Genomic DNA, 72,089 nt, shown 5'->3' on the forward strand with positions numbered 1-72,089 from the left:
TAAATTGATTCCTGTTTTTATTGCTTTTGGTTTTCTGGTTTAATTTCACACACCCGTTGTGAGTGTTTGTGTGTGACATTAAATTTGTTACTTATTACTATTTCAGTGAGTGTCTTCAGTTTTTTCTGCAAACATGCAAACTCATTCATATAAGACGATAACATTATTGCAGTACTTCATTCATAAATATACAAAATTACTATAAATGTACATTTAGTCATATTTGATGACACTTGGTAGAAGTTTGCCTTACAGGCCTCTTGTTCCAATGGTGGAATTGAACCGGCGACCTTCAGATCAAGCGCTTCGTATGCTATTCTACAGTAAAGTGTCATGTTTGGTTAGATTTTGTAAATTAACAGAACACAATAGGTGTGCTTTTACTTGTGAAAGACAGCAGAGACACAAATGACTAGAGGTTGCTTCAATTTTTTCCTCACTTCTCACAAAATTTCCTCTCTTTTCCTTCATTTTTCTCCACATAACCAACTACAAGCACAGCAACAGTGTGTTCTGCTTCTTTGCCTCTGGATATAGCATACACTGTTACAACCCAGCTCGTGAGGGGAAAGGGAAGCAACATAAAACCAGCTGTTCTTGGTAATGTAAAGTATTTATTAGCAGAAGAAAAGAAGTAGAAAAGGAAAACATACAGAACTACAACAGAAGGCGAGCCTACGGGTGCTGCTAAAGCAATAAACAAATAAAACTGAAAAAGCACTCTTTAAAACTAGAGCTGAAACAAAAAGAAAACAAAAGATCATCCAATTAACTAATCCTTTAAAACAAAACACAATGGCCCTCATTTATCAAACGAACGTACGGCAGAAAAACGTGCGTACGACCATTTCCTGGCAATCTTCGGCATTTATCAATTTGGGCGGGAGCTACGATCAAATCTCACGTCTGGTCTGAGATCGTGTACGCAAATTTCAGTCTGTGGATTTGCGGTGCAGCACAGCAAAATCTGGCTGAAAATAATTAACAAACCTCAGCTGCATAAGCAGTCACATATTAAGAACAGATCAAAACGGATTCTTAAAACGAATAAAAAAAATAAAAATTGTGGTTGGAGCAATTGATTGTACTCATGTGCGTCTGAAGGCACCATCCATGAATGATTACGCATTCATCAATCGCAAAAACCACTTGATAAATGTACAGGTGATTTGTGATGCCAAGCTGTCACTTTTAAACGTGGTGGCCATGTGGCCGGCTGATTTTGAAATACACATATGCATGCACATGCAGACACATAAACCACGCCTTTGTAACAAGCATAAATGCTGGAGTAGTTAGAATAGATATCAGAACTTCTTGCCTCTGATCACGGGTACTGTGTTGCACACAGTTACTCTAGATAGAGAATAGAACATTTCTCCAAACGTCTGTATCATCCGATGTCCTGCTAATAAATGCCTGCTGGCGCACTAAACTGCCAACGACTCTGCTGACTCCAGGAAGCCTCCTGTAGAATTTGAATTACGCAATACATACTCTGTGAGGTCCTTCTGATTTGACTAAAGTATTGTGTGTAAAATTCCTACATAACCCAATTAAAAGCACACACTTTTGAACCTATTAACTGCAAGAAAAACTGGGATTATATTTAGGAAACGCTAAGTCAAATACATTCAACTTGCTCAAAAGATCCATTTAATTTATTTTGTAATTATGGCTGCAGTATATTTCCACAGAACATACAAAAAGGTGTTGTTTTGTGTTCGCTATTATCCAAGTTTGTGATTTTAACTCTTTAGAATAGTTTAAAGACTGTAAGTAACCAATGTTCTTACCGTTGTGGGTTACCAGGATATAAACTACTCCTATAGGTGGAAACAACAGCCTTCTGATCCAGAATATCACCTATAATGCGAGGGGGTGCATTTCATAGCAGGGGTGCTGAATACGGCACAACACCTGTCCAACAGTGCACACACGCGCACACAGGTGTCAGTGGAGCGCTGCTTCGGGTTGACTGTCTCCATTATTCTTTTCCATACAGCGTTTTTATGGGCCCCTTTTATTCCACTCTTAAGACTGCCAAAAAGCACATCTTTATTTTGCTCCATCTCGGATGTCAGGATGCCGATCTCTGTGTTGGAAAAGTTTATTTTCTTAAGTCTTGTCTCTCTGTGTTTGACCTCATTGGGCGAGGCCTCCTAACCAGTAATATTTAAGGGTGTAACATGTTAATGACGATCGAATTCAGCCGCCGCATTTATCAAGGCCCGCTCATTCGTACCGCTAAGATTGGTCAGATACGAATGTTTCATAAATCACACGAGGGTCCTGTAGTACGACCAATTCTGCGCTCAGATCTGCGCCCGTTTTCACGCAAGATTGATAAATGAGGCCCATTGTGAGCAGCAACCCTATCCCTAGGCCTATGAATGTTCTCATTTGTCCAGGTCATCGTTATCCTCAAAGCAATTTCAGTCAAAACCAACTGGACTTGGTTATTTGTCTAGGAAGGCGTTTCACCTCTCATCCAAGAGGCTTCATCAGTCACGGAACTGGCTAACATAATCCAACACGTTTTTCTCTGGTGAGGTACTGGGTGAAAGGGATTTATCATGTGAGGATTAAAGTGGACCGCAGGGCGTGTGACCAAAGACGACCTCTGCAGGACTGAATCCTAAGGATTCCTGAACGGCTTCAGGCATGGCAAACAACACAAATGGAATACCCTAATCCAATCCCTTCTCGGTTTCCAAAAAATACTTACGAACCATGGACTTCAGCATCTGGTGCCAACGTTCTAGCGCGTCCTGCGATTTGGGGTGGTACGCACTAGAAACAGCATGACGGACATCCAGAGTTTTCAGAACCTGATTGAAAAGCCTGGACTGGAAATTGGAATTTTGGTCAGTCTGAATCACACGAGGGAGACCAAAGGTGGAAAAGAACTTTGTCAAGGCTTTCACTACAGCGTTAGCTGTGATGGTGCGCAACGGAACAGCTTCGGGGAAACGAGCGCACATAAAGGTGAGTAAATACTGGTTTCCGCTATTGGTCCTGGGCAGAGGACCCACACAGTCAAGTATCACTCTTTCAAACGGCTCTCCTAATGTCCCAATGCCCTTAGGCGGTCGAACATAGGAAGACTGTTTTTTCCGTTTAAGGGTTAAACGGTTGGCGATAACACGTCCGGGTCTATGACAGTAAAAACACTCCCGTTCCTCTGTCTTCGGACTTGGCAATATAGACAAATCAGGTAGTGCTGCCAGTGTAGAATGGGGCTTTTCAACAGAGACTGATGAGAAGGCAGTCTTGTGAGTCAGAACATACTCATCTTCTTGTATAGCAGCAGCAGAGTGTCCACCTTTTGCCCATTGAAATATACAACGATACGGTCAGGCAAACACCTGACCTGACATGTCTTGCTCCACTTAGAAAATAGGGTTCCCTTTTCCCTGGCGAACTCAGCCAAAGTCTGATTTGGGGTTTTCTTATGATGTCGGAATTTTTGTCTATAAGCTTCAGGGACTAACGCAAAATTGCGGCTTTGACAGAATCATACTGTAACTGTCCTCCAGCTGGTGTGCAGCTACAGTGTCTTGGGCTTTCCCATGAATTTTGCACTGAAGTAGGGCCACAGCAAAGCCGAGGCAAGACGTTCAAAAACACCAAAATTACGAATCCACTTCTGTCTATTGAAATACAGGTACTAATGTAATGTGCTTAGTAATATCAAAAGAAATTTGAGGTGAGGTGGTGGAAGGGTGAGACATCTGTGCATCGGTTGATATACTTTGCACATGAGCCTCTTTCTGTGATTCAAGTTCCAGCTGACGCAGCTTCACAGCTTTGCCAGCTTTGCCAGCTTCTAACTCTACCATCGCTTTTTTTCTACCAGTTGGAACTGTGCTAGTCTTTTTCTGAGATTCCATTTTGAAGACATCTCTCCTCATCTCCAGTACTAATGGAAGGGGAGGCAATCCTAATAGAGCAGTGTGAACGGCATTCTTCCCTGCCCAGCTACCTCGCCTTCCACACTTGAGGCTTCTTGCGCTTCAAGGCTTACGCCACCCTTCCCAGCAGTCAGTGTGCAAGCCACAAGCACAGGAAGCTCCGCCTGTGCCGGCAACACAATAATCCCCCAATCAACCAATTTACCAACAATTAGAGCTTTAAGCTCTTTTGTCAGTATCTGCCTTGCGAAGGAGATCTCGAAGTGAACAGATTGTAGTTTGAAAAAGAAAGTGTAGGTATTTGAATTAGTAGATATTGCGTTTGTTCACATATTGTTATTGCATAACTTTTGATAATAGCTTTAGAAAGATTGTGTGCAAAATGTTGTGCTGATGATCCCGCCTCCTGCTCTGGTACGTGCTGACGTGTTACGGTGACGTATTACGTTATTTCCGGTGCTTGTGTGTTGGTCACTCGTTGTTGTTTCACTGTTAGCTGCTCTCGCTAAATTCAACTGTTTTTGCTATAATATTCACCACAGCGGCTAACTACCGCTTAACATTTAAACATCCACTAGTTCTACTCAAGCACTCACAGCTCTCCTTCTTTCAGCCGCTTTCTGACTAATTAATCGTTACACGCTGTTAGCCACTTTAGCTTAGCAGTTAGCTTCACGGCTGGTGATGGCTTCCCCCGCTCTCTCTCCTGCTCTCTCTTGCTCGGAGTGTCGTATGTTTAGCTACTCCTCTGCCTCCTTTAGTGATAATGGTAAATGTAATAAGTGTAGTGTATTTGTAGCGTTGGAGGCGAGGCTCAGTGAGTTAGAGGCACGGCTCCGCACCATGGAAGCTCAGTCTTACGCTACAGTAGCTAGCCAGCCACCTACAACTTTAGCCGGTGCGAAGCCACATAGTGTAGCGTTAGCTCCTGCTTGCCCTCCCCCGGCAATCCCTGAGCAGCCAGGGTCCTCCTGGGTGACTGTGTGAGGAAAGCATAGTTCTAAATCGAAGCCCATGGTTAACCATCCGCACGTTCACGTTTCAAACAAGTTTTCTCCACTCAGTGACGAGCCTGCTGAGAAAACAACACTGGTTATTGGCAGCTCCATTTTGAGAAACGTGAACTTAGTGACACCAGGGACAATAGTAAAATGCATCCCAGGGGCCAGAGCGGGCGACATTGAATCCTATTTGAAACTTCTGGCTAGGGATAAACGTAAATATGGTAGGATTGTTATTCACGTCGGCGGTAATGACACCCGATTACGTCAATCGGAGGTCACTAAAATTAATGTGGAGTCGGTGTGTTCTTATGCAAAAACTATGTCGGACTCCGTAATTTTCTCTGGTCCCCTGCCCAACTTGACTTGCGATGACATGTATAGCCGCATGTCATCATTCCGTCGCTGGCTGTCTGGATGGTGCCCGGTAAATAATGTGGGCTTCATAGATAATTGGCAGTCTTTCTGGGGAAAACCTGGTCTTATTAGGAGAGATGGTATTCATCCTACTTTGGAGGGTGCTGCTCTCATATCTAAGAACCTGGACGCAGTTGTTAGCGGTCTAAAACCATGACAACCCAGTGTTGGGATCAGGAAGCAGAGTCGCAGTTTAATACACCTCTCTGCGCTGCCCTTATCGCAGGTGCCCAGGAAGCAGAGTGGCAGTCTTACACACCTCTCTGCGCTCCCTGTGGAGCATTTTCCAGCTCAGTTTAGTATACAAACACTGTCTGCCCCACGATCATTTAAATTAAACAGATCAAAAATGAACAGAAGAGGAGCTATAAAGAAAAACTTGATACAAATCAACGCAAAATCTGCGACAATGCAACAATATCAGAAAATAAAATGTGGACTTTTAAACATTAGATCTCTCTCATCTAAAGCTGTATTAGTAAACGATCTGATATCAGACAACCATATTGATTTACTCTGTCTGACTGAAACCTGGCTGCGTCCCGAAGAATATGTTAGCCTAAATGAATCCACTCCTCCCAGTCATATTAATACTCATATTTCTCGAGGCAGTGGTCGAGGAGGAGGCGTTGCAGCTATTTATAATTCAGGCCTATTAATAAACCCTAAACCTAAACTAAATTATAATTCATTTGAAAGTCTTGTTCTTAGTCTTTCACATTCAACCTGGAAAACTGTGCAGCCAATTATATTTGTTATAGTGTACCGTGCTCCTGGTCCGTACTCTGAATTTCTGTCCGAATTCTCAGAGTTTCTGTCAAATTTAGTCCTTAAATCCGACAAAGTAATAATTGTAGGTGATTTTAATATTCATGTGGACAGCGATAATAAAAGTCTCAGTATCGCGTTTATCTCTCTATTAGATTCGATTGGTTTTAGTCAGAGTATACATAAACCTACTCACTGTTTTAATCACACCCTCGACCTTGTTTTGGTTTATGGTGTGGAAATTGATGACTTAATAGTCTTTCCACAGAATCCTATTTTATCAGACCATTATTTAATAACTTTTGAATTCATATTACAGGACTACTCACCACTGGGTAAAAGTGTCTACACCAGATGTTTATCTGATAGTGCTATAACTAAATTTAAGGAAGCGATTCCATCTGCATTTACTTTAATGCCTCATCCTGATATTCAAGACTCCTGCACTAACGTTAGTTTCTCTGAAATTGATCACCTTGTTGAAAGTGTTGCAGGCTCTCTAAGAACAACACTTGACTCTGTTGCTCCTTTAAAAAAGAAGATAATAAAACAGAGGAAGTTAGCTCCGTGGTATAACTCACAAACCCGTGAATTAAAACAAATATCGCGAAAGTTGGAAAGTAAATGGCGCTCCACTAAACTGGAGGAATCTCACTTAATTTGGCAAGAAAGTCTTAAAACCTATAGGAAGGACCTCCGTAATGCCAGAGCAAACTATTACTCATCTTTAATAGAGGAGAATAAGAACAATCCTAGATTTCTTTTTAGCACTGTAGCCAGGCTGACAGAGAGCCACAGCTCTATTGAGCCATGTATTCCTATAACCCTCAGTAGTAACGACTTCATGACCTTCTTTAATGACAAAATTATAACTATTAGAGGCAAAATCAACTCGCTTGGCACTATTTTTTCATCAAACCCAGGAACCTTACAAACTGTACGACCTGATATATTCTTGGACTGCTTTTCTTCAATCGACCTTAACAAATTTACCTCTACTATTTCAGCATCAAAACCTTCTACTTGTCTTCTAGACTCTATTCCAACTAGGTTACTTAAAGAAGTGTTACCTTTAATTAGCACTCCTGTATTAGATATGATTAACATGTCTTTATCAGCAGGTTATGTACCAATGTCTTTTAAAGTAGCTGTAATTAAACCTCTTCTTAAAAAGCCCAGTCTTGATCTTGAGGTACTAGCAAACTATAGACCTATATCTAACCTTCCTTTTCTCTCTAAGATCCTCGAGAAATTAGTTGCCAATCAGTTGTGTGACTTTTTACATAATAATGAGTTATTTGAGGATTTCCAGTCAGGATTTAGAGCAAATCATAGCACTGAGACAGCACTGGTGAAAATTACTAACGACCTTACTAAAGGACTTGTCTCTGTACTTGTCTTACTAGATCTTAGTGCTGCCTTCGACACTATTGACCATCACATCCTGCTACACAGACTAGAGCATCTGATCGGCATTAAAGGAACCGCACTGAGCTGGTTTAAGTCATATTTATCAGATAGATCTCAGTTTGTACATGTTAATGACAAATCTTCCATGCACACTAAAGTTAGTCACGGAGTCCCACAGGGTTCTGTCCTTGGACCGATTCTTTTCACCTTATATATGCTTCCCTTAGGAAATATTATAAGGAAGCACTCCATAAATTTTCATTGTTATGCTGATGATACACAATTATATTTGTCGATCAAACCAGAAGAAACCCATCAGTTAGATAAACTTCAAATGTGCATTAAGGAAATAAAAAGCTGGATGACCTGCAATTTCCTGATGTTAAACTCAGACAAAACTGAAATTATTGTACTTGGCCCCAAAGGCCTCCGAAATTCAATAGCTAAAGACATTGTTACTCTGGATGATGTTGTGTTGTCCTCCAGCACCACAGTAAGGAATCTGGGTGTTATTTTTGATCAGGATATGTCCTTCGATTCTCACATAAAACTAACAACAAGGACTGCATATTTTCACCTGCGTAATATTGCAAAAATTAGGAACATTGTGTCTCAGAAAGATGCAGAGAAACTTGTTCATGCATTTGTTACTTCTAGGCTGGACTACTGCAACTCCTTATTATCAGGCTGCTCCAATAAGTCTGTTAAGAGTCTCCAGTTGGTCCAAAATGCTGCAGCTCGTGTACTAACTAAAACAAATAGAAGAGAACATGTTTCCCCTGTATTAGCTTCTCTGCACTGGCTACCTGTAAAATCTAGAATAGAATTTAAAATCCTTCTCCTTACGTACAAAGCTCTTATTGGTCAGGCTCCGTCGTATCTTAAAGAGCTCATAGTACCGTCTCACCCAACTAGATCTCTGCGCTCTGAGAATGCAGGGCTACTCGTCGTTCCTAGAGTCTCCAAAAGTAGAATGGGAGGCAGAGCCTTCAGCTACCAAGCTCCTCTCCTGTGGAACAAACTCCCAAATGTTATTCGGGAGGCAGACACTGTCCCCTTATTTAAAAGTAAACTTAAAACTTTCCTTTTTGATAAAGCTTACAGCTTACGATGAGACTTTATTCTGCTTAATTATGCTGCTATAGGCCTAGTCTGCCGGGGGATAATACTTTTCCTGATACTCTGAGCTTCTCTCCTCTCTGTCTGAATCATTCATGTCCCATCAATGCATGTTACTGATTCAGCTTCTTCCCCGGAGTTGTTTGTGCTTTGTCGTCTCGCAGGTCTCTGCTGATCGTGGTGGTGCTTGCTGCCGTGGTCCTACATGACGCTTCCTGCTGCTATTGTCACTGTTACTCATATATACTATCACTAGTTTAATAAACTATAAAATTTGTAGCTGTATCGTAGCTGCTATTGCCACTACTCATCATTGATCATGTTTGCCACCATAATTATTATCATTTTCATATTCTGTCACCTTAGCTGTGCTTGTTTCTACTATTCTGTTGTATTAACTGCCTTAACATATACGTCATATTCACATTACTATAAATATTATAGTTACTGTTAGGCTTTGCTTGCATCTCTGGAAGTGTGTCTGTCTGTCTCTCTCTGTCCATCTGTGTGTCTTTTCTCTCTTTCTCCTTTTCTTCCTCCCCAACCGGTCAAGACAGATGGCCGTCCTCCACAGAGCTGGGTCTGTCTGACGTTCCTGCCTGTTATAGGGAAGGTTTTCGTTGCCACTGTACTCTACAGAGGAATTGTTGGGTCTATGTAAATCATAAATAAGTCATTGAGTGTGGTCTTTACCTACTCTGTAAAGTGTCCTGAGATAACTTATGTTATGATTTGACACTATAAATAAAATTGAATTGAAATTGATTTGAATGAGACTCTTGGCCTAGGATGAGTTTGCAAAAGTAGGTTCTGAATAATTTTTACATGGTTTGAATATTTTTTAATTTTGTGTAACTAGAGACTAGAGGTCATGTCTGATACAGAGCTAAAACATATGCATGGACTGAGGTTGTTTTCATTTTGAAATACCATTTTTGAGTTAAAATGTTCAGTCTTTGCTTAACAACCTCTGCTTAACCATCAGTATCAGCATCCATGCAAGTGTTGAACAATGAGCTGCTGCATGCTCCCTTCGATAGCTCAGTTGGTAGCGGAGAGGACTGTAGGTTGATGATAGCAGTTATCCTTAGGTCGCTGGTTCAGCTCTGGCTTGAAGGATGTCGTTTAAATTGGAGTGCATTTAGTATGGAAAGTTGTGAATGGGCTTCATTTCAGAGCCACAGGCATCATAGTTGACTTGAGTAATGCTACTCTATTCAAACTTGCCGACAGTGACATTAAGTAGCCACTGATGGCTCTTTTCCATCACAAAGTGGACCTCTACTCGACTTGACTTGCTTTTTGTAGCAGACATGCCGTTTTCGATTACAATAGAGTTTTTCAGAGCACCTCCTCAACGTGGGCGGTCATAGCACGGCTGCGCAGAATCTCCATGACATTGTTTTCTAAACACAAACAATGACACAAAGCCAGAGAAGAGAGCCAGAGAAGGCTGCGGGCAGTGAGACAAAACACACTTGAAAAGTACATGAGAATTAGGGAAGTCCTACAACAGTGCAAAGCTGAAGACGAGAGGATAAGAGCTGCCGAGCTTGCTAGCTAGAGTTGCTAGCTACATTCACACTACTCATTTTTTTTTTGTGTAAAGACGCATATTTCTTGCTAGGCTTATGCTACACTACTCTACTCCGTTGTTTCCTAGCCAATGAAGATGTTTGGAAACGCTGCTGAGGATGCTCCATTGTTGCGTTTTTCACTGGACCGGCTGAAAAGGAGAACTTTAGGGTAACCACAAGTTGTGAGGGCGCCTCTCAGGTGCTTGTGTTCTTCCCCTTGGGCCTGTGAGCTGGTGGGTACGTTATCAGCTCAGTGTTGCACGGTTCTGATAACTCCAAGCTTGTGTTCTGTTGACTTCTTCTCTGGTGAACTTGATGTTTCTGTCCACTGAGTTTATATGTTCAGTAAAAGTTTGCACCTCTTTAGATTTGATTTTAACCCATGTGTTGTCCGCATATCTAAACCAATGGCTCAGTTTTATTCATTTGAAGGAGCTCACAGCCTTGTCCTCTATCGCCTCCATGTATAGATTTACCACAATAGGGGATACTGGTGAACCCATGGCATAGACGTGTTTCTGTCTGTAAAAAGTGCCATTACACTGGAAATATGTGGTGTTCAGGCACAAATCTAGAAGTTGGCAAATGTTGTCTGGTTTGAGATTTTTTCGGTTGTGTAAGAAGTTGTCCTGTGTGAGCCGCTCTCTTACTGTGGATTCACAGGCTTATTGCACACCAATTAGGGTCGGCAACCCTTAAAATGGTGCGGGAACATGAAAGGTTGGCTCGGATAATTGCAGATTACAGAAACCAGATGCAAACTGAGATGCAAACAACAAAGGCTTACACCAATGTGCCTATGCTTAAATTCCACTATGAGAGGGCATAAAGTGGAGAAAATCATAGAAAGGGTCAAAACCAACTCCTCAAAGAGCAAATAAGACAGGTCAATTTCACTATTAAAGGGCTAAAAGAGAAAGCTGACCTCTCACTACAGAAACTGACATCAATCATACCTGTGTCTATCATGGAGAAAGTTGTGGATTTCACCCAGAAAGCCCAACTATCTCAACATAACAAGAGCAAAGAATGACAAACAAAGAAATGTTGCAATTTACAATCCCCCAATATTGACAAAAACACAGAAATACGTACTTGGAGGCAAAAAACTGACACTCAAACACAGAAAGAAACACATAACAAATGGGTTAAGAATTTGTTGGACAGAGATCTTACCCACCCAGAGAAAGAGGTCTTAGCCAAGGGCTTGAACTTTGTTATGACACCAAAAGAGTTACCCATAGTAGAGTTGATTACAGCTAAAGAATCTGCTATAAAGAAAAAAATCCAGCAGAACAGCTAAGGTTAAAAGTGTCAGCAACGTTGTCTTAAGCTAAGGTCCCCCCGTCCAACCTCACCATTGAGGAGAGAAAAGCAGTAACAGCACTGAGCAAAGACCACAACATCACAAGCCTTCCAGCAGACAAGGGTAGATTCAATTCAATTCAATTTTATTTATAGTGCCAAATCATAACAAAAGTTATCTCAGGACACTTTACAAAGTAGGCATAGACCCAACAATTCCCCCGTAGAGTACGGTGGCAACGAAAACCTTCCCTATAACAGGCAGGAACGTCAGACCCAGCTCTGTGGAGGATGGCCATCTGTCTTGACCGGTTGGGGAGGAAGAAAAGGAGAGAGAAAGATAGAAAGACAAAGACAGACATAAGACAGAGAGATAGACACACTTCCAGAGATGCAAGCAGCCAAAGAGTAACAGTAACTATAACAATATCTATAGTAATGTGAATATGACTTATATGTTATGGCAGTTAATACAGCAGAATAGTAGGAACAGGCACATCTAAGGTGATAGAATATGAAAATTATAATAATTATGACAAACATGATCAATGATGAGTAGGGGCAATAGCAGCTACGATACAGCAAGACATACCACTGATGGTGTTTTTTATGGCTACAAATTTTAGAATTTATAAGACTAGTGACAGTATAAATGCCTAATAGTTATAGAAGTAGCAGGAAGCTTCATGCAGGACGACTGCAGCAGGCACCACCACGATCAGCAGAGACCTACACACAGGACCACGGCAGCAGGCACCACCACCATCAGCAGAGACCTGCACACAGGACCACGGCAGCTAACACCACCACCATCAGCCGCGACCTGCACACAGGACCAGGGCAGCAGGCACCTTCGACATCGGCAGGGACCTGCACACAGGACCATTGCAGCAGACACCACCACCATCAGCAGAGACCTGCACACAGGACCAAGGCAGCAGGCACCACCACCATCAGCAGAGACCTGCACAGGACCACGGAAGCAGGCATCTACACCATCAGCAGAGACCTAAACACAGGACCACAGCAGTAGGCACCACCACCATCAGCAGAGACCTACACACAGGACCACGGCAGTAGGCACCACCACGATAGGCAGAGACCTGCGAGACGACAAAGCACAAACAACTCCGGGGAAGAAGTTGAATTAGTAACACAAATTGATGAGACATGAATGACACAGACAGAGGAGAGAAGGTCAGAGTATTAGGAAAAGTATTATCCCCCGGTAGACTAGGCTTATAGCAGCATCATTAAGCTGAACAAACTCAGCTTTAAAAATAACAAGATAACTGAGGGCTCGTAAGCCCTAGCTGTAAGCTTTAACAGAAAGGAAGGTTTTAAGTTTACTCTTAAATATGGGGACAGTGTCTGCCTCCTGAATAACACTTGGGAGTTGGCTCCAAAAGAGAGGAGCTTGGTAGCTGAAGGCTCTGCCTCCCATTCTATTTTTGGAGACTCTAGGAACGACAAGTAGCCCTGCATTCTCAGAGCGCAGCGATCTAGTCGGGTGATACGGTACTATAGCTCATTAAGATACGACGGAGCCTGACCAATAATAGCTTTATATATATAATTTGTTTTAGTTAGTACACGAGCTGCAGCATTTTGGACCAACTGGAGACTCTTAACAGACTTATTGGAGCAGCCTGATAATCAGAAGTTGCAGTTGTCCAGCCAAGAAGTAACAAATGCATGGACTAGTTTTTCTGCATCTTTCTGAGACACAATGTTCCTAATTTTCACAATATTACGCAGGGGAAAATATGCAGTCCTTGTTGTTAATTTTATGTGAGAATCAAAGGACATATCCTGGTCAAAAATAACACCCAGATTCCTTACTGTGGTGCTGGAGGACAGCACAACATCATCCATAGTAACAATATCTTTAGCTATTGAGTTTCGGAGGCCTTTGGGGCCAAGTACGATGACTTCAGTTTTTTCTGAGTTTAACATCAGAAAATTGCAGGTCATCCAGCTTTTTATTTGAAGTTTAGCTAACTGATCGGTTTCTTCTGGTTTGATCGATAAATATAATTCTGTATAAATATAATTGTGTATCATCACCATAACAATGAAAATCTTTTATAATATTTCCTAAGGGAAGCATATACCCTGTGGGACTCCATGACTAACTTTAGTGTGCATGGAGGATGTCAGGTTTAAGCAACCTAAAACACCCAAAACTTAACAAAAGAGAGAAAGACAAGAGTTATTTTACTTGCAAGGAGAACGGACAGAGATGTGTTCAGCTACAATCTCCTACCGCTCTGAAGCACACACTGCCAAGCGCCTTGAATTTATTGGCTTTTCGTGGTTACAAAGTTTACAATGAATTACCATTCTTAAGGTGAGGGTCACACAACTGCAACTCAAGACATATCCTGTCATTAATCAGTTGAGCAGGGTCTGTGTTTTCACAGACCCCCCTTTTGGTGACTCATTAACAGTCACGCTTATCTGATTTCCTTGACCTGCATCCACTCAGCACGAATTGGCTATACACACACACCAAGTAATGTTAGTTTAAATGTAAAGATAATTGGAGTAAATATGGGATTACTTTATGTACAATTATTCTAACATTTCCCTCCTGTTTATCACATATTTGCTCAAATTCTCATATCACTTTCAGTCAGCCACGTGTTTGATTTTCAGCTGTAAGATCATTTTCATGAGCACTAATACATTTACACTCAGAAGTTTCTTAATACTTGTCAGAGTCATAGTCTGTTGAATGAGGATACAGCTTCGTCAAATCAAAAGGAGTTTCCTGGTTGTCGTCATTGTTGCTTTCATCATCACTTTGGGGATCGCTGTCAAGCAAAGGATACAGCTGCTCCATTTTGTTCTCCATGGGTGAAATAGCTGTAGTAATGAGACGGTTAAGCAGAGCACGCAGACAAGGAACACAACAGCATCCACACAAGGTTAAAATAGCAGCAAAAACTGCTATTGAGACTAGGACAGAGGACACCAAAGTTCTTTACTTCCCAAAAGCATCTATCCAGGAGTCCCACATAGTGGTACAGACTCCAGAATGTTGAGAGTACGGAGCCCTGCTATTGCCTTGGTGAGGCTGCCATCAGCAGCAGTGTTGTTAGGGATTTAAGTGCAGCACTGTTCACCGAACATTGCACCTACCCCTCCTTTCTCGGCCAATAGCATGTCCAGGGCTATTTGGTTTTGGAATGCCATGAGGGAAGTTGCAGCTAATTGATCATGAACTGCTTCAAACCCACTTTGTGTCCAATTACCTCGCTTTTGCACATTGTAGTGGATGTAATTGATTCTGTCAACGTTCTTGTTAACTGTACACCACAAGCAAAAAATAGATTCAAAACCATTAGATATCTGATTGGCTTCTTTATATTCCTCTTGCACCCTTCGTGGAACACCTATATCATCAATGTATGTTGGATCTCTTACATCTATCCATTTTGCAGATCTTTTCACACGTTGCCACTGTTCAGGCATTTCGTTGGATCAGGTAGCTGCTAAATCTGCAGCAGATATAGGATGAATAGATATTGGCAAGAGCAATGTTATGAGAGCACAGTATCCCGTCACATCTCTCGGTAATTTATCAAATAATCTCTCGTCCCCACACCACCACCAGATGTCGCTCCGTGACACATATTGTCCATCTACGGGCACAATTACTTAACACCATTCTTTTGAGAGATTGCCTAGTCGTTTTTCTCCTTCAGTCATGTTTATACTTGTAAAGTAGCCTGGTGCTACTTTTTTAGAAAACATTGGCTTCTTAAGGTCGATCGGAGCGATCGGAAAAATAGAATCCCAGTATCTACAATTTTCCCTAGGATTTGTGTTATTCATTATGTCAGCTACACATATTTAGATAATTATAGCTGGGAATATTTGTAAGAGGGGTCTAGGACTCATAAATCCTACACAATTCTGTTTAGACATGTTAGCAGCTTGTTCAACCATTAATAACCAATTGTTATTATGTCCAGATACCCCTGTTGCTGCCTGGAACCATTCATGTGGAGTATACGCTACTGTAGGTTCTCCAAATGCAAAAACTCCTTGTTCATTACAATTATACATGCATAGACTTATTAGGAATCAAGGATCATTATTATTTAACAGATAGATGTCACTCAGCAATAAATGGCATCTCCTAACCATCTTTGGATCCTTTTGGCTAAATTTATCTCCTCTACTTGGTTTGGTGTCTTATAAACGCTTCACTGACTTTCGGGTCTATCCAGCCTCTATACGTCTGAATCCACCCTATTATCAGATTTTTCTCACTCCCCCTAACAAAGTCTTTAACCAAAATGATCCTTTTGCAGTGTATTAAATGGATCCACGTTACTCATTCTACTATCTTTACTGCTGTGGGGTTTGTCAGCAATACGTGATACGACCCTTTACACTTTGGTGAATACCAATGGTTTTTTTTATGAGTCTTATTAACACCCAGTCTCCCAGTTTCACTAGGTGGAGTTCCTGCTGGGGGACAGAAAGGTTTTTCATTAGTTTGTTCCTGTTTTTGTTTTTCCATCATGGACCTCATCTAATCAGCTAATTTAGCCTCATCATCCGTTTCCCATTAATTTTTTTAAATTGGGGTAGTCTATATGGTTTTTCAAAGAACATTTTATAAGGTATCAATTTAAAAAGTACAGGTGATATTTATGTATAATTTTACTAAATCTAAACATTGAGTCCATGTCTTTTCTTCAATGCACTTCTTTAATCTATTTTTAATAGTTCCGTTCATTCTTTCTACTAGGCCAGCACTTTGCGGGTGGTAAGCACAATAATTCTTTAGATCAATATGAAACATTATATTATATTATATTTTTTACTATCTGGTTTACAACATGAGTTCCATTATCACTATATATTTTCTCAGGTATCCCGTACCTGGGAATAATGTCTTGTCAAAGCATCTATTATGAATGGACTACTTTTTCCCACTTTTTCCTTCACTTTGGTTTAATTCTATAAAATCCATGTGGATTATTTGGAATGGATATTTAGGTGTAGGAAACGTTCCTCTACGCGGCCTTAGATTACCTTGTGGATTGTGCCTTGCAGCATAGATTTGGAAATGCAAAGGGAAAACATTTTCAAAACATAACGGTGTCGTGTTGCTTGCTGCCGTGACACTGATGTGTGGCTGTAGAATGGGGGAACTGACACAAGGGGAGGGCTGACTTTGCTCTACATCAGTCACACTGACAAGGCTTGCAGACCTTGTGAGTGCAGGTATCGGCTGATGCAGATTATTTTAAAATGGTGTTATGAGTATCAGTATTCTCAGGGTGTAGTCTCAGGTATTCACACTGGTCAGGATTTAAGAGCCATTGCTAATGAACAAAAAGAACATGTTAAGAAATGGTCAAATACAATAAGATTAAAAGTATTTGTTAAGGATATTTTTGTACCTTAAAAACACTATACAAATTGAATGTATACTCATTTTCATATTTAATGCAAAAAATTAACATTTTATTTTTACATCCCTATCATCTATGCAGATAAAACATGTTAAATATTGCCTGAATTTCCACATTTCTTATTCATTTCATTTAACATTCAGCCCATGTTAAATGCTCTCCTCTCTCCTGATCGTCATGCTTTCTTCTGGGGGCCACAGGGGCATTCAGCCGGGGTAGATAAATAATGATCACAGAGGGACTGATTTCCTAATGCTGATGTATGGCTGTGACGGGACAGGCGCTGGCTCCACAGCTTCCCAGCCCCATGTCAATTAATCTACTCTGTCATGTGATCAACCAGCAATGAATTACCCACCACTTACTCTACAGCCCATGAAAAGCTGATTACATTCACACATAGGGCATGTATATTTCTGTCTCAGAAGTTATTATCTTAATTAATTAATTGTTAATATTTTATTTTCATTTCTGTACATTCTGGGGCTTTTCCAGCAATTATCTTTCACATCCACAAAGTCTGTGACATTCAAACACAAGACTGACCAAAGGTAAAATAAATCATCAACTCTCAAGGGACTCTTGAAAGTTGTTCAATGAAAATTCAGGTTAATGCAACTTCAGTTGGATTTTTTGGTTTGGCCATCGGTTTACCCCACTTCTGGGCTCAACTTTGACCCATCATGAAGTGTCCTGTTTGCCTTCCGGTTGAGATGCATGCCGTGTACTCTGCAACATCCCTGGTTTATTCCACTGCTCGACCTTGTCCTACCAAAATGCTATACACGACTCGGATTGAGGAGCTCAGCTAACAGAAGCTACAGATGTTCCTCCTTTCATTTGACCTGAGCTCTGCATGAATGCTGTGGCGTGATTAGGGGGGTCAAACATGATTTTTTTTCCCGTTTATTTTACTGGCTGCAGTAGCTGCAATGCCCACCAGGTAGCACATGTGAGCAGCTCAGATGAGTTGTACAGTCTATGGTACAGACAGAGAAACAGATAAAAACACTTCCGGAATGAATTACAGCCCTTCATCAAACTATCTGCAGGACACATTACAGAGTCTTAGTGTCATATTGGACATGTTATGTGTCATGACCATAGACGTATAATAAAATAAGAGGACAGACGTGCTTCCAGGTCTGAGTGTGCACCTAAATCAGTTTGAGCAGGAAAAGCTCAAAAACTGCTGTAAGATATTTAATTTAGTTTCCTTTTAGTGAAACGCTGTGAATGAATTTAAGTTTCCCCTGGTAAACAGTTAACTGTTGTGTAGTGTGTATCTTGAGCTTTTATTGTGAAAGTTCAGAACGGAAGAAGTGCCTTTGTCGATGTGTAAAGTCAAATAGTTTTCCATCTGATCCATGGATGAATGAGGTCTAGCAGCAGACCTTTGTGGTTTTATAATCCTAATAAGTAAAATAACAACCGGATTGGTTGATGTTTTTACTTATGGTGTGAAAGCCCCATAAAATTGTCCTTGATCCGAAAACATAACATCACTTTTCGCTGTGTAATATTCACGTTCTGTTAAAGTATTTATGACAAAAACCACAGTTAGAAATATATATTTAAGTTTAATTAATTAATGTGAGCTCCGGTAGTAAAAAATATAGCACTACAGCCCGAGAACTTAATTTCATGTAGAAAAGACTAGCGCATACTTTAACAAGTAACCTGCTTGACACTGCTCCACCGAGCTTGTTAATTCTTTTGTTCAGACTGATGGGCCATTTATTAACATGTGTGTGCGGTTCTGTGTGTTATTAGCATTTATGTGTGTGTGTGTGTGTGTGTGCGGTTCTGTAGCTTCACGTCGTCAGGGCAGGAAGATGGGTTCAATCACGGACCTAAAGTATTTAATGGGAAAAGAAAGAAAATAAAACATTTATTATTTCACAATTTTTGCTATTTAAACTGAGATTACACACTGTGCTTTCTGCACAGTCATGGTGTTTTTAGCTTAAAAAGGACATGCAGATGTTATATTCTGAGCTGATTAGTGACTTAATTCTGTGTAATATGTGCATGACTGAACAATGACGCACAGCAAATTGAAAAATGGCATCTTTAAAAACAATATCCAGTTTCCAGAATCTGAATTGGAAATACTTTAATATCCCAGGGTGAAATTATTTATATTTTTTAGTCAGGCTGTTCAAGACCAACGGCCAACTGAAGAATGCAGTGCAAACCAACAGCTTATATAACGTTAGCCAACCAACTCATGCATTTATCCTCAATTTAAAAATAAATAAAACAACAGGATCACTGAAATTGATAGACAACAGGACAGTCATGTCTCGTCTTACCGTTGATTCGGCTCCACAGCGGAATATCGGCTGAATAATAATAATGAATATCAGTCCACCAGTCCTGTGAGTTTCACTCACCAGAAACATGGTAAGAAACGTTTTTCTCAGATTTCAGGTATTGTTTTCAGCTAACTGTAGCTGTCACTACCACCGTCATGTTACTTCTTCGGCTACTTATTTCCTTTGGAGTCAACATGCAGAAATACGGACAGCGCCACTCTGTGATTGCAACCCACTTTGTGGTCGGAGGGTGTATTTTCCTTTAATCCTCTCAGCAGATTTCAAACATACTGCTGCCCCCTAATGTCTAAGGTTATCAAGTGCAGTCCCCCCCACCTCCTGCCACAATGGCTACAAGACAGGGGGTCTGTCGAATGAAAGGAGGAACATCTATAATTAGCAACAAGATGCCTCCCTTTACCGAGGATGATCACCACAAACTGCTCCAGAAGATAGCAGTACTGGAAAGAAAAATCCTTCGGCTCGTGAACGTGGAGAGAGAGATAAATGGACAATATAGGAATGAAACTACTCCCATAAACCAAAACACTGAAAGGGAGCAGGCTAACAATAAGCTAACTTGCGACACAAAGACGCGACAGGAGCCAGGTGTAAATGTCAGTAAATCAAACAGTCCTCCCTGGAACTGTCTTGGTGCAAAGCCAAAGCACTACAAATTGGCTCCCTCAAATATGGGAAGACGGTTATCAGGCAGAAACCAGCATCTGGAGACTCATCATGACACCGAATGGCCTGCACTGCAATCACGCAGAAATGTCTCTTTAATCCAAATAACACAGAGAAAGCAAACACAGACCAAGGCTACTACAAAAAAGAGCAAACTGCCCCAAGACCCAGGGATTCTACTAGAGAACAGATTAAGTCCACTTTCAAGACCCTGACTCCACAAAAGAAGGCTCATCTTCCAGGACCAGAGAAAGTTATGAGGCTAAACCATATGCTAAAGGGCTACAAAAACAGCTAACCACTGGGCCTCAAACTCTGATAGTGGGTGATGGAGCTGTGAATAAGCTAAAATGCTTTTGCAGTAAGAAAAACACCAAGGTATTCTGTTTTCCCAATGACATGGTGTCGATTGCTGCTGAGCATCCGACACCGAAATCTCTCATCATCCACACAGGAGCCCTTGATGTTGTGAAAGCAACAATCGGAGTATTAGCACAATTATTCATTGATCAGATAAACAGAGTTCAGTGTTTAAATACATGTTTTTCATTGGACCTCTACCAACATTTTAGCGAGGATATGAGAGATTCATCGGCCGATGATGGCAAACAGATGGGTCAAAGACACGTGTACTGCTCAATCAATGAACTTTATTGACAATTTCAACATCTTTTGGATTGGACTTGTTAAGGCAAATGGATTTTGCCTTAACAAGTCAGGAGTACAGATGCTAAGTTCCAACATTTTTTATTTTCTTCGTCAGGCACCAGCAGTGCCTGTCAAGGACAAGAGACAAGAAAATCTAAAACAAAAGATAAGACGGCGCTCTGGTGAGGGCGCTGAGATAAGGATTGACCACGGAGGACAGCAGACTCAGAAAGAACCTGCAACGTCACTATTTTCACCCTAACAAGTGGATTATCCACCAGCCCCAACAGCACAACACAAGGAGTCTCCCTTAGCTCCAACAGCCCAAAAAGGGAAGTCTCCCCCAGCCCCAACAGGAGACTTTCAGTTTTATGAAAGTGTCAAAGTGGTAAAAAAAAAAAGGCAAGGGAGTTGTATCTTCAGTGCAAGGAAAACTATATTTGGTGATCGATCGGATAACGATGACCTGGACAGATAAGAATATTCACAGGCCAATATTTGGTGATTTTAGCTCTTTTGGATATCTATGTTTATGTAAAGGGATAGACAAAAGTTCTCTTCCTAATTATTTATAGACCACCAAGATACCCAGGAAAATTCTTTGATGAGTTTGCTAAACTGGTGTCGGTTATCTGCACTAAATTTTTTTTTTATCATAACAGGGGATTTTAACATTTACTTAGACAATAACAGGGACACAAATCAAATCAAATCAAATCAACCTTTATTTATATGGCGCTTTTCATACAGAAAAGTATCGCAAAGTGCCCTACAGAGATGTACAGAAAAAGAGAAACATCAAATTAAAATCAGGAGAAGAAAGTTAAAAGAACACAACCCTCCCACACCCACAGTCATGCACAGAGACATACACAAATATGTATACGTTCATACACACATTCACACATACACACACAGCCACGCTGACACACAGACACACACCCTCACACCTACACAAACACTAGCTGTCAGAGACATGGCAGGGCAGCGAGACCTGAGGTACAGAGGAGGCTAGAGGAAGCTACCTTTGGGGGGCCAACCACACTGGGAGAGATCCCAGTCCAAGGTCGCAGGGAGCACCGCCACAGAGATCACCCCAACCCGGGCAGACAGGAGCCTCCGCACTAAGGTGCAGAGCCCTCTAGTCGCCCGGGCCGGAACTGTCCACGGGACAGCACCCCCCGCGGCCGGACCAGAGACAACTCCCAATCTGGCAGGCCCCCTGAGGAAACACTGGAGATTAAAACCTGTTGCCTAAAACAGTAAAACATGAGGGACTAAAACATAAAAGCATAAAAGCACAAACATGCTAAAAACATGAACTAGAACATAAAAGCATAAGACATGAGAGGCCATAAAAAAATAAAAGCATGAAGGCTAAAACACAGAGATTAAAACAGTAAAAAAGGATATAAAGTGCTCTGATTAGCACTGCCTAAAAGAAATCAAAAAGAGTTAAGATTTCAATTTAAAGCCTGGTTAAAAAGATGGGTCTTAAGCCTCTTTTTAAAAACCTCAGCAGTCTCTCCGACCCTATTCCACAGTCAGGGCCCATAACAACTGAAAGCCGCCTCCCCGTGCTTTTTTTAACTTACCTGTGGTATGGTTAAAAGGCTGGTGCCGGAGGACCTCAGGGTCCGCGGCGGCCGATAAGGTAAAAGCAAATCAGATATGTAAGAAGACCGTTAAGAAGACACTTTAAAACTAGTAGAAGAACTTTAAAATCAATCCTGAAACGCACGGGGAGTCAATGCAGCGACTTTAAAACCGGTGTTATGTGCTCCCGTGCTCTGGTCCTTGTCAGCACTTGTGCAGCTGAGTTTTTAATAATTGTAGATTTGAAATGCTCTTTTTGGGAAGGCCAGAGAGCAGGACATTACAGTAGTCTAAACAACAACAGCAGAAGTCGCACAGCTGATTGGCAACTAATTTCTCGAGGATCTTAAAGAGGAAAGGAAGGTTAGATATAGGTCTATAGTTGGCTAGTACCTCTGGATCAAGACTGGGCTTTTTAAGGAGAGGTTTAATTACAGTTACTTTAAAAGACTGTGGTACATAACCTGCTGATAAAGACATGTTAATCATATCTAATACAGGAGTGTCAACTAAAGGTAGCACTTCTTTGAGTAACCTAGTTGGAATAGAGTCTAGGAGACAAGTAGAAAGCTTTGATGCTGAAATAGTAGAGCTTAATTTGTTAAGGTCAACTGTAGAAAAGCAGTCCAAGAAAATATCAGGTCGTACAGTTTCTAAGGTTCCTGGGTTTGATGAAAAATTGGTGCCAAGCGAGTTGATTTTGTCTCGAATAGTTATAATTTTGTCATTAAAGAAGGTCATGAAGTCGTTACTACTGAGGGTTATAGGAATACATGGCTCAATAGAGCTGTGGCTCTCTGTCAGCCGGGCTACAGTGCGGAAAAGAAATCTAGGATTGTTCTTATTCTCCTCTATTAAAGATGAGTAAAAGGCAGCTCTGGCATTACAGAGGGCCTTCCTATATGCAGCTGAGTTTTTAATAATTGTGGATTTGAAATGCTCTTTTTGGGAAGGCCAGAGAGCAGGGCATTACAGTAATCTAAACAACAAGAGATAAAAGCATGCATCAGCACCTCCATTCTGGCCTGAGAGAGAAACGGGCGGACTCTGGCTATGTTCTTAAGATGGTAAAAACCTATTTTTGTAATATTTTTGATGTGTGTGTAGGTACTTTGGGTTTAATCGGATCAATAGTGACTATCAAATGAAATATTTGATAAGGAAAGTTAATAAAGAAAAATTACTAAAAATTAATAACTTCAATATATTAAAAACGTCACACGGAGAACCAATCAAATATAGTGCCTTGACTCACGTTCAGATTATGAGATTGAGTATTCTCAATAAACTTACCGTTAATCAAGGAAATATTAGTTATCACCAATAATTATCAAAGATAATAATAAAAATGACTCTAGTTAAACCAGAGTTCCTCGGGGCACCACCGTCATAGACGGAGTGATAACTAATATTAAAGTCTCATGTAATATATTAAACTACTTATTAAGGGTTGAACACCGATAAATATAATAGTTTAATTAGTTGAAGGATTTAAGAAGTTCTTTTCTTAGTAGAAGCTGGCTGATTCATCTTTGTGTAATATTAAATAATCAGACATATGGTAAACACAAAGATTTATTAACAGGTTGATAAATGCAACAAACAAAACACAATCAACTAACTAAAGCTAACAGCAAACGTATGTTTGTGTGTATGTGTGTGTGTGTGTGTGTGTGTGTGAGAGAGAGAGAGGCAAAGAGAAGAGGTGGGGGCTCGAAGAAGGTGTGAACATTCTCTTTGTTACACAAAGGCCGGAAGCCTGATCTCTCAGTTCTTATGACAAAGTTACAATGGTATCTAGCCGTTCATAAAGTCCTATAACATGTAGTAATGCCCAGTTGGTGATTAGTTACCAGTCCATGAGATAGGAGATGTTTTGCGTTGCTTGATGCCAGTGGCTGGGTGAAGAAAGGAAGCTCCGTGGTGAAGAGGTTCTTGTCTTATTTGTGGCTCTTAGGCAAAAGAGGATTCAGATCGCTCTGTGCTGTGCTCAGTTGAGGATAACCGGTTGGTTAACCTTTGTGGTGATCCCACGCCATAGGCCAGGTCCAGGGCCGAGGGGACAGCGGGCAGCTGGTCTCCTGGATCCGCAGGGACGCGTAGAGTTGGAGAAGAGCAGGAGGATCCGGTCGAAAGATCCAGTAGAAAAGATTCAGTAGAAAGATTCAGTAGAAAGAGGGCGAGAGATTGTGTGCTTCACTTTATATAGGCCCGGATGATGTCATCACCTGGGGGTCAATTCAGCCAATGAACAGTTTGGGTGCCTTGGAGGATTCACACCTGGGTGTGACCTGTTGTGGGGGTGAAGGCATTTTGAGGTCTTTGTTCCAGCAGGCTGTGGGTTTTACTTTTAATCAAACTGACAGTTCGAGTTAATCCAGAAAATGAACAATCATCTTTGGGCGCCGGTTGCACCTACATGTGGAATAAAACTGAGCTCAGAGTCAAAAATCACACCCAGATTTTTTACAGATTGGGATAGTTTAAAATTCTTTAACTTTGGTAAAAGTTTCTCTTTCTGGCCCTCAGGACAAATGATTAAAATCTCATTTTTGTCCTGGTTTAGCTGAAGGAAATTCCCTCCCATCCATGTCTTGATATCTAAAATGCAGTTAAAAAAGACATCAATAGGCCCTGTGTCATCAGGAGACATGGCGATATACAGTTGCGTATCGTCAGCATAACTATGAAAGCTGATGCTGTGCCTCCTAATGACGTCCCCAAGGGGAAGCATGTAAAGATTAAAAAGAGTTGGACATAAAATTGACCCTTGGGGAACACCACACTTTATTTTGTGGGTTTCTGAGGAACATATATCCATACTTACAAAGAAGTGTCGATCTGTGAGGTAAGAAATGAACCAGTTAAGAACAGTACCAGAGAGGCCGACCAGGTTCTTCAGTCTATCTAATTCTTCTATATTCTTCTAATTCTAGATTCTTGACTGTTTGATTGCGTTATTGTATGTTTTGAGATGTCCACGTAAAATTTCATAGTGAACTGTCAGTTTTGTTTTTTTCTCGATCTCCTCTCCTCCTCTCCATCTACTTCTTTTTATTGAGAGTGGAGCCATCAAGTCCAGCGTTGATTTTATTTTATGGTTAAAATTGTCAACAATGAAATCACATGGTGCTGATAAAATTTCTGCAGGAGTGCTCTGTAAAATCTGGATACAATTTGCAGCCCCTTCAGAAGTTAGGTATCGTTTCCTCACTGTTCTCACTGGGGCCTCCTGCTGGTTAAAACTGGTGATTGTAAAAAAAACACAAAAGTGGTCAGACACAGCCAGGTCCACAACAGAGGGCGAACAAACGGACAGGTCCAAGATGCGCCTCCTGCTGTGGGTCAGCTGCGTGACATGTTGATTAAAATCAAGGCAATGGAGAAGGTTTAAAAATTCTCTCGACATAGGATCTGAGGAATTATCTATGTGTAAATTAAAATCACCAGTTATTAGTATTCTGTTATAAGTGCTATGTGTTATTGACAGTAGCTCTGAGAATTCACTGTTAAAAGAGGCGGAATAGCGGGGTGGTCTGTAGACTGTCATACAGAGGATGGGGGGGGGGCTGCTAAAAACAAAGGCATGATACTCAAATGAAAAATATTTGTTAAAAAAGACTTAATTTGACAACATGGTGTCTTTGGTGATTGACGCAGTTCAGCCTCCTTTTTGTCCCCCTCTAGTAGAAAATAAAAAGTTAAATTTGGTGGGGAAGCTTCAGTGAGAACAACAGGTGCAAAGCCATGTCTCTGTAAGGAGAATGCTGTCTAGGTTGTTATCTAAAATTACATCGTTAATGATAAAGGATTTGTTTAAAAGAGAGAACACGATCAGCACAGGTATTTTAATGTCTGTGTTGAACGTGGGCTTATCATGTCTTTCTAAAGGAATGTTAAAAACACAGTGTGGTCTAAAAATTCAATTTAATTCAATTCAATTCAACTTTATTTATAGTGCCAAATCATAACCAAAGTTATCCCAGGACACTTTACAGAGTAGGCATAGACCCAGCAATTCCCCCATAGAGTACGGTGGCAACGAAAACCTTCCCTATAACAGGCAGGAACGTCAGACAGACCCAGCTCTGTGGAGGACGGCCATCTGTCTTGACCGGTTGGGGAGGAAGAAAAGGAGAGAGAAAGAGAGAAACACAAAGATAGACAAAAGACAGAGAGACTGACACACTTCCAGAGATGCAAGCAGCCAGCGAGTAACAGTAACTATAACAATATCTATAGTAATGTGAACATGACCCACATGTTATGGCAGTCTGCATAGCAGAACAGCAGGAACACGCACATCCAAGGTGACAGAACATGAGAATGAAAGTAATTATGACAAATATGATGAGTAGGGGCAATAGCAGCTACGATACAGCAAGACATACCACTGATGGTTTTTCTTATGGCTACAAATTTTATAATTTATAATTTATAATTTATAAAACTAGTGACAGAATAAATGACTAATAGTTATTGAAGTAGCAGGAAGCGTCATGCAGGACCACGGCAGCAGGCATCACCATGATCAGCAGAGACCTGCACACAGGACCAGGGCAGCAGGCACCACCAACATCAACAGGGACCAGCACACAGGACCACGGCAGCAAGCACCACCACAATCAGCAGAGACCAACACTCAGGTCCACAGCAGCAGGCACTAACACCATTGGCAGAGACCTGCACACAGGACCACAGCAACAGGCATCACCACCATCAGCCGAGACGTGCGCGCAGGACCAGGGCAGCAGGCACCACCAGCATCAGCAGAGACCAGCACACAGGACCACGGCAGCAGGCACCACCACCATCAGCAGGGACCTGATACACAGGACCAAGGCAGCAGGCACTACCACCGTCAGCAGAGACCTACACACAGGACCAGGGCAGCAGGCACCACCAGCACCAGCAGAGACTAGCACACAGGACCACGGCAGCAGGCACCACCAACATCAGCAGGGACCTGATACACAGGACCAAGGCAGCAGGCACTACCACCATCAGCAGTGATCCACAGGACCACGGCAGTAGGCACTACCGCGATCAGCAGAGACCTGCGAGATGACAAAGCACAAACAACTCCGGGGAAGAAGTTGAATTAATAACATGCATTGATGAGACATGAATGACATAGAGAGGAGAGAATCTCAGAGTATTAAGAAAGGTAATATTTCCCCTTGCAGACTAGGCTTATAGCAGCATCATTAAGCTGAACGGACGCAGCTTTAAGAATAACAACAGCAACATAGCTGAGAGCTCGTAAGCCCTAGCTGTAAGCTTTATCAAAAAGGAAAGTTTTAAGTTTACTCTTAAATATGGGGACAGTGTCTGCCTCCCGAATAACACTTGGGAGTTGGTTCCACAAGAAAGGAGCTTGGTAGCTGAAGGCTCTGCCTCCCCTTCTATTTTTGGAGACTCTGGGAACGACAAGTAGCCCTGCATTTTCTGAGCGCAGTGATCTAGTTGGGTGATACGGTACTATGAGCTCTTTAAGATACGACGGGGCCAGACCAATAAGAGCTTTATAGGTAAGGAGAAGGATTTTAAATTCTGTTCTAGATTTTACAGGTAGCCAGTGCAAAGAAGCTAATACAGGAGAAATATGTTCTCTTCGATTTGTTTAAGTTAGTACACGAGCTGCAGCATTTTGGACCAACTGGAGACTCTTAAAAGACTTATTGGAGCAGCCTGATAATAAGGAGTTTCAGTAGTCCAGCCTAGAAGTAACAAATGCATGGACTAGTTTTTCTGCATCCTTCTGAGACACAATGTTCCTAATTTTCCAATATTACGCAGGTGAAAATATGCAGTCCTTGTTGTTAATTTTATGTGAGAATCGAAGGACATATCCTGTTAAAAAATAACACCCAGATTTCGTACTGTGGTGCTTGAGGACAACACAACATCATCCAGAGTAACAATATCTTTAGTTATTGAGTTTCGGAGGCCTTCCGGGCCAAGCACAATGACTTCAGTTTTATCTGAGTTTAACATCAGAAAGTTGCAGGTCATCCAGCTTTTTATTTCCTTAATGCACATTTGAAGTTTATCTAACTGATGGGTTTCATCTGGTTTGATCGATAAATATAATTGTGTATCATAAGCATAACAATGAAAATGTATGGAGTGCTTCCTTATAATATTTCCTAAGGTAGGCATATATAAGGTGAAAAGAATCGGTCCAAGGACAGAGCCCTGTGGGACTCTGTGACTAACTTTAGTGTGCATGGAGGATTTGTCCTTGAATGTACAAACTGAGATCTATCTGATAAATATGACTTAAACCAGCTCAGTGCGGTTCCTTTAATGCCGATCAGATGCTCTAGTCTCTGTAGCTGGATGTGATGGTCAATATTGTTGAAGGCAGCACTAAGATCTAGTAAGACAAGAACAGAGACAAGTCCTTTGTCTGAAGCTATTTGAAGGTCGTTAGTAATTTTTACCAGTGCTGTCTCTGTGCTATGATTCGCTCTAAATCCTGACTGGAAGTCCTCAAGTAACTCATTATTATGTAAAAAGTCGCACAGCTGATTGGCAACTAATTTCTCGAGGATCTTAAAGAGGAAAGGAAGGTTAGATATAGGTCTATAGTTGGCTAGTACCTCTGGATCAAGACTGGGCTTTTTAAGGAGAGGTTTAATTACAGTTACTTTAAAAGACTGTGGTACATAACCTGCTGATAAAGACATGTTAATCATATCTAATACAGGAGTGTCAACTAAAGGTAGCACTTCTTTGAGTAACCTAGTTGGAATAGAGTCTAGGAGACAAGTAGAAAGCTTTGATGCTGAAATAGTAGAGCTTAATTTGTTAAGGTCAACTGTAGAAAAGCAGTCCAAGAAAATATCAGGTCGTACAGTTTCTAAGGTTCCTGGGTTTGATGAAAAATTGGTGCCAAGCGAGTTGATTTTGTCTCGAATAGTTATAATTTTGTCATTAAAGAAGGTCATGAAGTCGTTACTACTGAGGGTTATAGGAATACATGGCTCAATAGAGCTGTGGCTCTCTGTCAGCCGGGCTACAGTGCGGAAAAGAAATCTAGGATTGTTCTTATTCTCCTCTATTAAAGATGAGTAAAAGGCAGCTCTGGCATTACAGAGGGCCTTCCTATATGCAGCTGAGTTTTTAATAATTGTGGATTTGAAATGCTCTTTTTGGGAAGGCCAGAGAGCAGGGCATTACAGTAATCTAAACAACAAGAGATAAAAGCATGCATCAGCACCTCCATTCTGGCCTGAGAGAGAAACGGGCGGACTCTGGCTATGTTCTTAAGATGGTAAAAACCTATTTTTGTAATATTTTTGATGTGTGTGTAGGTACTTTGGGTTTAATCGGATCAATAGTGACTATCAAATGAAATATTTGATAAGGAAAGTTAATAAAGAAAAATTACTAAAAATTAATAACTTCAATATATTAAAAACGTCACACGGAGAACCAATCAAATATAGTGCCTTGACTCACGTTCAGATTATGAGATTGAGTATTCTCAATAAACTTACCGTTAATCAAGGAAATATTAGTTATCACCAATAATTATCAAAGATAATAATAAAAATGACTCTAGTTAAACCAGAGTTCCTCGGGGCACCACCGTCATAGACGGAGTGATAACTAATATTAAAGTCTCATGTAATATATTAAACTACTTATTAAGGGTTGAACACCGATAAATATAATAGTTTAATTAGTTGAAGGATTTAAGAAGTTCTTTTCTTAGTAGAAGCTGGCTGATTCATCTTTGTGTAATATTAAATAATCAGACATATGGTAAACACAAAGATTTATTAACAGGTTGATAAATGCAACAAACAAAACACAATCAACTAACTAAAGCTAACAGCAAACGTATGTTTGTGTGTATGTGTGTGTGTGTGTGTGTGTGTGTGAGAGAGAGAGAGGCAAAGAGAAGAGGTGGGGGCTCGAAGAAGGTGTGAACATTCTCTTTGTTACACAAAGGCCGGAAGCCTGATCTCTCAGTTCTTATGACAAAGTTACAATGGTATCTAGCCGTTCATAAAGTCCTATAACATGTAGTAATGCCCAGTTGGTGATTAGTTACCAGTCCATGAGATAGGAGATGTTTTGCGTTGCTTGATGCCAGTGGCTGGGTGAAGAAAGGAAGCTCCGTGGTGAAGAGGTTCTTGTCTTATTTGTGGCTCTTAGGCAAAAGAGGATTCGGATCGCTCTGTGCTGTGCTCAGTTGAGGATAACCGGTTGGTTAACCTTTGTGGTGATCCCACGCCATAGGCCAGGTCCAGGGCCGAGGGGACAGCGGGCAGCTGGTCTCCTGGATCCGCAGGGACGCGTAGAGTTGGAGAAGAGCAGGAGGATCCGGTCGAAAGATCCAGTAGAAAAGATTCAGTAGAAAGATTCAGTAGAAAGAGGGCGAGAGATTGTGTGCTTCACTTTATATAGGCCCGGATGATGTCATCACCTGGGGGTCAATTCAGCCAATGAACAGTTTGGGTGCCTTGGAGGATTCACACCTGGGTGTGACCTGTTGTGGGGGTGAAGGCATTTTGAGGTCTTTGTTCCAGCAGGCTGTGGGTTTTACTTTTAATCAAACTGACAGTTCGAGTTAATCCAGAAAATGAACAATCATCTTTGGGCGCCGGTTGCACCTACATGTGGAATAAAACTGAGCTCAGAGTCAAAAATCACACCCAGATTTTTTACAGATTGGGATAGTTTAAAATTCTTTAACTTTGGTAAAAGTTTCTCTTTCTGGCCCTCAGGACAAATGATTAAAATCTCATTTTTGTCCTGGTTTAGCTGAAGGAAATTCCCTCCCATCCATGTCTTGATATCTAAAATGCAGTTAAAAAAGACATCAATAGGCCCTGTGTCATCAGGAGACATGGCGATATACAGTTGCGTATCGTCAGCATAACTATGAAAGCTGATGCTGTGCCTCCTAATGACGTCCCCAAGGGGAAGCATGTAAAGATTAAAAAGAGTTGGACATAAAATTGACCCTTGGGGAACACCACACTTTATTTTGTGGGTTTCTGAGGAACATATATCCATACTTACAAAGAAGTGTCGATCTGTGAGGTAAGAAATGAACCAGTTAAGAACAGTACCAGAGAGGCCGACCAGGTTCTTCAGTCTATCTAATTCTTCTATATTCTTCTAATTCTAGATTCTTGACTGTTTGATTGCGTTATTGTATGTTTTGAGATGTCCACGTAAAATTTCATAGTGAACTGTCAGTTTTGTTTTTTTCTCGATCTCCTCTCCTCCTCTCCATCTACTTCTTTTTATTGAGAGTGGAGCCATCAAGTCCAGCGTTGATTTTATTTTATGGTTAAAATTGTCAACAATAAAATCACATGGTGCTGATAAAATTTCTGCAGGAGTGCTCTGTAAAATCTGGATACAATTTGCAGCCACTTCAGAAGTTAGGTATCGTTTCCTCACTGTTCTCACTGGGGCCTCCTGCTGGTTAAAACTGGTGATTGTAAAAAAAACACAAAAGTGGTCAGACACAGCCAGGTCCACAACAGAGGGCGAACCAACGGACAGGTCCAAGATGCGCCTCCTGCTGTGGGTCAGCTGCGTGACATGTTGATTAAAATCAAGGCAATGGAGAAGGTTTAAAAATTCTCTCGACATAGGATCTGAGGAATTATCTATGTGTAAATTAAAATCACCAGTTATTAGTATTCTGTTATAAGTGCTATGTGTTATTGACAGTAGCTCTGAGAATTCACTGTTAAAAGAGGCGGAATAGCGGGGTGGTCTGTAGACTGTCATACAGAGGATGGGGGGGGGGGCTGCTAAAAACAAAGGCATGATACTCAAATGAAAAATATTTGTTAAAAAAGACTTAATTTGACAACATGGTGTCTTTGGTGATTGACGCAGTTCAGCCTCCTTTTTGTCCCCCTCTAGTAGAAAATAAAAAGTTAAATTTGGTGGGGAAGCTTCAGTGAGAACAACAGGTGCAAAGCCATGTCTCTGTAAGGAGAATGCTGTCTAGGTTGTTATCTAAAATTACATCGTTAATGATAAAGGATTTGTTTAAAAGAGAGAACACGATCAGCACAGGTATTTTAATGTCTGTGTTGAACGTGGGCTTATCATGTCTTTCTAAAGGAATGTTAAAAACACAGTGTGGTCTAAAAATTCAATTTAATTCAATTCAATTCAACTTTATTTATAGTGCCAAATCATAACCAAAGTTATCCCAGGACACTTTACAGAGTAGGCATAGACCCAGCAATTCCCCCATAGAGTACGGTGGCAACGAAAACCTTCCCTATAACAGGCAGGAACGTCAGACAGACCCAGCTCTGTGGAGGACGGCCATCTGTCTTGACCGGTTGGGGAGGAAGAAAAGGAGAGAGAAAGAGAGAAACACAAAGATAGACAAAAGACAGAGAGACTGACACACTTCCAGAGATGCAAGCAGCCAGCGAGTAACAGTAACTATAACAATATCTATAGTAATGTGAACATGACCCACATGTTATGGCAGTCTGCATAGCAGAACAGCAGGAACACGCACATCCAAGGTGACAGAACATGAGAATGAAAGTAATTATGACAAATATGATGAGTAGGGGCAATAGCAGCTACGATACAGCAAGACATACCACTGATGGTTTTTCTTATGGCTACAAATTTTATAATTTATAATTTATAATTTATAAAACTAGTGACAGAATAAATGACTAATAGTTATTGAAGTAGCAGGAAGCGTCATGCAGGACCACGGCAGCAGGCATCACCATGATCAGCAGAGACCTGCACACAGGACCAGGGCAGCAGGCACCACCAACATCAACAGGGACCAGCACACAGGACCACGGCAGCAAGCACCACCACAATCAGCAGAGACCAACACTCAGGTCCACAGCAGCAGGCACTAACACCATTGGCAGAGACCTGCACACAGGACCACAGCAACAGGCATCACCACCATCAGCCGAGACGTGCGCGCAGGACCAGGGCAGCAGGCACCACCAGCATCAGCAGAGACCAGCACACAGGACCACGGCAGCAGGCACCACCACCATCAGCAGGGACCTGATACACAGGACCAAGGCAGCAGGCACTACCACCGTCAGCAGAGACCTACACACAGGACCAGGGCAGCAGGCACCACCAGCACCAGCAGAGACTAGCACACAGGACCACGGCAGCAGGCACCACCAACATCAGCAGGGACCTGATACACAGGACCAAGGCAGCAGGCACTACCACCATCAGCAGTGATCCACAGGACCACGGCAGTAGGCACTACCGCGATCAGCAGAGACCTGCGAGATGACAAAGCACAAACAACTCCGGGGAAGAAGTTGAATTAATAACATGCATTGATGAGACATGAATGACATAGAGAGGAGAGAATCTCAGAGTATTAAGAAAGGTAATATTTCCCCTTGCAGACTAGGCTTATAGCAGCATCATTAAGCTGAACGGACGCAGCTTTAAGAATAACAACAGCAACATAGCTGAGAGCTCGTAAGCCCTAGCTGTAAGCTTTATCAAAAAGGAAAGTTTTAAGTTTACTCTTAAATATGGGGACAGTGTCTGCCTCCCGAATAACACTTGGGAGTTGGTTCCACAAGAAAGGAGCTTGGTAGCTGAAGGCTCTGCCTCCCCTTCTATTTTTGGAGACTCTGGGAACGACAAGTAGCCCTGCATTTTCTGAGCGCAGTGATCTAGTTGGGTGATACGGTACTATGAGCTCTTTAAGATACGACGGGGCCAGACCAATAAGAGCTTTATAGGTAAGGAGAAGGATTTTAAATTCTGTTCTAGATTTTACAGGTAGCCAGTGCAAAGAAGCTAATACAGGAGAAATATGTTCTCTTCGATTTGTTTAAGTTAGTACACGAGCTGCAGCATTTTGGACCAACTGGAGACTCTTAAAAGACTTATTGGAGCAGCCTGATAATAAGGAGTTTCAGTAGTCCAGCCTAGAAGTAACAAATGCATGGACTAGTTTTTCTGCATCCTTCTGAGACACAATGTTCCTAATTTTCCAATATTACGCAGGTGAAAATATGCAGTCCTTGTTGTTAATTTTATGTGAGAATCGAAGGACATATTCTGTTAAAAAATAACACCCAGATTTCGTACTGTGGTGCTTGAGGACAACACAACATCATCCAGAGTAACAATATCTTTAGTTATTGAGTTTCGGAGGCCTTCCGGGCCAAGCACAATGACTTCAGTTTTATCTGAGTTTAACATCAGAAAGTTGCAGGTCATCCAGCTTTTTATTTCCTTAATGCACATTTGAAGTTTATCTAACTGATGGGTTTCATCTGGTTTGATCGATAAATATAATTGTGTATCATAAGCATAACAATGAAAATGTATGGAGTGCTTCCTTATAATATTTCCTAAGGTAGGCATATATAAGGTGAAAAGAATCGGTCCAAGGACAGAGCCCTGTGGGACTCTGTGACTAACTTTAGTGTGCATGGAGGATTTGTCCTTGAATGTACAAACTGAGATCTATCTGATAAATATGACTTAAACCAGCTCAGTGCGGTTCCTTTAATGCCGATCAGATGCTCTAGTCTCTGTAGCTGGATGTGATGGTCAATATTGTTGAAGGCAGCACTAAGATCTAGTAAGACAAGAACAGAGACAAGTCCTTTGTCTGAAGCTATTTGAAGGTCGTTAGTAATTTTTACCAGTGCTGTCTCTGTGCTATGATTCGCTCTAAATCCTGACTGGAAGTCCTCAAGTAACTCATTATTATGTAAAAAGTCGCACAGCTGATTGGCAACTAATTTCTCGAGGATCTTAAAGAGGAAAGGAAGGTTAGATATAGGTCTATAGTTGGCTAGTACCTCTGGATCAAGACTGGGCTTTTTAAGGAGAGGTTTAATTACAGTTACTTTAAAAGACTGTGGTACATAACCTGCTGATAAAGACATGTTAATCATATCTAATACAGGAGTGTCAACTAAAGGTAGCACTTCTTTGAGTAACCTAGTTGGAATAGAGTCTAGGAGACAAGTAGAAAGCTTTGATGCTGAAATAGTAGAGCTTAATTTGTTAAGGTCAACTGTAGAAAAGCAGTCCAAGAAAATATCAGGTCGTACAGTTTCTAAGGTTCCTGGGTTTGATGAAAAATTGGTGCCAAGCGAGTTGATTTTGTCTCGAATAGTTATAATTTTGTCATTAAAGAAGGTCATGAAGTCGTTACTACTGAGGGTTATAGGAATACATGGCTCAATAGAGCTGTGGCTCTCTGTCAGCCGGGCTACAGTGCGGAAAAGAAATCTAGGATTGTTCTTATTCTCCTCTATTAAAGATGAGTAAAAGGCAGCTCTGGCATTACGGAGGGCCTTCCTATATGTCTTTAGACTTTCATGCCAAGCTAAGCGAGATTCCTCCAATTTAGTAGAGCGCCATTTACTTTCTAATTTTTGCGATATTTGTTTTAGTTCACAGGTTTGTGAGTTATACCACGGAGCTAACTTCCTCTGTTTTATTATCTTCTTTTTTAACGGAGCAACAGAGTCGAGTGTTGTTCTTAGTGAGCAAGCAACACTGTCAACAAAATGATCAATTTCAGAGAGACAAACGTTAGTACAGGACTCTTGAATAATAGGATAAGGCATTAAAGTAAATGCAGATGGAATCGCTTCCTTAAATTTAGTTACAGCACTATCAGATAAACATCTAGTGTAGAAACTTTTGCCCAGAGGTGAGTAGTCCTGTAATATGAAATCAAAAATTATTAAATAATGGTCTGATAAAATAGGATTCTGTGAAAAGACTATTAAGTCATTGATTTCCACACCATAAGCCAGAACAAGGTCGAGGGTGTGATTGAAACAGTGAGTAGGTTTATGTACACACTGACTAAAACCAATCGAATCTAATAGAGGGATAAACGCGGTACTAAGGCTATTATTAACAACATCCACATGAATATTAAAATCTCCTACAATGATTATTTTATCAGTTTTAAGGACTAAATTTGACAGAAACTCTGAGAATTCAGATAAAATTCAGAATAGGGACCGGGAGCCCGATACACTATAACAAGTATAATCGGTTGCACAGTTTTCCAGGTTGAATGTGAAAGACTAAGAACAAGACTTTCAAATGAATTATAATTTAGTTTAGGTTTAGGGTTTATTAATAGGCCAGAGTCATAAATAGCTGCAACGCCTCCTCCTCGACCACTGCCTCGAGGAATATGAGTATTAATATGACTGGGAGGATTCATTTAGGCTAACATATTCTTCGGGATGCAGCCAGGTTTCAGTCAGACAGAGAACATCAATATGGTTATCTGATATCAGATCATTTATTAATACAGCTTTAGATGACAGAGATCTGATGTTTAAAAGTCCACATTTTATTTTCTGATTTTGTTGCATTATCGCAGATTTGGTGTTGATTTGTATCAAGTTTTTCTGTATAGCTCCTCTTCTGTTCATTTTTGATTTAATTAATGTAGATGATCGTGGGGCACACAGCGTTTGTATAGGATACTGAGCTGTAAAGTGATCCACAGAGCGTGCAGAGAGTTGTGTAAGACTGCAGCTATGCTTGCTGTGCGCTTGCGGTAAGGGCAGCGCAGAGAGGTGAATTAAGCTCTGACTCTGCATCCTGATCCCAAAAACAGTCCTGGGTGTAATTTGTCTGTGTGAAATTCTGGTTTTGATGGTGTCGATGTTTTTCTCTGCCTCAGGGGCGACTGAACAGGGGCGGCAGAGGGTGTGTGTGCACGTGTATCAGAAGGGAGTCAGTGGGTCGTTTGTGCAGATTGTACAGCGTACTGTATATTAGCCGAAAGCATGCAGCTACCTAGTGTGCTGGAGTGGAGGCCATCGCTCCTGAAAAACTCTAAATGGCCCCAAAACAGGTTAAAATTGTCAATAAAACCAATGTTGAGGGCTGTGCATGCTGATTGGAGCCAGCTGTGGAGGCTGAGCAATCTGCTAAAACACCCTGCTACATGGACTACTGTGGGGATTGGGCCAGAAATAAAAACAGACTTACCACAGGCACTTAAGAAGGATAAAAGACCATTGAAATCCTTTTTGGTCAACTCTGCTACCGGGCTAAGTCGTTGGTCCGGACGTGAACTATCACCCGACTGATAGTGGATGGGAGCAGCAGCCCCGGGAGCTTGTCCAGGATATCTGGCACGGTGGCTCCAGGAAAACAGCGAGTGACAGCATTGAAGAAGTGTGTGATGTGACGGGGGTCCGGGGGGCCTTGAACCCAGAAGGAGGATCCTCTGTCGGCTCAGTGCGAGGAAGACGTCCAGACCGTCTGAGTACGGCCTCCCTTAACATCTTACAGCAAGAAGACGATGTTGGTTTGGTCCGCGGCCATCGATCCGACCTCACAGTGGAGTGGCTGCCCGTCTGGACACTAATTTCCTGCGGTGAGGTGACAGTGTCGGCCGATTTCGTGCTCGGCGACGGGTCCAGGACAAGGCAGATTGGAGCAGCCGGAGCGACAGCCGGGTCACCTAGGTGGGCCATGGCCTCATTGGACAGTAACATGTAGCTGTTGGAGAGGTCCAGGTGCGGTGGCAATGCAGACCGGACCGCCCGACTGGTCCTACCACGGACAACCACCTCAGCCCATGAGTCCTGATGGTTAGGAGTTGAGCAGGAAGAAAGTTGAAGGTTGGCGACAGGGTCCCATTTGATGGTGTCCTGGATAGTTGTGTTGAGGGAAGTGATTTGTTTGGACTGCTGAGATGCTACTTCCATGAAACCGGACAGGAGTGAGTCCTTCTTTTTCAGTTCATTGGAGAGGCGACGGATGTCTTCTTTCAGGTCAGCAATCTTTTTATTTGCCCTTTGAAGGACTGTGTAGCCCTCACATGGCGTGGTAGGCATAGTAGTTTAGTGTGTGTGTGCGTTTGTGTGTGTGTCTGCTTGTCCGTGTCAAACCACGCTAGTAGCTACAAGCTACACACAAAACACTCCAGAAGCTCTACACAAGGCTGTGTAAGATCACTGATGCAGATTCTTCAAACTGCTGTTAAGGACATCTTAATCAAAGATACCCCACTAATACAGCCCACGGTGCTGCATAGAAAACACTCCTGCTGTCTATAGGTCCGTCAGAACACTACTTCCTTACCATCAGATCCAGATATTATCACTGCACTATCATTAGCATGCTAACTTTGTTATCTTGACCTGGACTCATAGAACTTTGTTCTCTTCTTGAAAGAACACACCCTTGAGGCCACACTCTGGATCTGGTTATCTCTAGAGGTGTTGACATTACTTCTGTTGATATGAAGGACGTGGCTCTTTCAGATCATTTCTGTGTGTTCTTTGACTTAGAGATGACTCCAATTTTTCAGTTAAACTCTGTGTCTGTTAAGAAAGGTACATAAATGAGAATACCAGTGTTACGTTTAGGGAAGCTATAGCAATGTCACCAAATGTGAGTGCAGAGACAGTTGACGAACGCCTGGATAATTTCAACTGCAAAATCTCAAATGTCACTGATACCATTGCATGTATTAAAACTAAGATGACCTTGACCAGACAGAGAACACCATGGAGAAACACTATGATGGTAAAGGCTCTGAAAACAGAACGCAAGAAATCAGAGAAATCAGAAAAACTAAACTTCAAATTCACCATGACCTGTACAAACAAAGTCTTTGTAATTTTGGGTTATTCAAGGTGAGACAGCAATAACTTTCTGAAATGATTAATAAGAACATCAACAACACCCACGCTCTGGTTGATATGGATGATAAGCTTACAAACCCCCATAAGAGATAGTTTCAGAGCTCTCCTCCACAGAAAAATGCAATGAATTTGCTTGCTTTTTCAATGAAAAAATCGAATCTATGAGGCTAAATATCCACACAAATCAGCAAAATAATATGATGCAATCCCTAAAATCACCTAGGAATAAATCAACTGCAACGTCAGAGTTTAATACAGTTGACTAGAAACGGTAGAAGAAACAGTTCAGCATCTTAAATCATCGACATGTTGTCTTGACACAATGCCATCTGACTTCTTTAAAAATATTGTAAGCTCTGTCCAAACAGATCTGCAGCAAATAATAAATTGCTTACTTCAATCAGGCACGTTTCCTAAACCCCTAAAAGTAGCTGCCATCAAGTCAGTCTTTAAAAAGAGAACGTTGGATACCACCATTTCAAGCAACTGTTGGATCTCAGTGCTGCCTTTGACACTGTGGATCACAGTATACTACTGAACAGTTTGGAAACCTGGGCAGGACTCAGTGTAAAATGGTTCAGGTCCTACTTGGAGGAGTGAAATTATTTTGTGACCATTGTGTACCCCGCCTCACGCCCGATGTCAGTTGGGATCGGCTCCAGCCCCCCTGCGGCCCCAATAGGGACAAGCGGTTGAAGATGGATGGATGGATGGATGGATGGTAGTTATCAATCCGATCGAGTGGCTATGACATGTGGAGTTCCTCAGGGGTCAGTCGTTGGACCCCTTCTGTTCAACTTATATATGCTGCCTTTTAAAGTTCTGCTACTGGTTTACAAATCACTGAATGGCATGTTAGTAGAGTATAAACCCAGTAGAGCTCTGAGATCTACTGACTCAGGTCAGATAATGAAGCACAGAGTTCAAACTAGACATGGTGAAGCAGCATTTAGCTGTTATGCTGAACACAACTGGAACAGACTACCAGCAAATCTGAAATCAGCCCCAACTGTGAGCACTTATAAATCCAGGTTAAAAACGTTTCTCTTTTCATGTGCTTATAGCTGAGCTCTTTTTAATAACTTTAAACTTAATCTATTTTCTTTTCTTTTACTTTTTATTCTTCTTTGCCCCTGCTTTTAACTTTGTTTTTTGTATTTACGCTGTTTTTAGAAAATATTTTGTATTAATGTCTTTTTTTAGAGCACATTGAGTTGCCTTGGTATGAAATGCGCTATATAAATAAAGATGCCTTGCCTTGCCTTGCCATGGGAGCCTTTGCTGCATGTTGTAACACCTCCTCCCCCACCGCTCCCATGCATCTTACCCTAATCATTTCCTATCTCCATATGGTAATATGACAATATGACTTGAGATTTGGATTTGATTCAACTCAAGTCACTGATTTGATGACTTGAAACTTGACTTGACAGATAAGGAAAGACTTGAGACTAAACTAGCAAGTTAAAGAACTGTGACTTGATTTGAGACATGATGACTCAAAAGACATGTCATTCATTTAGTGTTTTCAGTTTAATTAATAAATATAAAAAATGTTCAACGTCACATTGTTGACTTACAAGTTTCTGTGTAATGATTCACAGTGTCTGTTAGCCGGATACAATCTATTCTCTAACAACTCCATAGCTAGCTAATGTTAACCTGATAACAATTGATATCACTAATCAACCCAAACACCAGAATTAAAGGTTGGCAGTTTGATTGAGAATAATTAGGAAATAAAATGCTCTTATAAAGTTATTTGACTTTTGTTTGATTACATTTATTTCACCGATAAGACAGGATACTCCAGGTAGGTGACTTGACTTGACATAACCTGTGACTTGACTTGCCCAAGAAAAAATTATGTCAGCTTGGCAGGACCTGGAAGTTACTCAATTTCTTCATTGATTCATATTCTTCATAGATGTTTGAGCTTTATTTAACAAACAATTCCATTCTGTTTCTCCATATTATATTTTTACTGTTGTTATTTCTGTCTACTCTGTACATCTGTTGCATGTCTGTCTGTGCTGAAGAAGGGATCCTCTGTTGCTCTTACTGAGTTGATGATATGCCGTTTAAGGACAGAGGGTTTTGGCTATATAAATCAAATTGATACGACATGACGAGGATAAAATAGTCTAAATTTTCAAGATCAGTGTCAAAGCTAAACACAAAGCTCACCCCAGTGAACTTAAAACAGCATTTCCTGAAGTGCAAACTCTTCTAAAGTACACTTGCAGAATTAAATATATATCATATCAGAATCAGAATCAGAATCAGGTTTATTGCTAAGTATGTTGGACATACAGAGAATTTGACTCCGGCTTATGCTTTGCTCACAGTTTCCAAACATTTAACAGGACAAACCTAAACATAACAAAAACAATAACATTCACATAACAATAACAGAACAATAACAGAACAACACAGAACAATAATTTAAGATAAAAAATAGAGGTAATATTAAAAATAGGTTAACAAGTAAATATGAGAAATTTAAAATATTTACTTTACTAATATATGATTCATGTTTGGAAGCAGAGCCTCTATTCATCTCATTTCTCGTCCTGATGCCACCTCACAGAGAATCTTGCCGGGTCCAACCTACTAGTAAATAATTGGAGCAGAAAGTGATCCTACCTCAATGATGCAGCTTTAATTAGCATCAGTCACTGGCCTAGCCTACTTGCTGAAGAAGCCATGTAGCATGGTGTGAGGCAGAGGTGTGAAAAAGACAGGCAAACAAGGAGAGCTGCTTATGTGCAACACGTGAAAAAGAAAACTTGAGAATGTGTTGTTCCAGAGCCAGACAGTTCCTTCAAGATTGCTATAAATTACATTTGGATATTTACTTTCCACAGAAGATTATCCATAAGGACGATCCATAATAATCTTGTGACATATTAAATTAAATTAAATTCTATTTATAGTGCCAAATCATAACAAAAGTTATCTCAGGAAGCTTTACAGAATAGGTATAGACCGCACTCTATGACTTATTTAGGACCCAACAATTTCTCCATAGAGTACGGGGGCAACCAAAACCTTCCCTATAACAGGCAGGAACGTCGAACAGACCGAGCTCTGTGGAGGACAGCCATCTGTCTTAACAGAATCAGCTTAAAAATAACAACATAGCTAAAGGCTCGTGAGCCCTAGCTGTAAGCTTTATCAAAGAGGAAAGTTTTAAGTTTACTCTTAAATATGGGAACGGTGTCTGCCTCCCGAATAACACTTGGGAGTTGGTTCTGTAGGAGAGGAGCTTAGTAGCTGAAGGCTCTGCCTTTCATTCTACTTTTGGAGACTCTAGGCATGACAAGTAGCCCTGCAATCTCAGAGCGCAGCGATCTAGTTGGGTAATACGGTACTATGAGCTCTTTCAGATACGACAGAGCCTGACCAATAAGAGCTTTGTAGGCTAACTGATCGGTTTCGGAGGATTTGTCGTTAACATGTAAAAACTGAGATCTATCTGATAAATAAGACAGGATGCGATGGTCAATAGTGTTGAAGGCAGCACTAAGATCTAGTAAAACAAGTACAGAGACAAGTCCTTTGTCTGAAGTCATTAGAAGTTCGTTAGTAATTTTTACCAGTGCTGTCTCAGTGCTATGATTCATTCTAAATCCTGACTGGTAGTCCTCAAATAACTCATTATTATGTAAAAAGTCACACAGCTGATTGACAACTAATTTCTCAAGGATCTTAGAGGGAAAAGGAAGGTTAGATATAGGTCTATAGTTGGCTAGTACCTCAGGACCAAGACTGGGCTTTTTAAGAAGAGGTTTAATTACAGCTACTTTAAAAGACTGTGGTACATAACCTGCTGATAAAGACATATTAATCATATCTGATACAGGAGTGCTAACTAAAGGTAACACTTTTTTAAGTAACCTAGTTGGGATAGAGTCTAGGAGACAAGTAGAAGGCTTTGATGCGGAAATAGTAGAGGTTAATTTGTTAAGGTCAACTGTCGAAAAGCAGTCCAAGAATATATCGGTTCGTACAGTTGTTTCTAAGGTTCCGTAGTTTGAAGAAAATTGGTGCCAAGCGAGTTGATTTTGTCTCTAATAGTTATTATTTTGTCATTAAAGAAAGTCAGGAAGTCGTTACTACTGCGGGTTATAGGAATACATGGCTCAATAGAGCTGTGGCTCTCTGTCAGCCTGGCTACAGTGTTGAAAAGAAATGTAGGATTGTTCTTATTCTCCTCTATTAAAGATGAGTAATAGGCTGCTCTGGCATTACGGAGGGCCTTCCTATTTATTTTTAGACTTTCTTGCCAAACTAAACAAGATTCCTCCAATTAAGTGGAACGCCACTTACTTTCCAATTTTCGCCATATTTGTTTTAATTGACAGGCTTGTGAGTTGTACCATAGAGCTAACTTCCTCTGTTTCATTATCTTCTTTTTTAAAGGAGCAACAGAGTCAAGTGTTGTTTGTAGTGAGCCTGCAACACTTTAAACAAGGCCATCAATTTCAGAGAAATTAACAGGAATCTTCAATATTAGGATAAGGCATTAAATGAAATGCTGATGGAATCGATTCCTTAAATTTAGTTACAGCACTATCAGATAAACATCTAGTGTAGAAACTTCTGCAAAGAGGTGAGTAGTCCTGTAATACAAATTCAAAAGTTATTAAATAATGATCTGATAAAATAGGATTCTGTGGAAAGACTATTAAGTCGTTGTTTAAGTCATTAATTTCCAGACCATAGGCCAAAACAAGGTCGAGGGTGTGATTGAAACATTGAGTATACTCTGACTAAAACCAGTCGAATCTAATAGAGAGATAAATGCGATACTAAGGCTATTATTATCAACGTCCACATGAATATTAAAATCTCCTACAATAATTACTTTATCAGATTTAAGGACTACATTTGACAGAAACTCTGAGAATTCAGATACAAATTCAGAATATGGACCAGGAGCATGGTACACTATAACAAGTATAATTGGCTGCACGGTTTTCCAGGTTGAATGTGAAAGACAAAGAAAAAGACTTTCAAATTAATTATAATTTAGTTTAGGTTTAGTGTTGATTAATAGGCCTGAGTCATAAATAGCTGCAACGCCTCCTCCTCAACCACTGTTTCGAGGAATATGAGTATTAATATGACTGGGAGGAGTGGATTAATTTAGGCTAACATATTCTTCAGGACACAGCCAGGTTTCAGTCAGGCAGAGTAAATCAATATGGTTATGGTTATCAGATCATTTATCAATACAACTTTAGATGGTAGATATCTGATGTTTAAAAAGTCCACATTTTATTTTACAATTTTGTTGCATTATCGCAGATTTGATGTTGATTTGTATCAAGTTTTTCTGTATAGCTCCTCTTCTGTTAATTTTTTGATTTAATCAATTTAGGTGACTGTGAGGCACACATCGTTTGTGTAGGATACTGAGCTGGAAAGTGATCCACAGGGAGCGCGGAGAGGTGTTTAAGACTGCAACTCTGCTTCCTGTGCGTCTGTGGTAAAGGCAGCGCAGAGAGTTGTATAAAACTGTGACTCTGCATCCTGATCCCAACACTGGGTTGTTGTCAGGGGGTGGTGGTGGTGGTGGTGGTGCTGGACTCGACAGTCAGGAAAATGTTGGCAGATAAAAGTCTTGACCCCTCCTGGTTAGGGTGCAGGCCCTCGTGTTTAAAAACCCTGGGTCTGTTTAAGAAAGTCGTAAGGTTGTCCATAAATGGAATACTTTTCCCTAGGCCACAGGTGCAGCTGGCGGAGGCGGCTGTACATGATGTCACCAAATAAGTCATCCAGACAGCTTTTTTTCGTGTAACAACTATTAACAGAAATCTGAGAGAGTTACTAATAGCTGGACGTGGCTAACACTGATTAGCTCAGGGCAGTATGGTGAAGGTATTAAAACTTTTTAAACCACTAATACTGCTCAAAATAACACCAAAACCTCTGCAGTAGCATGAGAAGAGTCCCTACACAGAAAACAAAGCACCAATAAAAAAAAAAAAAAAAAAAAAAAATCCAATTTCCCCGTGTGGGATTAATAAAGTAATTCTTCTTCAATAACATAGTTAGTGAACCCAGAGTTTATTAAAAGAGTGTTTTGAAAAAATGACCTACTGGCCCCGGTACCAGCTCCTCTTGTCGTAAAGTCCATTAAAGAATATTACCAAAGTCAATCCAAAGGGAGGAGCCCATTGATGCTTCCTTAGAAACTACTCTTTCAGGCTGTGCTCCAATGGATTCTCTAATCCTGGGGGGTGATTTCAATTGTACTGTGGGTTATATAGACAGGAATCACTTGGAACCAAATTTACAGTCTAGGAAAATGTTGAAAAGAGCTATTGAGACTTTTGAGTTAAGTAATTTGTGGAGTTTAAAGCATGGAAACTGTAGACAATGTTCATAGTGTCATACAAGCCACATCTCATAATAAATCTTACATGCCGCTTGAAAAAGAGAGACAAACAGTAAAAAAAGAAAAGTTTTCAGATTAAAGTTACTTACATATAAAGACTCCAGTGTCTTCAACCAAATAAGTCACAGCCTCACTGTGGGATGAGCTCAGTCTGTCACAGCAAATGAAAATAGCACCAGAGACATTTACTTACATTCAGAATTACTTGTTTTCTGTCCTCCAAAGATAGACTTCTTGTCTTTTGTTTTAGTTCAGTGTCACAAGAGTATCTAATGAAGTGGCTGGTGAATGTAAATATCTCAATGTTTGCATGGTGTCTGTTGCGACAAGTGTATACCCAGCACATGAAACCTTACACGGTCTGGCCTGGAGAGAGGAAGATGGGCAAGCTGCAGTCCAGTGGCCATAGCTCCAAGGCCTTATTTCAGAAAGCAGGATTATTTTTCAGGATCTTTTTTTTCAATCTTCAACTATATTTTTTAAATTAATACAGAACACAGAATGCAACTTTATTGTGTTAACTTATTGACACGTTCCCTCCTCTGACTAAGGCTCTTTTCTTTAAAGATAAATGTGCACAGTCTGCATATACAGTACATGCATTTATATCTCTACATCCACAGGATTAAAATGGAGGCTCTGCCTTTTATTTTAATGTTTTGTGGGTGTTTTTTGCAACAAGGCGAGCATTTGAAAAGTGAAATTTACCAGGTTGAGTGACGTTTGAACTCTGCAGCAGCGTATCACTGTCACCTCGGGCCGAGTTTAATCCTGAGGAGACAGTTTGTCTCCTTCACCGACCACTGCTTGGATTTTGCGTCCATAGTTAACGTTAATACTAAGAGGGTATATTGTGTTGTAATACAAGACCTGTGTTTCAAGCTTCAGGCTATGGTATCAAGAAATGGCGCTTGCTCATGATAACCCTGCCCCCAGCCCCCGACCGTAGTCATGTGGCCGTTTCCAGTGAAACAGACTACACACACACATATAACCTGCCAAATGACAGACCTGACTCCAGACTGTTTAGTGCAGGGGTCCCCAAACTACGGCCCACGGGCCACATCCGGCCCGCCTCGACAACTGGAGTGGCACACCTAACGAATTCAAACAATCCCACAGAACATAGCCCATCTTTAGAAAATGCATAGAGCTTGGCAACGTGACGTCACTGTGTTCGCGTCGCAGTGTCACGCGAACAAGCGTCAAGTGCGCGCTTTATACAGTCTGAGTGCGCGTGGGCGAGGAGAACGGGAGAAAGCCAGACAATGAAAATGTCAAAACTGTTGGGGAAACGTAAAATAGATTTGGAGTGCAGAAAAATGGAGGACCGAGGTCTCACCCCCCCACAAGTCCACTGCCTAATTCACCAGCAAGCACTGTGCTGCAAAGTTCTTAAATGGGAATCTGTCATAAATGTGGTTGTGACTTGCATAAACTTCATCAGAGCAAACGGACTAAAACACAGGCAGTTCCAAGCATTTATATCTGAGCTGGAGTCTGCCCATGGAGATGTGCTTTACCACACTCAAGTCAGGTGGTTGAGCCATGGCAGAGTTTTGAAGCGCTTTTACGAGCTGCTACCTGAGATCAACGCCTTTCTCCTGAAAAAGGGAAAAACTGTCCTGGAGCTGATCGACACAGAATGGAGATGAGACCTCGCTTTTTGACAGACATTTTAAACAGCCTCAATTTACAGCTCCAAGGCCAGGGAAAATTAATATTTGACATGCATTCCCACGTTAGAGCATTTGAGGTTAAACTGGGGCTGCTTGCTGGACAAGTGCAAAACCAAAACTTCACCCATCTCCCTGTTACTCGTAGCCTCTCAGCGGAGAAACCAGAGGTCCCGTTTCCAACCAAGAAGTGCAAGGGAAACAGTTCAGTGTGCGGTTCCGTGAGCTTCATGCTTCCACGTTAAAGAAATTTGCATATTCCAGAACCCTTTTGTTGCCGACATTAATGACACCCTGCCTTCTCTTCAATTTGAACAGGCTGAGTTTTAGACCTGCAATGTGCTGAAAGACGCATTCAGCCCCAACTGTCTCATAGAGTACTATGCTTCCCTTCCAAAGGAGACCTACCCCAACATAAAAAACATGCAATGAAGATGTCCACAGTTTTTGGGAGCACATATATATGTGAGCAAACCTTTTCACGCATGAAGTTGATAAAAAATCCAACAAGATCAAGACTCACAGATCAACACCTGCATCAGTCTCTGAGACTGGCTGTAACTGGAATGGTAGCTGACATCAATCTCCTCACCAGTCAGAAGCAAGCCCAAAGCTCACACTGATATGGTAAGCCTGCTGAATTCAATAACAATAACTATGAATATGAAAACATGTCATTATAGTAATGCACTTTTTATAGTCAGCATGTGGCTTGAACAGTAATGTCCCAGACAAAATGAGATTGCAGCATGTCATCTGCTGATGGGCTGCTTGTGTTTTTCTCTGCCCTTCCTAAAGGGCCTGCATGCTTCCAGGACCACCCCAAGGTCAGAAGGAGAGATTGTGGTTGACCACTCCCACCCTGGAGCCACAATCCTCATCACCACGGCACAAAAACCTACACTCAGAGTCATGTAAATACAAAACTAGATTACCTTATATACCTGTTTATTACACTCACTCTCACTCATCTTTAACCACTTATCGGTCGGGTCCCGGGGGCAGCAGCTCCAGCAGGGGACCCCAAACTTCCCTTTCCCGGGCCACATTAACCAGCTCTAACTGGGGGATCCCAAGGCGTTCCTAGGCCAGTGTGTAGATGTAATCTCTCCACCTAGTCCTGGTTCTTCCCCAAGGCCTCCTCCCAGCTGGACGTGCCTGGAACACCTCCCTAGGGAGGCACCGGGGGGGCATCCTTACTAGATGCCTAAAACACCTCAACTGGCTCCTTTCAATGCAAAGGAGCAGCGGCTCCTCACGGATGGCTGAACTTCTCATCCTATCTCTAAGGGAGACTCCAGCCACCCTCCTGATTATCCCCATTTCGGCCGCTTGTACCCACGACCTTGTTCTTTCGGTCATGACCATAGGTGAGGGTAGGAAAGGAGATTGGCCGGTAGATCAAGAGCTTTGCCTTCCGACTCAGCTCTCTTTTTGTTGCGGTAAAGTGACTGTAATACAGCCCCCCCTGCTCCGATTCTCTGGCCAAACTCACGCTCCATTGCCCCCTCACTCGTGAACAAGATCCCGAGGTACTTGAACTTCACTTGGGGTAAGGACTCATTCCCTACCTGGAGTAAGCAATCCACCGGTTTCCTGCTGAGAGCCATGGCCTCAGATTTAGAGGTGCTGATCTTCATCCGAGCCATTTCACACTCGGCTGCAAACCGATCCAGTGATTGCTGAACGATGCCATCAGGACCACATCATCTGCAAAAAGCAGGGACGAGATCCTCAGCCCACCGAACTGCAACAACTCCCCACCACGACTAAGCCTTGATATCCTGGCAATTAAAATTACAAACAGGATTGATGACGAAGCGCACCCCTGGCGGAGGTCAACCTCCACCGGGAACGAATCCGACTTACTGCTGAGGATCCGGACACAGCTCTCGCTTTGGGTGTACAGAGATTGGATGGCCCACAGAAGTGACCCCCTCACCCCATACTCCTGCAGCACCTCCCACAGTAACTCCCGGGGAACCCGGCCATATGCCTTCTCCAGATCCACAAAGCACATGTAGACTGGATGGGCATACTCCCAGGCCCCCTCCAGGATCCTTGCGAGAGTGAAGAGCTGGTCTGTTGTTCCACGTCCAGGACGGAATCTGCATTGTTCCTTTTCAATCTGAGGTTCGACCTATAGGACGACCCTCCTTTCCAGCACCTTGAAGTAGACTTTACCAAGAAGGCTGAGTAGTGTGATATCCCTGTAATTGGCACACCCTCTGGTCCCCCTTTTTAAATAGGGGAACCCCCATCCCGGTCTGCCACTCCCTTGGCACTGTCCCAGACTTCCATGCAATGTTGAAGAGACGTGTCAATCAAGACAGCCCCTCCAAACCCAAAGCTTTCAGCATTTCTGGACAAATCTCATCAATCCCTGGGGCTTTGCCACTGTGGAGTTGTTTGACTACATCCGCCAGAGATATTGACAATAATTCCCCATCAGCCTTCAGTTCTGCCTCTACAAGAGGGGGCGTGTTGGTCGGATTAAGGCGTTCCTCAAAGTGCTCCTGACCACCGGTGTCCACCACGGTGTTCGAGGGTTACCGCCCCTTGAGGCACCTAACACCTTGAGGCCACAGCTCACCACTGCAGCTTCAGCAATGGAAGCTTTGAACATTGCCCACTCTGGTTCAATGCCCCCAACCTCCAAACGGATGCCAGAAAAGTTCCGCCGGAGGTGTGAGTTAAAGATCTCTCTGACAGGGGCCTCCTCCAGACGTTTGCAGTTCACCCGCACTACTCGTTTGGGCTGACCTGGTCTGTCCAGAATCTTCCCCCATCCTCTGACCCAACTCATCACCAGATGGGGATCAGTTGACAGCTCTGCCCCTCTCTTCACTCGAGTGTCCAAAACATACGGCCTCAGATCAGATGATATGTTTACTAAATCGATCATTGACCTCGAGAAAAGGCGCGTAGGGTTAGGTTTATCAAGACCCAGATTCCCAGGCTCGGACGCACAATACATGCCTGCCTCAATCCACATGAATATGTAACAAAATAAGATGTGTCAAAAGAAAACCTGATTTTCACATGTGATGTGAGCAGAAAGAAGGATAGTTATTGGAGGAGAGTTAAATAATGCAAGATTGGGACAGTGATAGCTCTCACTCTTCCTGTTTATTGGTGCCGGTTGCTCTAGCCGTCCTCCCGCAGTCTCCATTGGTTAATGTAATTCTGCAGGAATGATGGGTTGAGGCTCTGGTGAGAAACTCAGGCTTTATCTGGCCAGATGGACTTGGTAAATGGACTTGTACTTATATAGCGCCTGTCTAGTCATCTGACTACTCAAGGCGCTTCACAGTGTCTGTCACATTCACCCATTCACACAGACATTCACACTGATGGCAGTGGACATCTACATACCATGTAATCTGATCTAACCATTCACATCACATTTACACACCCATGCGCAGCACGGGGAGCAATTTGGGGTTCAGTGTCTTGCCCAAGGACACTTCGACATGTGGACCGGGGGGAGATGGGGATCGAACCACCAATCTCTTGAACAGAGGACGACCCGCTCTGGCACCAAGCCACAGCCGCCCCTGGTCCTCCACAGATCCTCCACTCCAGGCCAGCATATCTCTCTGACCTGTTGGCCTCTTCTCATCCTGCCACCCTCCTTCATTCTCTTCCTGTCTTGCTTTCCTCTCCACTCCTTATTCTCCTCAGTGACGATGGAGGTCCATTCACAATCATCTTCATTAGTCTGTGCTCATTTTCATTACACACTGTCATTAGCCTGTTTACACTCCATTCTCTCCATATACTATTTCTCTACTTCTGCAAATTTCACAAGCTTGTATCTTGTGAGTGTGGCAGGCAGGCGGGCACAACGTGCTGGTGGCTAGTGGTTTCAACTGGGAAACATGGAAGGTAGGATGGATCATGAGGGACGCAGGGAGCTCCAGGCGGACAGCACTGGGGTTAATAATGGCCTCTACCTCGAAGGGGCCAATAAAGCGAGGAGCGAGTTTCTTAGATGCGACATTCAGGGGAGTGTCGTGGGAGTTTAACCAGACCGACTGTCCAGGTCTGCACTTAGGCGCAGGGATGCGATGGCGATCCGCCATCCTGCGGTTCTGCTCCGCCGTCCGAAGCAAGGCCCCTCGGGTCTCTCTCCAAATCCAATGTACTCTCCGGAGATGGTGTTGGACGGATGGAACAGCAATCTCCGCTTTCTGGGCCGGAGGGGGTAAGTAGCCCAACGAAGCCTCGAAGGGGGACATACCTGTAGCCGTGCAGGTCAGGGAGTTGTGGGAGTATTCCACCCAGGACAGCTGTGAAGCCCACGATGAGGGATTGCGGGCACAGATGCAACGAAGAGCGGTCTCAAGGTCCTGGTTAGCTCTCTCCGTCTGCCGGTTGGATTGAGGATGAAAACCTGAAAATAGACTGACCTTGGCTCCCAAGGCCTGGCAGAAGGCTCTCCAGATACGGGAGGTGAATTGGGGACCCCGGTCAGAAACAATGTCTGCAGGTATCCCGTGGAGGCGAAAGTTTTCAAAGAAAAATTTGCGCTGTCTCCATGGCAGACGGCAGCTTAGGTAGCGGGACAAAGTAAACCATTTTAGAGAACAGGTCAACTATAGTAACAATAGTGTCGTTACCTTGAGAGATGGGAAGTCCAGTAACAAAATGCAAGGTGATGTGAGACCATGGTCGACCGGGTACCGGGAGAGGGCTGCTGGAGGGCGATAGGAAGTCTTTCACCAAACCAGAGCAAACTCCCGGGTATCTGTACCCATGGTCATCTACCAGAAGTGACGACGAAGGAGTGAAAGTGTCCTGGTGATTCCGGGATGACAGGAGAGATGAGACGAGTGCCCCCACTGGAGCACCTAGGAGCGAACACAGGCAGGAACAAACAGACGCCCTGGTGGACCACCACCAGGGTCTGGGTTAGTGCGTTGAGCCTGTCTGACAGTCGACTCTCTTCCTCCTCGGCCGGTCCAAACTGCCAAGAAAGGGCATCAGGCTTGATGTTCTTGCTGCCAGGAATGTAAGTTTATGTGAAATTAAAGCGCAAAAAAAACAAAGCCAACTTTGTTTTTTGATGGGAATTCAGTCTCTTGGCGGTCTGGATATACGGCAAGTTCTTCTGGTTAGTCCAGACCACGAACGGAACTTCTGCCTCCTCTAACCAGTGTCGCCACTCCTCCAAAGCTAGCTTAACCGCTAGTAGTTCTCGGTTCCCAACGTCGTAATTCCTCTTAGCGGGCGACAGCTTCTTGGAGAAGAGCGCACATGGGTGAACCTTATTATCAGACACTGCCCGCTGGGAAGGAACCGCCCCCACACCCAGATCCGAGGCATCCACCTGGACAATAAACTGAAGGGCAGTATCTGGTTGAACTAGCACGGGAGTGGATGAGAAACGCTTCTTCAGGGTCAGAAAAGCGCCGTTTTTATCAGGAGGCCAGTCAAAAGGAGTTGAGGGGGACATCAACCTGGTCATCGGTGAAACTACCTGGCTGTAGTTACGGATGAAACGATGGTAAAAGTTAGCGAAACCCAAAAATCGCTGTAGTTGCTTCCTTGAGGTGGGCGTCGGCCATTCGGTCACAGCAGTGACCTTTGTAGGATCTGCCCTAACCTGTCCACTCTCAGCCTTAACAAACAGACGGTTCTCCTGAAGATGCTGAAGAACCTGACGAACGTGCACCACATGTTCATTCAAGTCATGAGACGCGTTGCGGAGGTCTAGTTTGGAGAAGACTGTTGCTCCATGCAACGGCTCGAACGCGGAATTGATCAAAGGGAGGGGGTACTTGTTCTTGAGCCTGATGTTGTTGAGACCACGGTAGTCAATGCAGGGGCGTAGTGACTTATCCTTCTTGGCCACAAAGAAAAAAACAGCTCCCAGTGGAGACGAAGAAGGACAAATGATCCCTGACTTATGCGAGTCATTTATGTACGTCTCCATCGCCTCGTGTTCGGGACCTGAAACGTTATAGAGACGACTAGTAGGTAAAGTTGACCCGGGCAACAACTCAATAGGGCAATCATAAGGACGGTGAGGAGGTAAGGATAACGCCTTAGCCTGCTAAATACCTCGGCGATATCGTGATACATGGGAGGCACGGAAGACAAGTCAGGAGGTTCAGGTAGTGAGGGACTGGGGTTACTGGGACATGTAGGAGGAGCTGAACGAAGGCAGGAAGAAAGGCAATTGCTGCTCCAACTCACAATCCTAACAGTTAAACAGTAACCAATAACCGGGTTGTGAGTGATAAGCCAGGGAAGACCAAGAACCACGGGAGCATTAGTCGATGGCATAATTCAATTCAATTCAATTCAATTTTATTTATAGTGCCAAATCATAACAAAAGTTATCTCAGGACAGTTTACAGATTAGGTATAGACCACACTCTATGACTTATTTATGATCAAATAACACGTACACCACTTCATAAATCATTATACAAAGGTTACAGCGAGTAAAATAAAGTGTGGCAAAGTTACAAGTTCATTCATTTAAGTGAATTTAAACTTATATTTTAGTGAAGATTAAAGATACAGCTAAATGAGTTCATTAAAGGGGAAGACAAGTACTCTAAAATAAGTTATTTTGACTGATCTATGTAAAGACATTCATTTGGATGTGTTGACATTCCTGGATTAAGAAAGAAATCTGCAAACATTTCAAGCTACAAACCAACTTTACCAACTTAGGTTTTTCACAATAAAAGACCACCAACTCACTTCATAATGTCAGCATGATTAAAGGTAAAGTGTCTGCGGAGATCTGAGCGAGTTATTGGTTATTACTTATTGGAGTCTCGAGCTGGTTAACCAGGATAGCACTGGATTTCACAAATTTCGAGTCGATAATGTTAGTGTCAGCCCCAGAGTAAATTAATGCTTGGAGGGAAAACTCTCTACCCTCACAACTCAACACTACGTCCAAGTTAATATGTTTACGGGGAATATCAGGGACAACCGAACGACTCACCAGAACCCTGTCTGCGACTGGTGAGTCTGTCAGTTTAACCGTATCAGAGAATTGGCTAACTGATGATTGGGAGCTCCACAGTAAATACACAATCTACCCCTAAAGTGCCGCTGACGTTCAGCGGGAGGCAAACGGTTGTGACCTAGCTGCATGGGTTCCTCCTGGTCTGGAGCGGGAGACAGGGGAACCTGGTTGCTAACAGGTACACAGGGAGTGAACTCAGGGAAACTAGTGAGAGGACCTGGCGTAAATGGGGGAACTGACCGCCTCTCAAGGCGCCTCTCACGTAGACGGTTGTCTATCTTTATGGCAAGGCTAATAAGCTCCTGAAGGTTAGCAGTCTCAGATCTACCTACTAAACTGTCCTTAATCTCCTCATTATAAGCCCCTTAAAGACTATACTCTGGAGAGCCCGATCATCCCATCCTAATTCTGCTGCTAAAGTGTGAAACTCAACGGAGTAATCTGCAGCACAAGCGGAACCTGGCGTAGATCCAGCAACCGATTGCTGGAATCGCAATTAGAAACAGGATGATCGAAAACTGTTGGAAAGTAGCCTGCCGAGTCAGGGGATTATTCCAAAACGCAGCTCCCCAGGCTCGAGCCCTACCGGACAACAAGCCTTGGTGCACATAGGCTATCTTGGTGCTATCATTAGCGTATGTGAGAGGCTGCTGACCGAAAAACAGAGAGCATTGAAACCTGCATTCACCCAGTTTACCACAATAACGCTCTGGTGCAGGAACATAGAGCTCACAGTAGTAGCGGGTGACTTAGCATTCACAGGAGCAGCAAGGAGAGGTCCTACCTGTCTTGCCTCCAAACGAGCTATATAGGCAGTCAGCTGACTGAGACTCTCCATGATTCCTTGCAGCGTCTGTGAATGCTTACCGAGCAGTACTCCCTGATACTGAACCCCAATAAGCTACGGAAAACCCTAAAGAGAAATACCCCCAGGAGATCCCGAGAGGGGGGGGGGTGAGATCTCCAATCGGACAGACCTAATGGTAATGACCCCCGCAAATGAACTGACGACAACTATGAACATCACATGTTTCTGCGGCAAGCTGTACAAGAACCAGCGTGGCCTAAGAATCCATCAGGCCAGAATGAAATGTTTGGAGCAGGAGCGTGAGGAGCAACGCACAGGTCCTCGACCTGGTGAGACGCAGGAGGAGCCCGGCCAGGAGGCACCCCACAGAGCCCAGTCCCTCCACGCACCAGAGCCTCCCAATCCCAGCAGAGTAATTCCACAGCAGCGGATTAAGTGGCCCCCGGCTAGCAAACGCAGTGAGTGGTTGCAGTTTGACGAGGATGTGTCCAAAATCATCCAAGCCACCACCAAAGGAGATGTTGATAGAAGATTAAAGGCAATGACCACCATTATCATGAGCTATGGCTCAGAAAGATTTAGTCTGATCGAGAAGGGTAACACCAAGAACCCCTACACCATGAACCGCAGGGCCACCAAGATACACCAACTGCGGCAGAAGCTTCAAACCCTCAAGAAACAGTTCAAAACAGCTACTGATGAGGAGAAGCAACCGTTAGCAGAGCTGCATTACATCCTGCGGAAGAGATAGTCTACAAGCGCTGTCCAGAGCTTCTAAGGCACCTGTGGAAGATCTTAAAGGTGATTTGGCGAAGGGGGAAAGTGGTGGACCAGTGGAGATGTGCAGAGGGAGTCTGGATCCCCAAGGAGGAGGACTCGTAGAACATCAACCAGTTCCGGACGATTTCACTATTAAGTGTGGAAGGGAAGGTGTTTTTCAGCATCGTCTCCCGGAGTCAAAAGCGTCTCCCGGAGTCAAAAGCATGGATCTACCAGCACTCCATCCTGCCCAGAGTCTTGTGGCCTCTCCTTGTCTACTCAGTCCCAATGACAACAGTGGAAACCCTCGAAAGGAAGATCAGTGGCTTTCTTCGGAAGTGGCTGGGCCTCCCCCGTAGTCTCACCAGCGCTGCTTTGTATGGGACGAGTAACACCCTGCAGCAAGGTGTCACGCACAAGAGAAGCCCTACAATACAGGGACTCCAGGGACCACAAGGTGTCATCAGCTGGGATTGAAGTGAGGACAGGAAGGAAATGGAAGGCAGGGAAGGCAGTGGAGGTGGCAGAGTCACGCCTAAGGCAGAAGGCCCTGGTGGGGGTTTTGGCAACAGGAAGAGCGGGCTTGGGCTACTTTCCAAAGACCCAGATCAGCAAGGCCTGGGGCAAGGAGCGACACCAACTACTCCAAGAAGAGATTCAAGCTGGTCTGGAAGAAGAGAGAGTGAGCAGGGCAGTGGGACTCCGGCAGCAGGGAGTGTGGACAAGGTGGGAGAGCATGTTGAAGCGCAAAGAAACCTGGTCGAACATCATGCAGGCAGACTTCCAGCGTGTCCGGTTCCTGGTGCAGGCAGTCTACGATGCCCTCTCAAGCCCAGCAAACCTCCACACCTGGGGGAAGAGTGAGACACCTTCTTGTCCCCTTTGCTCCAGAAGAGGCTCTCTAGAACATCTCCTTAGCTGCTGCCTAAGAGCCCTGGCTGATGGTCGCTATCGGTGGCGCCATGACCAGGTGCTCAAGGCAGTGGCTGAGAGTATAGCCTCAGCTATCAGCACCAGCAGACACCATCGAGCTCCTAAGACGGTCCCCTTCGTCAAGGCCGGAGAGAGACCACGCACCCGGCGTCAGGCAACAACAGGCCTCCTCCATACAGCCCCTGATTGGGTGCTGCAGGTTGACCTTGGGAAACAGCGGAGGTTCCCACAACACATTGCACCAACATCCCTCCGACCAGACATGATTATAACATCTGAGGTCTCAAGACAACTGATCATGCTGGAGCTAACCGTGCCCTGGGAAGAGCGGATTGAGGAAGCCAACGAAAAGAAGCGCGAGAAGTACCAGGAACTGGTGGAGGTGTGCAGAGGCAGGGCTGGAGGACAGTCTATGAGCCGGTTGAAGTTGGCTGCAGAGGCTTTGCAGGACGCTCGCTCTGTAGAGTATTTGGTCAACTGGGCATTACAGGGCCGGCCAAAAAGAGGGCCATTCAATCTGCTAGTGAAGCCGCAGAGAAAGCCACTAGGTGGCTGTGGATTAAAAGGGCTGATCCGTGGGCTGCTACTGGGACGCAGGCCGGGACTTGATCACCCCCGGCAGGGTCGCATGGGCGAGGGGGTCTGTTGCAAGACCCGAAACTCCTTAGGACCCCAGGTAACAACACTGATGATGCGTCCCAGTGCATCCATGTGATGTTTCTTAAAGAGCCTGGGAGGTAACTGCATGACGAACGGAAAAACCCGGGGGATCGATTTCCAGGTCCGCGGGGTCCATGTTATGACGTGAAAACCACAAACGAGTAAGGAATGCCAATCCAGGGGGAATAGTTTACCAAGGGAAGGATAACAACGGTCCGGCGCTGCATGCCTGTCAGCTCATGGGTATAAGTAGTCCACAGGTGATTAGTGTAACAGGCTGCAGCTTGGGGGAAACACGCCTACCGGACCTAGATGACAAGACACAAGAGGGAGATAACAACATCCCCCTCTGCAGAAACATGTAGCTTGCATACAGACACACATGCTGCATACCCACAGAAAACTAAGAATCTCTTCTACATGCTCATATAAACCATTCCTATGGCCACCAAACACAGTTAAAACACCGAGCAATCAAACAATGCAAGGCGAAGTCAGCAAGATTTCACTGCATCCACTCCATAGCAGAGTCTCCACACATTCTAACAATACTATTTATATCCCTCTATGACCAAGTTTCACTGATCCAGCAGCCAAATATGACAGAAAACAACAAGCGCATTTGAAAAACAAAACCAGAAATGCTGTCTTACCTTTGTAGTATCACAGGGAAAAGTTTAATCCACAGAAATAAAAACTGCTGAAATGGAAGGACTACATCTCCCAGCATGCTTTGGAGGTCTCTCTGGCTTCTTTGACATGCTTAGCCCACTTTTCAAAGGCTCTGATTGGGTCAAAGCGCCTGTCTGTCACGTAGTGTCGCTCATCCTAATCACTTTGTGATACGCTAGTTGTGTGGTTTAACTGAAAACAATGCTCAGAACATGATTCTATTGGTTCTTACGATTCCATCGAGGTGTCACGCTTCAAGATTGACCAATGGGGACGGAAGATATTGTCGCACGCAAGGACAAAGGGGCTCTGTCGCGCTAAAAGGTTATGACGCACAGTGACACACTTGAGGCTAGCTTGACGCAAGAATATACGGACTGACACTAGCTGTTCTGCTGCTTTGTGTATTTTATCTTCCTGTGGCTGTGCAAGCCAAGGATTTCTGTATTGTAAATAGTTGTTTGCAGAATATCTTGTTGTGCACTTTGCTTGTGCTATTGCACTTTTTTGGGCACTTTGTTGTTGTTGCTGTTCCATCATTATTGTTATTATTTTTATTACTATGTCCCTACTATTATAACATTATTACAGTTATTGATGTGTTATAGTAAATAAAGTACTCAGGAGACAAATGTAGTCCTTTTGTAGGGTTTCTGTGTGGTAAATGGACTTGTACTTATATAGCGCCTGTCTAGTCATCTGACTACTCAAGGCGCTTCACAGTGTCTGTCACATTCACCCATTCACACAGACATTCACACTGATGGCAGTGGACATCTACATACCATCTAATCTGATCTAACCATTCACACCACATTTACACACCCATGCGCAGCACGGGGAGCAATTCGGGGTTCAGTGTCTTGCCCAAGGACACTTCGACATGTGGACCAGGGGGAGACGGGGATCGAACCACCAATCTCTCGAACAGAGGACGACCCACTCTGCCACCAAGCCACAGCCGCCCATGTGTGTGTGTGTCAACTTGGTACCTAAGAAATCTCAAATGGCGCTAATGTTGCCAAATTGTGCCAGATATTGCCAAATTATGCCAAACTTGAGGTGCAACCGGCACCCCAAAGATGATTGTTCATTTCTGGATTTACTCGAACTTTCCGTTTGATTCTGAGAACTAGGCCCAAAGCCTGCTAAAAAAAAGGCAGCGTCTTCGCTGAGGCATGGTCACAAACAAAGGCCTCAGCGACCTTCCCCCACAACAGGTCACACCCAGGTGTGAATTATTCAAGGGACCCCCAAACTGTTCATTGGCTAACCTGACCTCTGGTGATGACATCACCAGTGTCTATAAAAATGTAGGACACCACTTCCTCAACCTCTCTCTCCCAGATCTCTCTCCCGGATCCCTCTCTTCGAACCTACCAACTCAACTTGACGCGCTCCTGCTGGATCCAGCGACCAGCTGCCCGCTGCTCCTAGGCCCTCAACCTGGCCTATGGCATAGGATCACCAGCAAAGGTTAACCAACTCAACTGAGCAGAACGAAGAGCGATCTGAGTCCCCTTTTTTTCCGCATAAGAGCAACAACCAAGACAAGAACCTTTCTGCAACCAGCTTCCTTTCTTCAACCAGCCACTGGCATCAAGCAACACAACTTATCAGCCATCTCATGGACTGGTAACTAATCACCAACTGGGCATTACTACATATTATAAGACTGTATGAACGGCTAGATAGAACTGTAAGTTTGTCATAACCTGAATAAGAACTGAGATTTTCAGCCTGCTGGCCTGTGTGTAACTTAAATGTTCACACCTTCTCCGCAGGGGTCCAAGCCCCCACCTCTCATCTTGTTTCACACACACACACACACACACACACACACACACACACACACACACACACTTGCTGTTAGCTTTAGAGCCTACTCACACTGTCCTCCCGGACCGCGACCCGGACTTTAGGGTACTTGTCCCCCCTCCCTCTCCCTCCCGCGCCCCAGCCCCGTTTGTACTCACACTTCCAGGGCCGGCCAATGCTTCTTGCTGTCCATACGCCATCACGCCGTAACACGTCACACGCATTGATCGCGTGTGTGTGGCTTTGTTTACAAATCTTTCCATAGACCTCGGAGTTTTTGTGCGTCTTGTCGACTGTTTTTGAATATTTTCATCCGACCAAATCTGCAGTAAACACTCCACCTCCGCACCACACCCACGTGAACCTTTCACCGCCATTGTTGTTGTTGTTAAATGTCCGCGCATGGTCCGTCCTTCTATTTACATGTCCGAACAGGCGGACATAACGCTACTGCCGTAGGGCTCGTGCTCGTACACGTGCGCACGCTCGTGCTCGTACATGAGCAAACGGCTCCGCTAAAGCCCACCTCTTTCAAGCGGGCCGTGGACGGTCCGCTGGCCGCAGTTGTGGCCGGAGCAGGTGCACTCACACTGCTTAAAGGTACTAGGCTTTAGCTGAAAAACCGGTTTTGGCCGCGGCCAAAAGGACAGTGTGAGTAGGCTCTTAGTTAGTTTATTGTGTGTTTTGTTTGTGCGTTTATTAATTTGTTAATAAATGTTTGTGTTTACAATATGTCTGTTTATTAAATATTACACAAAGATGAATGAGCCAGCCTCTACTAAGAAAATAACTTTTAAATTCTTCAACTAATTAAACTATTACATTTATCGGTGTCCAACCCTTAATTAGTAGTTTAATATATTAAATGAGACTTTAATATTAGTTGTCACTCCGTCTATGACGGTGGTGCCCCAAGGAACTCTGGTTTAACTAGAGTAATTTTTATTATTATCTTTGATAATTATTGGTGATAACTAATACTTCACTTGATTAGCGATAAGTTTATTGAGAATACACAATCTCATAATCTGAACGTGAGTCAAGGCCCTACATTTAATTGGTTCTACGTGTGAAGTTTTAATAAATTAAAGTTATTAATTTTAGTAATTTTTCTTTATTAATTTTCTTTTTCAAATATTTTATTTGATAGTTACACTTTTGATCCAATTAAACCTAAAGTACCTACAACGCCTATATATTTCTTAACTAAAACCTCTATAATTTTTTCTCTGCTTTATTTCAGCACCATCAAACTTCTCACAGGTGATGTTTAGATGTTGTTCCATGGCTTTATTGAGTTTTTTGGCTACTGTGGCATTATTTTCAAGGGGATATTTATATAAAATGACATTTTTTTTTAGGCGAGGGAAGAAATTCTTCCATTTATGCTGTGTTCCATCTGCATTTACGCTGACACAGTTGCATTAATAGTGCTGCTTAGACTTCTGATGGAATCTCACAAGTGTTACCTTTATTGTAATACCAAGATAATGCACATAAAGCTTGTAATTACAGAGATATAGCCTATTTATTCTGAGCATGTCATTTTCGAGCAGGAACCTCAAAAAGGGACTCAGGGAAGAACAGGTTAAGTACATTTATATTTGTGTTCATCTTTTACCTTTTTTAACTAGGCTGAATGTTTATGTCAAGCCTGTTGCCTTCACTCACATGGCAAGGTATACACTTCATTCATGAAACAACAGTATCAGATCTGTATCGTAGCTTCATCTCCAGCGGAGTCATCGCACAAGAGCACAGCTACGGCTGCTGTGACCCGACAGTCCCCACAATCATCCACGCTGCCTCATCTTATCCCCCCTACTGCCCTGGTAGTTGGTGATTCCATAATTAGAAAGATCGGCTTCGTCAATGCAGTCGCGTAGTGCTATCCTGGAGCCACGACCCCTGTTATCATTGAAAAGCTCCCTATTATCTTGGCCTACGACCATCAAAAAAATAATAGTCCATATCGGCACCAATGACACCACCCATCAGCAATCCAAGCTGAGGAAAGTCGACTTTATCAGCCTCTTTGACCTGCTCAAGAGGAGTGAAAAGTCTGTTTTTTCATTGGGGCAGGGAGTGGGACATTTTAGTAGGATCCTTAGTCTCCACATCTGGCTCCTGTCCAACTGTCATACTCAAGACATTGGTTTTATCAACAATTTTACCCTATTATGGGATGCTTCTTTATTTAGTAGCAACGGCATTCACCCATACAATGTGGGTAGTTGCACGCTCACGGGAACAATTCAGCATGCTGTGCTGCTTTCGTCACGTGACTGACTATTGGGGTCACACCATAGGTCACACATCCGCCCTCACTCTTCTTCCTTCTCTCTCCGGTGCACAAAGATCAGCCCTGTACCCTCTGCTGTCACTAATTTCCCCGTGTGGAGTGATAGTAGTACTGCCAACTATACTCCTGTCCAAACAGTCTTGGACCACCTCTCAGACCTGCTCAGTGCTTCCCTTGTAGACCATCTCCAGTTGCTACAATCCCTGTAATCTACAACACCAGACCCTACCGACCCAGAAGGTCTCAGGGGATAGCTAATACCTGCAATCTTCGTCACTTTAAGGGGGAAACTAATATTCTACACTCAAAATGTATTGTCACAAAAAATTGGCCTACTAAATGCACGGTCACTTTGCAACAAATCTTTCCTGATCGTCCTGTGGTTGAGTCTGAATTACAGAGACGAGGTGACAGGCTCTCCAAGGGATGCATTGTATAATTTAATGTCCCCAGGCAGGAAAGATTTCCTGAAGCGCTCTGTGGTGCATCTGGGTGCGAGGAGTCTTCTGCTGAAGGTGCTCCTCTGCTGGGCCAGTGTGTCGTAGAGATGGTGTGAGGCGTTGTCCAGGATAGACCGGAGCCTGGACAGCATCCTCCTCTCTGCCAAGGTCGTCACGGTGTCCACCTCCTCCCATCACTGGCCCTCCTGATGTTCAGTCTGTTGGTGTCTGCAACCTTCAGCCCACTGCCCCAGCATGTGACAGCAAAGAAGATGCAGTGGCCACAACAGACTCACAAAAGACTCTCAAAACATCCTCAGCATTGTCCGGCAGATGTTAAAGGACCTTAGCCTCCTCAGGAAGAAGAGTCGACTTTGGCCCTTTTTGTAGACGTTTTGAGTCCATTTCAACTTATTATTGAAGTACACCCCCGGTACTTATGCTCCTCTACAGTGTCCAGAGGGACCCCCTGGATGGAAAAAGGCGTCACATGGGTTTTACCCTCCTCAGATCGACTATGAGCTCCTTTGTTTTAGTCAAATCATAACAAAAGTTATCTCAGGACACTTAACAAACAAGGTAAAGACCACACTCTATGATAAACATAGACCCAACATTTCCCCAATAGAGTCAGTGGCAACGAAAACCTTCCCTATTACAGGCAGGAACGTCAGACAAACCCAGTTCTGTGGAGGACGGCCATCTGTCTTGACCGGTTGGGGAGGAAGAAAAGGAGAGAGAAAGAGATAAAAGACGGACAGATGGACAGAGAAAGACAAAGACAGACACAAAGACAGAGACAGACACACTTCCAGTAACTATAATAATATCTATAGTAATGTGAATGTGACTTATATGTTATGGAAGTTAATACAGCAGAATAGTAGAAACAAGCACAGCTAAGGTTATAGATTATAATAGTAGCAGGAAGCGTCATGCAGGACCACGGCAGCAGGCACCACCACGATCAGCAGAGACATGCGAGACGACTAAGCACAAACAACTCCGGGGAAGAAGTTGAATTAGTGACATGCATTGATGAGACATGAATGATACAGACAGAGAGGAGAGAAGCTCAGAGTATCTGGAAATGTATTATCCCCCGTTCTACTTTTGGAGATTCTAGGAACGACAAGTAGCCCTGCATTCTCAGAGCGCAGCGATCTAGTCGGGTAATACGGTACTATGAGCTCTTTAAGATACGATGGAACCCGACCAATAAGAGCTTTGTAGGTAAGGAGAAGGATTTTAAATTCTATTCTAGATTTTACAGGTGGCCAGTGCAAAGAAGCTAATACAGGAGAAATATGTTCTCTTCGATTTGTTTTAGTTGGTACACGAGCTGCAGCATTTTGGACCAACTGGAGACTATTAACAGACTTATTGGAGCAGCCTGATAATAAGGAGTTGCAGTAGTCCAGCCTAGTAGTAACAAATGCATGGACTAGTTTCTCTGCATCTTTCTGAGACACAATGTTCCTAATTTTCGCAATATTACGCAGGTGAAAATATGCAGTCTTTAGCTATTGAGTTTCGGAGGCCTTTGGGGCCAAGTACAATGACTTCAGTTTTATCTAAGTTTAACATCAGAAAATTCATCCAGCTTTTTATTTCCTTAATGTGAAGTTTATCTAACTGATGGGTTTCATCTAGTTTGATCGACAAATATACTGTAAATGTGTATCATCAGCATAACAATGAAAGTTTATGGAGTGCTTCTCTATAATGTTTCCTAAGGGAAGCATATATAAGGTGAATAGAATCGGTCCAAGGACAGAACCCTGTGGGACTCCGTGACTAACTTTAGTGTGAATCGAGGATTTGTCATTAACATGTACAAACTGAGATCTATCTGATAAATATGACTTAAACCAGCTCAGTGCGGTTCCTTTAATGCCAATTAGATGCTCCAGTCTCTGTAGCAGGATGTGATGGTCAATAGTGTCGAAGGCAGCACTAAGATCTAGTAAGACAAGCACAGAGACAAGTCCTATGTCTGAAGCTATTAGAAGGTCGTTAGCCATTTTTACCAGTGCTGTCTCAGTGCTATGATTCATTCTAAATCCTGACTGGAAGTCCTCAAATAACTCATTATTATGTAAAAAGTAGCACAGCTGATTGGCGACTAATTTCTCGAAGGATCTTAGAGAGAAAAGGAAGGTTAAATATAGGTCTATAGTTGGCTAGTACCTCAGGATCAAGACTGGGCTTTTTAAGAAGAGGTTTAATTACAGCTACTTTAAAAGACTGTGGTACATAACCTGCTGATAAAGACATCTTAATCATATCTAATACAGGAGTGCTAACTATAGGTAACACTTCTTTAAGTAACCTAGTTGGGATAGAGTCTAGGAGACAAGTAGAGGGCTTTGATGCTGAAATAGTACATTAACATGTACTATTTAAGGTCGACTGTAGAAAAGCAGTCCAAGAACATATCAGGTTGTACAGTTGGTTCCTGGGTTCCTGGGTTTGAAGAAAAATCTGTGCCAAGCGAGTTGATTTTGTCTCTAAAAGTTATAATTTTGTCATTAAAGAAGGTCATGAAGTCGTTACTACTGAGGGTTATAGGAATACATGGCTCAATAGAGCTGTGGCTCTCTGTCAGCCTGGCTAAGAAATCTAGGATTGTTCCTATTCTCCTCTATTAAAGATGAGTAAAAGGCTGCTCTGGCATTACGGAGGGCCTTCCTAAATGATTTTAGACTTTTAATGCCAGCTAAGCGAGATTCCTCCAATTTAGTAGAGCGCCATTTACTTTCTAATTTTCGCGATCCTTGTTTTAATTCACGGGTTTGTGAGTTATACCACGGAGCTGACTTCCTCTGTTTCATTATCTTCTTTTTTAACGGAGCAACAGAGTCAAGGGTTGTTCGTAGTGAGCCTGCAACACTGTCAACAAGGTGATCAATTTCAGAGAAACTAACATTAATGCAGGAATCTTGAATATTAGGATGAGGCATTAAATTAAATGCAGATGGAATCGATTCCTTAAATTTAGTTATAGCACTATAAACATCTAGTGTAGAAAATTTTGCCTAGAGGTGAGTAGTCCTGTAATATGAATTCAAAAGTTATTAAATAATGGTCTGACAAAATAGTATTCTGTGGAAAGACTATTAAGTCATTGATTTCCACACCATAAGCCAAAACAAGGTTGAGGGTGTGATTAAAACAGTGAGTAGGTTTATGTACACTCTGACTAAAACCAATCAAATCTAATAGAGAGATAAACGCAGTACTAAGGCTATTATTAACAACGTACACATGAATATTAAAATCTCCTAAAATGATTACTTTATCAGATTTAAGGACTAAATTTGACAGAAACTCAGAGTACGGCCCAGGAGCACGGTACACTATAAAAGTATAATTGGCTGCACAGTTTTCCAGGTTGAATTTGAAAGAAAAAGAACAAGACTTTCAAATGAGTTATAATTTATTTTAGGTTTAGGGTTTATTAATAGGCCTGAGTCATAAATAGCTGCAACGGCTCCTCCTTGGCCACTGCCTCGAGGAATATGAGTAGTAATATGACTGGGAGGAGTGGATTCATTTAGGCTAACATATTTTTCAGGATACAGCCAGGTTTCAGTCAGACAGAGTAAATCAATATGGTAATTTGATATCAAATAATTTACTAATACAGCTTTAGATGACAGAGATCTGACGTTTAAAAGTCCACATTTTATTTTCTGATTTTGTTGCATTATCGCAGATTTGGTGTTGATTTGTATCAAGTTTTTCTGTATAGCGTCTCTTCTGTTTATTTTTGATCTGGTTAATTTAGATGATCTTGGGGCACACAGCGTTTGTATACTATACTGAGCTGGAAAATGCTCCACAGGGAGCGCAGAGATGTGAGTTATACTGCCACTCTGCTTCCTGTGCGTCTGTGGTAAGGGCAGCGCAGAGTGGAGTATTAAACCGTGACTCTGCTTCCTGGGGCCTGTTTCACAAAGCAGGTTCAAAAAACTCTGAGTTTAACCCTGAACTCTGAGTTGATCTACTCTAAAATAGGAAACTCTGAGTTTTCGGTTCCAGAACAGCAGATTTGCGTCAGAGTAGTTTGACCTGGAGTTAAGCACGTGCACCACAAGTAAAAAAAGGACAGCATCAATGGAGCCCTGATTCGACGAGTCACCATGGCAACGGGGAAGCGAAGGGCTTCGCTACCACTGGAACTGTAAATATTAATGCGCTCATACGGAGTTTGAGCAGGTTTACACCGCTGCAGCGGCAAAAGAGAGGGAGAGGGTGCAGGAGAACATTGCTGCTCGGGTCAGTGCGTAAGTTTAAATGTAGTCCTGTTGCAATCACAGTAATATCACAGGGGGAACTGCTTGAGTGGTAGTCTATTAATTTATTTAATTTAAGTGCAACCCCGCGGGGCAGAAGCGCAGCTTAAGATGAAACATAAAAACCTTTTTCTAACAGGTAAAACCTCAGCACAGTCTCATGGTGACGCCTCATTTTGAGCATGTTTTACATGGTAAAGTAAATATTACCGTAAGTGGCTGTTTTTTATACATCATATAAATGTTGTATAAAAAACTCCCATTTGCAAAAAAAACGCAGCGCAACACACAATATCTGCTGTGATATGAGAGCATTACTGGTTGTTAATGTTGGAAATGTAAGGAGGGATGAGATGGACTGTGACATGAAACGGTGTTGTGCGTATTCAGCCCCCTCGCATTATAGGTGATATTCTGGATCAGAAGGCTGTATAGGAGTATTTTATATACCGGTAACCCAACTAAAAGCACACACTTTTGAACCTATGAATTGCAAGAAAAGCTGGGATTATATTTAGGACGCTAAGTCAAATACATTCAACTTGCTCAAAAGATCCATTTCATTCATTTTGTAATTATGGCTGCAGTTTATTAAGGACGTCTATGCGCGGTCTGATAATCATCTCCCGACGATTATATTTAATTCTCTTTGCGGTAATGCGTCAGCTTCATCCACGGGATCGTTATCAAAAGGACATGCCATGGTAGTGTAAATATTCAACACCTAATATAACTTCTAATGTAGGCCTACTGAATGATTTGTATACGTTGTATACAAAAAGTCCCGTTTGCAAAAAAACGCAGCGCGACACAGAATATCTGCTGTGATATGAAACGGTACCGCTCAAAAAGAGAAATGCAAGAACATCTATAATCAATAGTTTGATAATCATCTCCCGACGAATATTTAATTCTCTGCGCAGTAATGCTGCACCTTCATCCACAGGATCATTATCAAAAGGACATGCCATGGTAGTGAAATAGTCGCCACCTAATATAACTTCTAATGTCTGATTTTTGCAATGATTTTCTGAAAAAACAGACGACAGAACAACACTAAGCCAAAACTCGCCCGCTGACTGAATGAATGAGGAAATCAAACACCGTGTGTGGCTGAAAGAGGGCGGAGACAGAGAGAAACTCAAGGTTTTCTGAGAAAAACCTGGTCCCGACCAGGTTACTTTCAGAGAGCATGTTACCATGGTAACTGACCGAGAGGTTAAGTTACCTCTCTTTGTGAAACAGGCTAGAGTTACCCCTCTGTCTCTGGTTTGAGTTACCTCCCTTTGTGAAATGGAAAACTCAGAGTTTCCCTCACTTCAGGGTTAACAGACTCAGACAGCTTTGTGAAACAGGCCCCTGATCCCAACACTGGGCTGGCATGGTTTTAGACCGCTAACAACTGCGTCCAGGTTCTTAGATATGAGAGCAGCACCCTCCAAAGTAGGATGAATACCATCTCTCCTAATAAGACCAGGTTTTCCCCTGAAAGACTGCCAATTATCTACGAAGCCCACATTATTTACCAGGCACCGTCCAGACAGCCAGTGACGGAATGATGACATGCGGCTATACATGTCATCGCAAGTCAAGTTGGGCAGGGGACCAGAGAAAATTACGGAGTACGACATAGTTTTTGCATATGCACACACCGACTCCACATTCATTTTAGTGACCTCCGATTGACGTAATCGGGTGTCATTACCACCGACATGAATATCAATCTTATCATATTTACGTTTATCCTTAGCCAGCAGTTTCAAATAGGACTCAATGTCGCCCGCTCTGGCCCCTGGGACGCATTTTACTATGGTCCCTGGTGTCGCTAAGTTCACGTTTCTCAGAATGGAGCTGCCAATAACCAGGGTTGATTCCTCAGCATATGTGTCACTGAGTGGAGAAAACTTGAAAACCATGGGCTTCGATTTAGAACTATGCCTTCCTCTCACAGTCACCCAGGAGGACCCTGGCTGCTCAGGGACTGCCGGGGGAGGGTTAGCAGAAGCCAACGCTACATGTGTGGCTTTGCACCGGCTAAAGATATAGGTGGCCGGCTAGCTACCGTAGCACAAGACTGAGCTTCCATGGTGCTGAGCCGTGCCTCTAACTCACTGAGCCTCGCCTCCAGCGCTACAAATACACTACACTTATTACATCTACCATTATCACTAAAGGAGGCAGAGCAGTAGCTAAACATAAGACACTCCAAGCAAGAGAGAGCAGGAGAGAGAGCGGGGGAAGCCATCACCAGCCGAGGAGCTAACTTCTAAGTTAAAGTGGCTAACAGCGTGTAACGTTTAATCAGCAAGAAAGCGGCTGAAAGAAGGAGAGCTGTGAGTGCTTGAGTAGAACTAGTTGATGTTTAAATGTTAAGCGGTTACTCTCTCTCTTCCTGTTACCCTAACAACATAACAGGTAGACTGATCAGATAGGTAACGTTATGTTTGACACGTCATGAAAAACTAAGCATAGAGGCATCCAGGAGGACAGCTAATGTTACTCAGTCTCTTCCTGTTTATCCGCCACTACGGCAACCTCGTTATTGGTTTTGTTTTATGAATGTAAAGTAGATTTAGTACATTGACCAAATTAATTTAAAAATAAACAAATAAAAAATAGATTCAATACATTGACTAAATTAATTTAAAAATAAACAAAAGCAGATTTAGTACAATGACCAAACTAATTCAAAAATAAACAAATAAGAAGCAGATTTAGTACACTGACTGAATGAATTTAACAATAAAAAAACAAAAAGCAGAATTAGTACATTGACCAAATTAATTTAAAATAAAAAGTAGATTTAGTACTTTGACTAAATTCATTTAAAAATAAATAAATATAAAGCAGATTTAGTACATTGACTAAATTAAATTAAAAATAAATAAGAAGCAGATTTAGTACAATGACTAAATTAATTTAAAAGTATATTAATAAAAAAAAGATAACGATAAAGTAGGGATGCAAACCTGGAACCTTCTCGCTGTGAGGTGACAGTGCTAACCACTACACCACCGTATAGCAGTTAGCACTTTTGCCTCACAGCGAGAAGGTTCCAGGTTCGCATCCCGGCCTGGGCCTTTCTGTGTGGAGTTTGCATGTTCTCCCCGTGTCTGCGTGGGTTTTCTCCGGGCACTCCGGTTTCCTCCCATATTCCGAAGACATGCACGTGTTAGGTTAATTGATGACTCTAAAATTGCCCGTAGGTGTGAATGGTTGTCTGTCTCTGTTCGTCTCTATGTGCCCTGCGATAGACTGGCGTACTGTCCAGGGTATACCCCGCCGCACGCCCGATGTCAGCTGGGATCGGCTCCAGCCCCCCGCGACCCCGACCCCGGGATAAGCGGTTGAAGATGAATGAATGAATGAATAACGATAAAGTAATCCTGTGTTTCCACTGCAGCTTTGATACACACACTTACCAGCAGCCGCTCCTTCCTTCCGATGTGGTGAGGGTAGAAGGGCCTGCATGATGATGATGATGTCCGAGCTGGGACATTGCAGTCCACGCAAAAATATATGTATTCTGTGATGCACTCAGTGAGCCCATCGATGTCCTCCCCACAGTGCAGGCCAGTCAGTCACTTCAAAGCAGCCCTGCTATGTCTCATAAGCCTCCTCAGACCACCTCCTCACAGTCCTTGTGGTCGTAGGCTTCCTCTTCAGCAGAGGCACATAGCAGGGTTTGATGTGAACCAGGTTATGATCTGACCTGTGCAGAGGGGAGGGAGAAGAGGAGATGTATGCATCCATAATGTTAGCATACATAAGGTCCAGAGTCCTCTCCTATCTGGTAGGACAGCTCACGTACTGTTGGAAGGTCGGCAGAACTCTATCCAAGGTGACGTGGGTAAGGTCTACCGACATGATGATGAGCACTGGGGTGTTGAGTTTGGAGTCTGGAGATGGTGGTGTGTATGATTCCACAGGAAGATGTTGGGTTTTCAGAGGGAGGGATGTACAGAACAACAGTGATGACATGCGGGATCTCTCTAGGCAGACGGTTAGGTCGGAGTCCAACAGCCAGCAGTTCAACATCTGGGCTACACAGCTGTTCTTTAATGGTGATATGACCAGGATTACACCATCTGCTGTTTACTAGAATGGCAAGCCCCCCTCCTCACCGCTTACTGCTCTCGGTGCAATCCCGGTCAGCCCAAATGGTTTGGAAGCCATCCACGGAGAGGTTCTGGTCTGTAATGTCCCTGTGCAGCCATGTCCGTGAAACACATCAGACTGCACTCATGGTACTCCGGTTGGCTCCACGTTAGCGTCATTAGTTCATTCATTTCGTTGGAGAGACACTGTACATTGCCCATAACCACAGAGGGGAGACACGGCTTAAATCTTCTCCTCTCCATAAGCCCGTCCCGTCTCGACCCTCCTCTATTGCCCTGACGTTGCCTCCCACCTCTGCGTAACCGGTGTGTTTTTCTCTAGAGTTCGGGTGGAATATCTGCTGGTCTGACCGCTATGCCAGCCGGCATTAGCGCGGTCAGCTGTTCTCTGGAGTAAACAAAGACAGCGTGTCCTGGTGGAAGCAGCATTAATAAAAATGTCTTATGTACTGTTCTGGAAAGCACTTTGTAACTTTGTTAAGAAAAGTGCTATTGAAATAAAGTTTATTATAAATAGCCTACATTAGTCTGTGCCAATACTGGCTTATGACTGTGAACGTCCCTGGTCTGATAAACAGCTATGTCAACACGTGTTAGCATACGTTAGCCATGTGTTTTTAGCAAGCCCCAACCACAGCGACTTCCTGGTTGATCCAATACGAAAGTGCCAAAAACTGCAGTTCTCCGAGTGTCCAGTAGAAGTAGTTTGCACAATAGTGCAGTTTCTCACTGACCCCCGTGACCACAGCATAATTAAACCTACTTAGGACTTCTTTTACAAAAATAAACATTCTAGTCTGTATGTTTAAGTCATATCTCCATTACAACACTTAGGGAGGTGAATATTTTTGTAACAGGCTAGTTTTTATTTTATTGGAGGTGGAACTTTATGAATAATTAGGGGTGCGGCCTCTTGAATGACAGCTAGCCTCTGGCCCTCACTGCGCCCCGGAGGATAGTTGTCAGGATTAGCATGCTAACTCTGTCATCTCGACCTGGACTGCGGCCATTTGTGTGGTGCTTTTCCCATCAGTGACAAGATGATTTGCTCTTCGATCAACTGTACAGACGGATGGTTCAGAAACACACCATACCGTGTTAATGTTAGCTTTGTTATGCTAATTAAATAGCCGCACTTGCAATATACAGTAACTTGCAGTACAGCCTGCTATCTATGACACATACACCAGATGCTAATCTGGAGCAGCGGAAGGATTTGGGCCGTAAGAGTCTGTGTTTTACAGTCTATGAGCATGGTACTGTCAAGGGCAGCGAACACTGTTAATAAATGTCACATGGTCAAAACGGTCTATTGTCCATTGGAAAGAATAACAATATAATATAGAATATAGTGAAAA

This window comes from Echiichthys vipera (assembly GCF_963691815.1).
Source record: "Echiichthys vipera genome assembly, chromosome: 12".
Classification (NCBI taxonomy): domain Eukaryota; kingdom Metazoa; phylum Chordata; class Actinopteri; order Perciformes; family Trachinidae; genus Echiichthys; species Echiichthys vipera.